The sequence below is a fragment of the Hemiscyllium ocellatum genome, chromosome 2 (assembly GCF_020745735.1).
Source record: "Hemiscyllium ocellatum isolate sHemOce1 chromosome 2, sHemOce1.pat.X.cur, whole genome shotgun sequence".
NCBI lineage: Eukaryota > Metazoa > Chordata > Chondrichthyes > Orectolobiformes > Hemiscylliidae > Hemiscyllium > Hemiscyllium ocellatum.
The window spans coordinates 28,999,135-29,071,223 of NC_083402.1; the positions used below are offsets into that span (position 1 = coordinate 28,999,135).

At 41.8% G+C, this 72,089-nt stretch overlaps 1 protein-coding gene across 1 annotated transcript; it reads right to left on the reverse strand.

Moving 5' to 3' along the window:
- Window positions 1-3,367: 3,367 nt before the first annotated feature.
- enpp6 (ectonucleotide pyrophosphatase/phosphodiesterase 6) lies at window positions 3,368-46,057 on the reverse strand. The gene is given in 9 exon segments (XM_060843296.1): window positions 3,368-7,139; window positions 8,038-8,161; window positions 12,786-12,923; window positions 15,882-16,061; window positions 17,824-17,965; window positions 33,240-33,351; window positions 34,730-34,909; window positions 45,817-45,858; window positions 45,861-46,057. Coding segments are annotated over 9 exon segments (1,320 nt in total). The 5' UTR covers window position 46,057; the 3' UTR covers window positions 3,368-6,933.
- Window positions 46,058-72,089: the final 26,032 nt, after the last annotated feature.

Genomic DNA, 72,089 nt, shown 5'->3' on the forward strand with positions numbered 1-72,089 from the left:
ATACATTTTTTTGAGAGGCCAGAAGGAGCTGAAACATTGCTCTTGATAACATAAAATTCCTAGCAACTGCTACTGACAAATATTTGACCTTATCTGCTTCTAGAATTTATGAGAATGTATATAGCTTTGTCCAATTTAAAGGTAAAAGTTGGGTTAGAGAAAGGAGTTGGAAAGAGTTGTTAGTTAATTAATCTCTGTTACACCTTAAGAAGTAAAGTTGTTAATGGTTACTTTAAATAGTTCTTGGCCTGTCAAATTTTCAGATTACTGCACAGGATAAATCTTTTCTGTGTTGCTGGTTTAAATTTAGCAGGAGGGTTTACCCCGTGTTGTAACACTACATTCAGGGCCTACTTCGGACCTGGAGCCCAATGGGTACTGAAACTGTCTCAGGCCTCAGGTTGGCACGGTCAATGCATTCAGCAATCACTCCTCCAACTTGACCCATCTTGCCAATGCATGTTAGATTTCTCCCACTGTGTATAAAGAACCAGCACAGTCTGCATTATTGTACGTATTGAAATCTAGAAAATACAAGCATTTCTTTTGGTTTCAGTTTGCTGTGCAAATGCTCCTCTTCAAATCGTACCGCCTCACATCCAGTTTGAAGCATGGGTGATAGCAATGGTTTCATTCACTGCTACCAATTATATACTATTCAATCAAATCTTTTGTTTAAATAAAACTATTTGTTGGTTCCAAGTTAATGTCGCATTTTAATAACAGTGGCAATTTAACACATATTTTTGTCAAAAACTACTATGCAATGACATATGAAACTTCAAGTAATTGGTGTAAGTTTTCTGTTCTACTCCCTGGTTCTCGATATCACTTTTCTACATGCTTAGCAGAAAATATTTAAAAATTTACAAGACAGTGGAGGAAATTTGTTCATGTATTGCCATTAGTTTCCCTGGAGGCAGAAGTGTCCATATCTGTCTTTGTTCAATATCAATGCAGATCATTGCTTTGACCACACATTTGACAGCCATATTGCTGCCAGTCCCCAGCAATTCCAGGTGGTCCACATTGGACCATCAGAACCAAGGATATACAGTTGAATTTCTTACCCAAGCATTTCTCATTGAATTTCTTACAGAGCAGCAATTGTAGCTGAATGTGTGTCTTAGAAATAACGTGGGCAAATGCTCAAAATAGGCAACAAAACTGATATTTATATGATATGGACCAATAAAGTAATACTGTCCAATATGTGGGAGAAAGTGAGTACTGCAGATGCCGGAGATCAGAGTCAAAACGTGTGGCACTGGAAAAGCACAGCAGGTCCAAGGAGCAGGAGAATATATGTTTTGAGCATAAACCCTTCATCAGGAATGTGGAGGGGCCCCAAGGGGGCTGAGTGATAAATGGGGGGGGGGGGGTGGGCCTGGTGGGAAGGTAGCTAGGAATGCGATGGGTGGATGAAGGTGGGGGGTAATGGTGATAGGTAGGAGGTGGAGTGGATGGATGGAAAGGAAAATGGAGAGATAGGACAGTTCAAAAGGGTGGTGCTGAGTTGGAGGGTTGGATATGGTGCAGGGAGGGGAGATGAGGAAACTGGTGAAATCAACATTGATTCCATGTGGTTGGATGGTCCCAAGGCGGAAGGTGTGGTGTTCTTCCTCCAGTTGTCGGGTGGCTAGGAGTTTGCAGTGGAAAAGGCCTAGGACATGTATGGCCTTGGTGGAGTGGGAGGGGGAGTTGAAGTGGTAGGCCGCAGGGCAATCGGGTTGTTTCATGTGTGTCTCCCAGAGATGTTCTCTGAAACATTCCACAGGTTGGTGTCCTGTCTCTCCAATGTAGAGGAGACCACATCGACAGCAACGTACACAGTCAACGAGGTGTTTGGAGGTGCAGGAAAATTATGCCCATTATGTGGTCACCCAAAATGACTTTTGATTCCCAATGCTTAAAAAATCCATAAAATATATCTGTATGTCTGAGTGCTAAACAGGGCAATCCACGTTTATACCCATCTCATGCAGCAACACCTACTTCCCAGGTCAGAGCTGATTACGAAATATTACTGGATATGCGATATTCAGGGAAGTTAGAAAATGAAGGAAGGGAGGAGGGGCAGCAGTATTGATTAAGGAGGAAATGGCAATCCTGAAGACAGCAGATGTCACAGAAGGATCAAGGGCCAAGAATCTATTTGGCTAGATTATGAAGAATATAAAAGATGATCAGTGTAGTTCTATGGGTTATCAAGTAGCAACTGATTTGTATGGTCATTGCAGAGAGGAGAAAGAATTATAACATAGTTATAATGGGGAGGTCATTATTCCAAAATTATTCATGAGCTTTATTACTACATGCATGTATTCTTGTTTATCCAGAATGCAAACATCTGTCTTGCCCGCACTACAGTATATACCAAACCAACATGGTATCCTTTTGCCACACCCGTGTGAAGAAATGAAAAATATACTTTACACACACGCTTCAGTTTCTGTGTTAAGTAATATGATTATTTCAGACTTCTGGGAATCTCAGAACACAGCACAATTCTCTCACAAATTGATAAGAATTAACAAACACTGGGTAAAAGTAAAATTGAGTGACTCTTTAAATCTGTTGCTACAAATGTTACCAAATGCAATTACTTCTAATTGTACAACGAAAGAAACAGATTTGCAATAATTTCCTGGCAAGTGATCCATTCATTTCAGTGACATATTTTAATTAAGGAAAACATTCTTTTTCAAGAGTTTAATCTTTACAACCAGCAGCTTGTAAGTTTAAACAGTAAAATTAATAATTCAACAAAATTCAATAAAATTGTTCAACAATTAACAATTCAGATATAAATTTCATTTAATTATTTCTTTCCATTTTCCACCTACGTATACCAAGGACATATTCTTCTCATAAAAATGTCATTGATTATAACTATATATGTTTGAACAGCAGCTTAACTCTACTTCAGGTCCAGCATGCACAGGAATGGCCCAGCAGGGCAAGTTTGCCCAGTTCCTTCGCATTTTTAATCTTAATGCTTCTTAGGACTCATCCATTTATTGGTTTTTGAAGTCAACAATGAAAGGATGGCTGTCATCACTGCCGTCAAGGGAAGCTATCCACATGATGAAGCAGGTATTAGAACAGCAATTCTCCCAATTCCAAGATGACTTTGAAACTGGATCTTTCCGGGGAGGATCTGTGATCTCCATTGAAGTGAAGTCACCAAGGAAGCTGATCAGCGAATTAGCTTAAATTATTTCTCCCAGACAACAAACCAGGAATTAAAAATCATGGATTTTAATTCAGTCTTTAATTGTTTTACAAGAAGTGAAACATAACTTGAGACATACAAATGGGTTGAAATTTAACACTTAACACTTAAAATTAGAAACATGAGAAACAGACTTCTACAAAACACAAACATTGCTTTTATTCTTCACAACTCATAGAATTTTTACATTCTATCATGAGGGACTGATCGTCAATATCAGTTTAGTTTTCAGGGTTGGACAGTTTTTCTGCAGTAATTTGGAGCTAGTACATCATCAAACACCCAGCTGTGCATCACACTTAACATTTTGAATAATGTTTACCGTGAGGCCAATGTGGAAGAAAGCAAAGTTCACATCAATTCACATGAAGATGTGTTGTTTAAATCTGTTAATATTGCAATAGTGCAGCATGTGGTGGAGTAAGGTGTACCTGCGAGCAACTATTCCAGATTTGCAGCTTGAATGCATATATGACTGCCAGAAATGTTGCTAGCAATTTTACACAGTAAAGGCAAAGATTGAGCACAGCCTTGTCACTATCATCACTGCAAATGTTGGCTCATTCTGATTCACACCTGTTTGTGCCAGAAAGGTTTGAATTTCAATAAAGCAAAAGAACTGACCTCTTTGAAATGGAAAGTTTGCTAGTCTACACTACAGATCCATGAGGCAACCCTGGGACAGACTTGCATCTAGATGAGTGGATCTCATAAGAAGTCTATGAATGTACTGGCAAATGGTTCGATTTGAAAGCAGGATTAAAAGTGAGGTCTACTTTTCGCCACATTCTTCCCAGCATTCTTCTGACAGAGAATGGGCAAAATCAATGATATTTGTGGGTGCTGGGGTATGGGTTTGAAGGTGAACTTCTCTTGCATTTCATGTAAGTGGAGGTTATGAGTCATTTTTCTTTTGTTATTTCATGATATTTGAATCATTATCAAGCTTCCTTCAGAAGGACAGTGGGTGTTATAAACTGGGGATGAATGCATTATAAAGGGTTTACATTGATTTACTGGGGTTTGTGATCTTGAAACTAGTAGCTGAATTGCTCACATTGCAGTTAAAAGATTCTCACTGGCTCCTGGAGGTATAGGAATACATCCGAGTAAGTGTGTTATGGCATTACTAAATTTTACAAAGAGCCAGGTCTCCCAACACCTAGTCCTTTGTTACTGAGGAGAGACCAACTGGTCTGAGTTGCATGTAGGCTACCTTTCAAATTGATTTGTGCGCTTAATGTGATTCCTGAAGAAGGGCTTATGCCCGAAATGTCGACTCTCCTGCTCCTTGGATGCTGCCTGACCTGCTGCGCTTTTCCAGCAACACATTTTCAGTGCTTCCAATTAAACCTGTTGGACTATAACCTGGTGTTGTGTGATTTTTAACCTTTCAGATTGACAGCTATGGACACTGTACAGTATGCAAGTTAAATTTGATGGGACTGGGAGTATACTGTGTGACAATTCTGTGATGAGATTTTTCATGCCAGGCAACAACAGCAAGAGCTGAGCAGTTATAGTTTGATGGGCTCATCCTTATTTAATGTAGACAACCCAGGATTGTTGCTGGGTTTCTGGAACAATAGATGAACTGAAACAACACATTCATTTTTCATATTCTTCCACATCAGAGAAGTGACTTTGGTAAAATCGCTCCTTGTATTTGTGGATATGATTGTTACAGTGCAGGGAGAGGAGCATACATTAGGTTATTCAAGGTTGCAGTTGTCAGGGTTTACTGTGTGACTAAAGGGCCTGGAATTTCACTCAGGTTGGATGACTTCCAGATGTTCCAGATGGACCATCTCTGGGATTTCCAGCCCTATCCCTGTTTCTCGGATTGAAACTATAGGCAGTCAGCCTGCCTGAAGCACTCCAGCTCTTGCCACTTCCAGTGCAGGAGAGGGAAGTTTAAACTCACCCTGCCAACTGTTCACCCTCCCAGGCTGCCAATCCAACCCAACTCCCCCTTCCCCCAGCACCTTAAATCCTGTCACCATGCACCCCACCTCACATCGGGGTATGTCAGCATGGACTCTGCTGAGATGCCCAAACATATACCAAAACCCTGATTCTAAGCTAACTAGTCTATAGTGGCTGGCAGCTCCCTACGGAAAGATTTCCTCAACCAAAAGGCCAAAAATTCCAACTTGAGTCTATAAACAGCTCATTGGCTGTCAAAATGGCTGTTGGGTACATGTCATTTCCCTCACTGGGCTCACCCATCACCTAATTTCTTAACCAAAGGAGCAGACAATCTGGAGCCTAGTACAATACAACTTGCAAAATGCATGCTCTCCATCTTGTCATAATTAGTGACCTGGAAGCTGACCAAGTACTTTAATGTGATTTATGGCAGGCAGTGAAATGGGTGTATTATATAAAACAATATGTCATCAAGGTGCAGAATTATTCTATATTTAATCCAACTAGGGCCAATGCCAAACTCAATACTTTCTTATGTTGGCAATGGTTCTACTGGGAAAACAAAACATCTAATTGGAACATGAGCATTCCTGTCTGTTCACTCATTAGTGAGAGAATGTAGGAGAGTTTCTTTTTGTACATTCATTGATGGGATATGGGCATCACTGACTGGGCCAGCATTTATTACCCATCCTTAATTGGACAGACGGCATTTTAAGAGTCAACCACTTTGCACTTGTCTGGAGTCACATGTAGGCCAGACCAGTTAAGGCTAATATCCATCCCTAAAGGATATTAGTTCGCCAGTTGAGTTTTCTCCTGATAACCATTAGACTCTTATTTCTAGATTATTATTGAATTCAAATTCCACCATCTGCCATGGCCAGTTTCAACCCAGGTCCCCAGAATGTTATCTAAACCTGTGGATTAATAGTCTCGCAATAACACCAATAGGACATTATCTCCCTTAAGGAACTCCCCCACAATAATTAGACTGCATTGTGACATGTAGTTTAAGTAAAGGATCATGATGTAGTTTCTGAATTCCTTGTTAAATGGCATTCTATCAAATAAAGGAAGAAGTAAATCCAACCAAATGTCTCCTCGATCTTGCAAGAAGAACAGTGTTCTGGTGCTACCATAATATTGGAACTCATTAAATTTCCACTTGATGCTGTCGTCTGGACTGTTCTGAGCAAACTATCTTAGGAACTATCACGTCCGGGAAGGACATCAACTCTTTAGCAACACAATTTGCATCAGATCAACAACTTTCATTTTTTAAGAAAAATATCACAGGAACTTTATCAGACAAAGATGAAATAAAGCTAAAGAAGAAATCAGGAAGTCTGAGCGAGAGCTTGTTAAAAGAGCTGTTAATCAATGAGGTTTTCTGAGGAGGAGAGGGAGGGAATGAGGCATTAGGATGTATGAAGAAACTTCATAGCATGGGGCAAGATGGCTGAATGCACTCCTGCCAAAGCAAGGAGGGGATGTACAAAGTGTTAGAGTCAGGATAGCGGTAGGATTGTTACTTCTGGGTATGCAATGGGAGGTGTTCAACTAGTTGTGCATTATAGACTATAAAACATTGACATTTTACTCAAAAATGGATCGCTTTACAGCATTCAGTAGGAAGCTATTAGGGTCCAACACTTTGACAGTATGATTAAACGTTATTTAAAGATCCAAAGACAATTAATTAGAACAATCTTAGTAAAAATCACAGAGTTCAATTCAAATGTTTTAAAAAATTAAGTGAAATCAAATCAGAAAAAGGCCCAGCCCAACATTAGTGTCAACACAGTTACACTAGCTTTTGCAGTGCAAGACAAATTCACACCGTTATTCAGCATCAACTTCACTCGGGACCATGTACCATTGTTTGGCAATGGGTTTATTCCAGCAACATGACACATGATGTTGTATACATCAACCACTCTTATTGGAGGTGCCTTGTAATTTGATCTGAAATCTGAACAACATAAAAACTGAATTAGTCATGAAATGGTTTTACAAAGTTTAGAGTTTTGGCTACTGTCAAAATTGACAATTAAAAAAAAATAATCTTATAGCAATCCAATTTAAGATTTGCACCGGTGAAAAACAGTCCTTAAACCCATGCGGGGACGCACTTTGGCAGACTTTGATGTGTGTTCCTTTCAAATCTATTATTTAGTTTGCTTTCACATTAGTTGTAAATTTGCTTTCATATTGAACCAGTCAGTGCTAAAGAATTTGGTGATGTATTTAAAAATCAGAATAATGCATGAATTGGAGGATAACTTAGAAATTATGCTATTCTTGTAGAATTTTGTTCATTCATCCTCATGGGAGAAAATTAAGTAAGTAAGCCACTTAGAGTGGTTTATTGCATCCCTATGTTAATTGTGCTTAATTCTATAGAGAAATGTTGGAATTCACTGAGAATTCAATGGTGCCCCATTAGCAGGAACAGCAGAGTATATCATCACACCCAGAAATGTTGCTTCAATTTAAGTACACACATTTCATTCAATGTTTCTGTTTTTGTTACAATGGAATGATGGAACAATGCCACTTTCAAAAGGGGCCCTCAATGTGTTTTGAGGTCCAAAATAAACCTGGAAATGGGAACAAATTGGAAGTATGGTGGTTAACTGATGAGTTGCAAAGATGTTTACTGGTGAAATTCCAGAACATACAGCCTTGATTTCTGAACAGCAACGGCCAGTGGTTTAGAATGCAGTGGAGGAAATGCAAAAACCGTAAAATATGTTTCCCTGCACGATTTATTATGTAAGAAAATATATAAATTTAAGTTGTATTTGTTATACTTAAAGTTCTCTTCAGAAAGTCAACTTACACATTTGATAACAGTATCAAATGATTACCTGGTCCATAGGCCAGAAAGAATCCTTTCATAACCATCAAATCATTGTCATAGCCATGCCATCCATGCTGCCAACCCTTCTTGCCATCTGTTCCATTGGCCCAATAAGGTAACTTCTGTATATTCTGAAAGAAATACAGCAAAAAATATAACTGTACATTGCTAGAGAGTAGTCAAAAAATGAACCAGATCGTTTAGCAATTCTCATTGTACCACTACACATTGGAAAACATAACTGAAGCTCTGAATCTCCTTTGGCCAGTTACACCGCCTTTAACCCAATCAAAGGGATCAGTTAGATTGTGAAGCTGAGTGACATCAACAATGTGTGTTCAATTCCTGTAGTGGCTGAGGTTACCTGAGAGGATTCAACCTTTTCAACCTCTCTCCTTGCCTGAGATGTGGTGACCCTCAGATTAAACCTTCACCAGTTGTGTATCTCTAATGAAGACAGCAATCTTACAGTCTGGTTAAACTATGGTAACTTTACCTCCACCATTCATTTCCTTACTTGTCCCTTTATCATCCTCTTTGCCTTGCACCAACAATTAATTAACCTCTGCTGCTTTCCCCTTTACAAATACTTTCCCTTTTCTTCTTTGCACACCTCTACCCATTTTCCTGCCTCTGTTTAAAATCACTATGTTTTTCTAGTTCCTATGAAAGTGCGTTGACATGATGCATATTTTCCTCTCCTCACAGACGCTGCATGACCTGTGAGTGTCAAGCATTTTCAGTTTGTACAATGCATACTCTGCTTATTTCAGCTGGTTTCTAACCTCTGTGAAGTTTAGTCTTCCCCAAGAAAGCTCTATTTCCAGACCTTGGGCATACCTTTCGAACATTATTTATTTTCAATGGTAATTGGGAATAATGGAAATGGCTTCAGGAAAGCCAACTGAGAAAGAGATTAAATGCATTGATAGGAATGTCAAAGAGAATGACTGAATTACTTCGAACAGATCCATCCAGATTCTGAATAAGTTTGAATATCAATGGTTCTATGAGCAATAAGCAACAAAAATCTGTTCTTGAAGCAAACATTTCCACAGTGGCTTATTGTGCCCTGTTTTAATATCCCAGACTGGGTTAACAGACTATGCTCCCTCTAGTTCCACATTGCGATATGTTCTGATTTCACATCTCCACAAGTGCAATCAGCTGGAGCTGTAAAAATGACCTTTTTGGAACAGAGTTATATGACGCTAATCAAAATTTATTGTCATGATTAGGTATGAATTGTGGTGACTCAGAATCTTCTGCCAGATAAAGATAAATCTGAGGCAGATTTATCTGTTCCTGCCCTTATATTTATCAGCTCACAGAGGGGAATCAGCAAGGGGAAATCACATAGAATTTATGATCCGTGTGGGTGAACAGGTCTGTACTGACGTTTCTACCCTACATTACCCTATTCCCTCAGTTTAAATAAGTGGAATTAAAATTAGGTCCACTTCTGTACTCACCCAATTTTCCTCCATTTCTTCTGCCCAAATGATGGAACAGGAAACCATAAGGGCTTTAGTAAACAGAATGAGATGAATTTAACATGCAGATTTGAGCCGGAGATGCAAATGCATACTTCCATTTTGACCAGTCCATTTTAGCATAGAACAGTACAGAAAGCAAACAACATCCCCTTTTATGCGTCTGGCAGCTGCTGAATTCTGAAATGTAAACCGCCCCCCCCGCATCTCAGACAGTCACCTTGACAGCTGCTTTGAAAGGACAAGTAGCTAAGCTAATGCAGGTTCCCAGAGGTAGGTGCTGGGTGGGTAATGGTCAGAGTGTCATATGGGTCAGGTGCTGGACACGTAGGGTGCCAGGGGTAGAGTGCAAAATTGATAGGATGCCAAGTGGGCAGAGTGTCAATGAGTAGTGTGTCAGGTGGGTAGGTTGCCAGGGTGGCAAGGGATATAAGTAAGAGATGCTGGTGGGTGGTGTTGGCTCCTGGGGATGTGATAAGGTTAGCATTGGATCCGGCTGTAAAAGTTGGACCCCAAAGGGTCAGCTGTGACAGCAAGCCCTTAGGTCCTGAGGGTGAGGGGGATGTCAGTTACATGATGAGGATAAAATCGGGCCTGGCTGCAGGGCAGGAGTGGATGGGTCCTGAAGCGGGAAATAATGGAGCTGGGGTGTCAACTGCCAACATTTTCTTATGCTTGTCATGTTTATCACTTGCAGGAGGGGATGTGGTTGGGGGAAGGGTGTTGTGTCTGGTAGCCAGAGAAGGGGTAAAGTCAGGTCCAGTGGAAGGGGCAAGGGTTTATCAGGTCTCAAGGGTTGGGTTTGGGGAGAGAGGTGTACTTCGAGCAGCTGGTGAGAGGGAAGCATCAAAGTCCATGGGTACAAGGAGGCCTCAGATCCAGTCCTGGAGAAGTAAGAGTGTTGGCTCATGGGAGAAAGGAGGGGTGTGTCAGATTCTGGGGGAGTGGCCATGGGAGTGTAGGGTTCAGGGGTGTAAGAGGTATATCTGGTCAGGGTCTGGGGGAAGTTTAGATTGGGTTCAATTAAATAGTTACTCGGGAGTTAATCTAGAAACTTAACAGTCTAACTTCCCCTGCATAACTATTTATTAACAGCGGTTAAATTCTCCAAGTTCCTCAATTTAACGGGCTCCTTTGGAAAGTTCTATGCTTAGGGAATTGCCCAGCAGCGTCTTCAATTTCCCAGATTATTCCTCTGGAGTCAGCCATGCCTTTTTTTTGGACTGCAACAGTTTACCAAGGCAGCTCCCCACCACCTTCTCGAGGCCAACTAGGGACAGGCAATACATGCTGGACAGGCAGCAATGCTCTCATCCCGCAAAGGATTGGAACAAAAGCCAAGGCTCCCCACACACACTTCCCATCCATAACCGCAGAAATAATTATCTGGCTGTTGGAAAATGCTGACCAACATCAACTCAGGAATTAGTCTCAAAATCATGGGACATAATGAAGAGCTAGTTTTACTTGCTTGTTGAGATCCATACAACCCTTTATTTTAATTGTATTTAACTCCATGAGCAGAATCATAGTCATTTGGTGTCAGTTGTAATATAAGGGATTTCTGGAAGCTATGCAGCAAAACTGTTCCCATTCCATACAGCATAATTCTACAATCCACATTGAATAGAACAGTACAGCACAATAACAGGCCCTTTATGCCATTATGTTGTGCTGAACATGCATTAAACTAATCCCTTCTGCCTGCCCTCGGTCAGCATCCCTCCACTCCGTGCATATTCATGTGCTTATCTATAACGACCATATCATTTTTGCCTCCTCCACCACCATCACCCCGGTATCACATTCCAGACCCAAATCACACTCTGTGTAAAAACCTTGCCCCTCACATCTCCTTTGAGTCTATATGACAACAAACATTTTTAAAAATAAATCCACAGGTTAGATCAGATCAATAAATTAGTGGCACATTTTAAATTGTGTTTAGAAATGATAAACAATCTGTTGTTTGGTTTTGTGATCTGACACAAGTAATTATAAAGCCAACAATTCACTAGATTAATACTTGACAGTCCAAGGTAATTGCTGTGATGTGGAGGTGCTGGTGTTGAACTGGGGTGGACAAAGTTAAAAATCACACAACACCAGGTTATAGTCCAACAGGTTTACTCGGAAGTACTAGCTTTCAAAGCACTGTCCCTTTGTCAGGTAATTAGTATTGTCATATGTATCAGATATTGCTGACATTTTATGACTATCTTTTACATGGTGCAGTTATTTATTTATCTGTGCTCTATGATTTCCATTTCTGTGTATATTTCATGTCTATTCGTCCTTTGTACTTAAGAGTTTGGAATTAGCAGTATTCAATCATAAATATGATTAGCTGGTATAATTAAACTGTTACTATAAAAAGGCATACCAAAGTCAAAAATCGTCTGCTTATGTTTCTGATTTGGCTTCACATTTAGGTTATGCTATCTAAGAAATTGTAAGAATCTAATGAACTTGGAACAAATTCCTCTCTTATGTATATTCAAGTCTGAATATAAATGTTAGTAGGGTTCCATACTATTGTTGATAATTACACTTAAAGCATTTGACTGTACAATGTCACCAATCTCCAATATCAGCGAAAATAAATCTCTTTTTGGCTTGGTTACATTTTCATTCCTACTAATATTTACAGTTTCACATGACAATGCTATTACCAACTAAAGGAATTTGCGACATTGCAGCACAGTGGCTCAGTAGTTAGCACTGCTGCCTCACAGCGCCAGGAACCTGGGTCCGATTCCAGCCTTGGGCAACTGTCTATGCAGAGTTTGCACATCCTTCTCATGTCTGCATGGGTTTCCTCCAGATGCTCTGGTTTCCTCCCACAATCCAAAATGTGCAGGTTATGTGGATTGACCGTCTTAAATTGCCCATAGTGTTGAATGGATGTGCAGGCTAGATGGATTAACCATGGAGAATGTAGGGTTACAGGGATAGAAAAGAGGGGTGGATCTGGGTGGGATGTTCTTTGGAGGGTTGGTGTGGATTTGATGGGCTGAATGGCCTGCTGTGACGATCTCAAAAGTAAGCCAAATACTTCATACAAGATGATAAGTTATTGAACTCTTTATCTTAATTTCAAATGCTAGTTCTGACAACAAGCCAGCTAATTCAAGGAAAGCAACACTTCATGACTTCTAAGAGACGTGGATGTTCAGAATGCACAAACTGAATACAAATTTGTCACTTCCCAATGTAAACATAAAGATTTTCTGACTTAGAAAATTATTTTATTCCACCATACCTCAGAGATAAACCATCCTTCTTGAGCGAGCAGAGTAAGTGGTGCTACAAATTTGCCACCTTTATAATGATATTTGTCTGGAATTTCATCTTTCTTGTACACGCTCATCTCTTTAACCTTCTTAAGGTTACTGTACAGCTGGTAAAATTAAAGAAATTACATTGGTCACGTGGATTTGAGTTACCTCATTCAAAATACCTTAATCAAACTGAAGCTCCTATTACTAAAAAGCAGTGTTTGAATAGTTCATGAAATAAATCATTTCACTTCAGAACAGTTGCAAGATAACCAGCTCTTGTATATTTCCATGTCCACCAAGACAAACTAGGGATGAACAGTTAACAAGAGAGAAACAGTTAAGTTGTGTGACATGAAACGTCCACAGGATATTTCAATCAGTTGTTGTTTATTCTAGGAGTGAGGAGCTGCCCTTAAATAGATTTAAAGTGTTATTTAGTCTTTGCTGACATTTTATTTATTGCATTGAAAGCATGTTACAAGCTAATTTGGACAAAAAAAAAGGACCATTAAGGGTAAAGGCTTGCAGCACAATGTTGATCTGATCTCTCTAGCCCTACAATATTTGTGCTCACCAGATAAAAGTGTCTTTCTTTTGAGAAGAAGATCACATTAAAATATTCACACAGGTTTGACCTGCCCCGTTCAAAGCACTCTATGCTGTAATACCAATTCATACAGATCACAGATTGTCCAAATTTAATTATTAGTTTGTCATGAGTTAACTGATTATAGCCAATGTGGTGGTTCAGAGGACTACAAGGTAGAGTTATTAAAAGTACAGTGATTGCCAATAGGTTTCTCAAACCATTTGTCATGAATCCTGTACTTAAAGAGAGCAACAGACAAAAGATGAAATGTGAGAGTAAGCTGGCTAGTCATATAAAAGAAGATGGCAAAGAGTTGTCAGGTATCTAAAAGGTAAGAGAGAGGCAAGAGTGGACATTAGACATGGGAAAATGGGGCTGGAGATGTAGTAATAGGGAACAAGGAAATGGCAAATGTACTGAATACTTTGCATTAGAGGAAGTTGCCTGCAGCATACCAGAATTTCAAGACAGTCAGAGGATTCAAAACTAGGCAGCATTTTTTAAGGTGAGAGGAGAAAGATTTAAAAGGGATCTGACAGGTAACTTTCTCATACAGAGGATGGTTCATAAGTGGAATGAACTGCAAAGGAAGTGGTAGATGCAGATACAGTTACAACATTCAAAAGCCAGTTGGAAAGACGTAAAGGCATATGGGCCAAACGTAGGCAAATGGGACTAGTTTAGTTTGGGAAACTTTGTCGGCATGGGGACAAGTTGGTCCGAAAGATCTGGTTCCGTGCTGTCGCGGCCATCATTAAATAGCTGGGGAAGCTGAAAGATCTGAAGGTCGATAAATCGCCCAGACCAGATGGACTACCCCCGAGAATTCTGAAGGCAATAGCTAAAATGATTGTAGAGGCTTTGGTGGTGATCTATCAGAAGTAACTGGAGTCAGGGAAGGTCACAGAGGACTGGAAAATGGCTAATGGACCACCCTTATTTAAGTAGGGTGGGTGGTAGATGACAGCAAACTATAGGCCAGTTAGTCTGACTTCAGTCGTTGATAAGATTTTAGAGTCCATAATTAAGGATGAGGTTGCTGAGTACTTGGAAATGCATGGTAAAATAAGGCTGAGTTAGCACGGCTTCATCAAGGGGAGGTCATACCCGACAAATCTTTAGAATTCTTTGACAAGGTAATGGGCAAGTTAGACAAAGGAAAGTGAGTGGACATGATCTATTTGGATTTCCAGAGGCCTTTGATGAGGTGCCACATAGGAGGCTGCTAATTAAGACAACAGCCCATGGTGTTCGAGGAAAGATACTGGCATTGATAGGGGATTGGCTGACTGACAGAAGGCAGAGAGTAAGGAGAATGGCATCTTTTTCACAATGCCAGTTGGTGTCTAGTGGCATTCCATAGGGATCAGCGTTAGGCCCACAACTATTTACATGGTACATTAATGGCTGAATGAAGAAACTGAGGGCAGTATTGCAAAGTTTGCAGGTGACACAAAGTTTGTTGGAGGAACCAGTAGTTAAGGTAGTCGTGAGGCTGCAGAAGAACTTGGGACAGGCTAGGAGAGTGGGCAAAGAAGCAGCTGATGGAATACAATTTATGAAGGTTATGCACTTCAGTAGGAAGAATAGAAGCACATAATATTTTCTAAATGTGGACAAGCTTTGGAAATCAGAAGAACAAAATGAATTGGGTGTCCTAGTTCAAGATTTTCTTAAGGTTAACATGCAGGTTCGGTTGGCAGTTAGGAAGGCAAATGCAGTGCTAACATTCATTTCAAGACAGAATACATCAGCAGAGATGTACTGCTGAGGCTGTATAAGGCTCTGGTTGGAGCACATTTGGGATACTGTAAGCAGCGTTGGGCACCATATCCAAAGTGGGATGTGCTGGCATTGGAGGGGATCCTGAGGAGGTTTACAATAATGATCATGGGGATGCAAGGCTAGTCATATGAGAATTAATTAAGCACTCTGGGTCTGTACGTGACAGAGTTTAGAAGAATGAGGGGGAATCTGATTGAAACTTACAGGATACTGAAAGGCCTGGATAGAATGGACACAGAGAAAATGGTTCCACCAGCAGGAGAGACTAGGACCTGAGGGCAAAGTTCACAGTGAAGGGGTGACCTTTAGAATTGAGATGAAGAGGAATTTCTTCAGCCAGAGGGTGGCTAATCTGTGGAACTCTTTGCTGCAGGGGCCCGTGGAGGCAAGTCATTGAGTGCATTAAGATAAAGATAGATAAATCCTTGGGGATAAAAGGTTATGGGGACCAGGCAGGAGAATGGGGTTGAGAAACTTGTCAGCCATGATTGAATAACGGAGCAGAATTAGTGGGCCAAACAGCCTAATTCTGCTCCTATGATTTCTATTCTTATATATAATCCTGACATTTTTATAGGATGTTTTCCTGCTGACAGCATGGCAGTAGCAATTTTTCTCAGAGCAAATCAAATTGACGAAACTTGAAACCTATCCTCAGATCCCTTGTCCCACTCAGATACATTGCAATGAGTTTGCTGCCTACCTCATTCAGTTTTCCTTCTTGAGGCCACAAACTGACTATAGGCCCTCGATCCATCATGTTCAGTACATCTGACATCTTTATGTACTTATCAAGTTCAATGACCTTCTCGGTCCAGAAAATGTCAGTCATTCCATGGTCCGAAAACAGAATAACATTCAATTCATTCTGGAGACCCAGTTCCTGCAAAATGTGCAAAAGAGTAAGTCCTGAGTTTGTTTTTTCCCCTTTCCATATATTACAAGAAGAAGTTGCAAACAATTTAAAGTAATTTTACTGCCTCAGGTGAAACTATATCTAATACTTTAGAGCAATAATTGGATTTCGGCTTCTTTTCCCCATGTATTTCTGAAGTGTCCCTGGTATGTGCTGGGGATGAAGGAGTTTGCTAGCTGCTCTGTAAACTTAGGAAATGTATGCCCAAATGCAAACCATGTGCCACTGCAGCAGCTTTACTCAGGGCCCTGACCTACAACCTGCCAATCTAGCATTTCAGTTGCCTAGGTAAATTCCTCAAGCACAGAGCCAGGTCAGACAATGATGAGCTGAATGACCTCCTTTCGTACTGTAACCATCCTATTAATTCATAAATAATTGTACCAAACAAAACAGCATGTTGATACATTAGAGGTTTATACAATCATATTTTGACGCAGTCAACTTAGGGTAAAAGATGTGACATATCCTGCAGTCACATGCCTCATTTGGATAAGCCTGGCTGGTATGATTATTACAGATGAAAGAAAGACTTCCAAGGATTTGCTGTGAAAATGTTGCAGGGTAAACTGAGATGGTACATGGTGTATTGAGAAGACCCTGCAAGGTAGTTACACTGAGTGACAATGTCAACCCTCTTTGAGTTTAACATGAATAGACTATAAGTCTTCCAAAATCCCAGAAGGTGGGGTATAGGTGTTGGGTTGCATATCATAGAGCTGCAAATTTCACATCATTTCCAAGGTAAAAGGGAATTAAGGTCAAAAATAGCACTTCTTCCCAGATTCAAGGCTAATGTGTTTTATGCTAACACAAGGAAGAAGGCAAAGGAAGCCTTTTTGAGATCAGGATAGCAGCTTCTATATAAATCAGGGAATATCACAGGCAGACAGCAATGAAGAATAAGCATAGAAGGAAATGTTCCCCTCAGTAGTTTAAGACATGAGTTGTGTACACAAAACTGTGTAGTCAGTCACAATTTTACAGTAGAAATTTCTGAACATGAAATCTTACATTAATCTCCCAGCTATTCAATGGGAAATTCAAATTTTAAATGTGAGTATTTACAGATTTTGTAACAATGTTCACAATATGATGGTTCACATTGAACAATCTTCAAACTGTCAGCACATTGTTTCATGAGAAGCAATTTGAATTCACATTAAAGGATCAATCTCACCCCGCTTCAATACAATTGCAGATGATACAAAGCCAACTTTAAACAGTTCAATTTCAATTCTTTTCTGGCATAAAAATATAACTTGCCAACTAATTATTAGTATATCTGCATTTAGTAGGTTGACATATTTTACCTTGAGGAATTATAAGAAACTAAAGTCTTGCATTTATGTAGCAACTTTGTGGGATTTGAACCTACAACATTCTGATTCATATGAGTGAATCTGATTTGTTAAGCCCTGGCCAAAACAGATTTGATAAGTGTACAAGCATTGGGTATTGTGGTTTTGTCTGATAGTTTATAAGGGCTGACTTGAAAGAAACATTAACTTCAATGGAAATGAAATGTAGCAGGATGTAAAATAGATTGCCAATCACTACCTCCCATTTTGCACTATCACACATAGTCAACAAAGTCAACGTAATTTTGCAGGACTCTAAAGGTGTGTTCAAGCATCTACTGATTGAAGTAAAACGTAGATCTCCTCAGAAGTATAATTTTGTTGATGAAGCAATCAGTGTATAGATTGACATGTGTCATTTTTCTGACCTTAATTTTCATATTCATGCTTCTTAAAGTTTCATCCAAACTTTTGGTGGCTTCCTTCCTCTGCTCTGACCAAGGACCAAAATGATGACCTTCAACATCATTGCGCTCATAGTACACTGCAGCCATGTCTGCTTTCCCCTGCCTAATCAAAAAGCAAGACAGTTAATTAAAGGCAGTCCTTTCTTTAACACATATGAATCCACTTCTCCTTCATGACATCATGATATTTTTGGGACCACTGAAACATTTCAAATGATTTAAATTTATCTTTTTTTGTACAGATGTGGATTTTGCTGTCATGTCCAACAATAATTTCCCATTGCTAATTGCCTTTGAACTGACTGGTGTTCTAGACCATTTTAGAGGGCAGTTGAGAGGTAACAACATTCCTGAGTTTTTGGAGTCATATGTGGACCAGAACCAATAAGGACACTAGATTTCCTTCCCTAAAGAGTATTAATGAACCAGATGAGTTCCTCTGATAATCCACAATGGTCACAGGGATGTCATTTGACAAACTGCTAACTCCCTATTTCTATTGAATTCAAATGCCACCATCTGTAGGTGGTATTCTAATCCATGACCCAGAACATTAGCCTGGGATTAACTGACATTATCATTACACCACTGCCTCCTTCATTGGAAATACTTCACAATTTGTAGCTGTGCAACAAATTGTTGCACAACATACTTTCACAATGCATCGAAAAATTCACAAACCTGGTGTGACCATATTCCCTTTCTGACATAACCAAGTGATGGTGTTGTATAAGGGATCTAGTACCACAGCATAGATTCCAGATACATCTTTCTCTGGAGTCACAGGAAATGACAATTTTTGATAATTACTGTTTGCTCTCATTACCATTTGGATTATCTGTCAGCCAGGACATATTCCAACAACATATGAATCATGTCATCAAGAATCTACCAGGACATCTCTATATAACAGTTTGGACAAAGTTTCATCAGGTTACGGCAGCAGCAATGAACCATGGCTTTGTTTTCAAGCATAAATTACATCAAATCAACATGAGCTAAATCAATTTCTTCAGTAGAATCTACTTGTCAACCAGAATTAGACCTAACCAAAATGCAAGATGTTTAGAATATTCCTACGCTGGTGGATTTTTAAAAACATTTTATCTGAATATGTTCCAGACATTGTGATCAGGACCTCCTCTTTAAGATTTCCTCCACAAGCCACACCACACATATGGCAAGTAGTCACCAACATATTTTTAATCTCTTAAAAATGCTTTATCATCAAACAATATTATGATCTTTCAAAGTCAGAAGTCACATGACACCAGGTTATGGTCCAACGGTTTGTTTGAAATCGGAAGTTTTCAGAGCATGCTCCTTCATTGGGTGAGATGGTTACTTCATCTGACAAAGGAGCAGTGCTCTAAAACCTTGTGATTTCAAATAAACCCATTGAAGGATAATCTGGTGTCGTGTGACTTCTGATTTTGTCCAGCCCAGTACAATATCAGCACCTCTACATTATGATCTCTCAAAGGTTGAAAGGAGATACACCCTAAATATTCATTGCAAGCCTGTTTGTTTCCAAGGTCCTAGTCACAGCTCAGACTAACTGACCCAACAATGAAAGAGAGATTCTTGTTCCAGGTTTTGAAAAACATACTTCCTCAGTATGCATTTGACCTACATACATGCTGCTGGCTGGGGTTTGAAAAATTGCAAACATTGTGCCCTTGTTCAAAGGGAGTTGCAAACATTGGCTTAGCAAATACAGAGTGTCAGTGAAGCAGAAACTTTGAGAAACCATTACTTGGGATAGAATTAAGACCATCAGACCATAAGAAATGGAAAGAGGAGTAGAATAGACCATTTGGACCCTCAAGTCTGCCCTGCCATTCAACAGAATTGTGGCTGATCTGATATTTCCCCATATTCACCTTCCTGCCTTTACCCCTTAACACTTCATTCCCCGGTTGAACAAGAATTTATCTATCTCAGCCTTAAATATATACAAGGACTTGCTCACACAGGTCTCTGTGGCAAGGAGTTCCAAACACTCACAACCTCTGAGAGAAGTAACTCCTCCTCATCACAGTTTGAAATTAGCACCCCATCATTTTTAAGACTGTCTTTTGGTCCTAGATATTCCCATGAGGGGAAACGTCCTCAGCATTTATGATGTTACCCACCTAAGAATCCAATACGATTCAATTCCATCACCTTTCATTCTTCAAAACTCAAGTGAATAGAGTCCCAATCTGTTTACCCTTTGCTCATAACACAATACCTCCATACCAGAGATCATTCTCATGTATCTTCTCTGAATATCTTTCCATAAACAAAAGGATCAAAACTACTCCAGATGTGGTCTCACTGTACCTTGTACAACTGCAGTAAGACTTCCCTATTTTTGAACTCCAACCCATTCGAAAGGAGGGCCAACCTTCCATTAGTCTTCCTGATTATCTGCTGCACCTCTGTGCTACCTTTCTATGTTTCCCATAAAGTGTCTCCAAGACCCTTTGTGATGTAGCTTTCTCCATTTAAATAATGTTGTCTTCTTTTGTTCTCCCTTCCAAAATGAAGAATTGCACATTTTCTCCACTTGCTAACTTTTTGCCCATTTAATTAACCTATGAACATTTCTCTGTAAATGCTTTATATCCCTCTCACAACCTGTCCTTCCACCTATTGTTGTACTGTCTGCAACTTTGCCTACTGTATATTCACTTCCTTCCTCTAAGTCATTAATTGTAAACAGTTGTGGTCTCACCACTGATCTCTGTGGAACCCCACTGGTCACCAGTTGCCAACCTGAAAAATAACCCCTTACACCCACTCTCCATTTCCTGCCCATGAGCCAAATCTCTACCATGTCAATACACTATGTCCAAAGCCGTGGGCTCTTACTTTATGAATTAACCTTTTGTGAGGTAAGTACAAATTTAGCTAATTTTTTTCAGAGTCAGCAACGATTTAGAAAGGAAAGCTGGGAGAACTGTAAAGTGTGAGGAGAACAATGTAGAACTGCAAAAGGACATTGATACTTTGGTGGAATGGGAGAATAGATGGCAAATGAAGTTCAGAAGTTCAGAACAGATAGTATAAAATACAGGTTACTATCCTAAAGTGCATACAGGCATAGACAGTCTTGGATGTATACAGGTCGACCCCCATATCTGCAGAATCATTTCCCACGGTTTCAGTTACCCACGGTTTACCGCAGCCTGAACATATGACACGGAGCCTTCCAGAACCAGGGACCGGGGGCTGCTGGGAAGGTAAATTTCCCATTTAAATGAATGGGTTCACTCCTATCCGTGGTTTCAGGTTTCCGCGATAGGTCTTGGAACATATTCCCCCGCAGGTACTGGGGGGATTATGGAGGCCTAAACAGGGTGACAAGTGAAAGAAAATTAAGGACAATAATCACAGGAAAGACAGTAAAATGCAAAAACAGAAGAGAGGGTAATCAAGGGTTAGAAGTAAATAGAGTCACAGTTTAAAGAAAAGTTGGGATGATTAAAATGGCAAAAAGGCAAGCTGAAAGGCTTTGTATCTTAATGCACAAAGTATTGTATAAGGTAGATGAACTGACAGTGCAAATCAAAGTAAATGAAATTGATCTCACAGCCATCACAGAGACAGTGATCCAAAATCTCTTTCTGATTTTGTCATATTCCTGTTACTTTTCATAGGGATTGTACTATATTATTATCCTATGCAATTTTAGAACTAATACAGTTAACAGCTCTTAACTACCAGTGAATTTAATTTCCAACAAGTGAGTCACTTGCATAGTTATTTTACAGCAACTCAGCAGGATTTCAATTTCATGAGAAATTAGTGTGAAATTTTTAAACATTGTGAATGAACTTGTGGACATCTCTCACATTCACCCTTCCATGTGAACCTCACAGGAAGCATTAATGTGGATGGACATAATCCAGTGGAAATCTCACTAACCATGTCTCTCATCCTCCCTGTGTTGCAGGTCAGATAGAATATAAAAACCTGATATTGGCAAAAGTGAAGAACCTAAGTGCAGGTTTGCATAGTGAGTGATTGTTTTCCATTGGGAAATCACACTACAGCAATATATCCCAATAATAGTCTTCCTCCCCAGTCCACCCAGAGGGTTGGCTGTTCCAACAGCAGTAAAAGTAGCAGATGATGTGCTCAGGTTGCATCCATGAGATTTGACAATATGATGATTTACAGCAGAAATTTGACAAAGTTTCCAAGGAGGCAAAGTGCCACAGTTCTCATTGAAATGCTTTGTTCCGTTACACAACTGTGGTTCTCATTCTGATTCTTTGTTAAAATTTAATTTTATGCCTAGTTGTAGCATCCACAGTGAGCTGAGCAGCATTATCTTTAATTTGCTCACTGGCATTGCTAGTTCAGCCAGCAGTTATTGCCCAGAGGCCAGTTAAGATGAGGTAAGGGCAATAGATTTCCTTCCCTAAAGGAGGATAGTGAACCAGATGGGTTTTCATGTCAATGGTTACCTCGTCTCCATTAGGTCAGCACTTTATTCTAGATTTTATTGAATTTAAATTTCACCTTCTGCTATAGTGAGATTCAAACCCAAAACCCCAGAGCATTTTGCATTCTGAACTGCTAGCTAATGACATTACCACCACACCACTAGCCTTCCCATTTCCTTGTTCCCTGTGGTATAGTTTATAATGAAGAAATTTCTTGTGACATTCTACAAACAAAACTGAAACAGCAACCTTGCATGTAAACAAAGAAATAATATGCCCACTGAGAAAAGAATTATACAAAATGTGTTACTAGCAGAGACACAATTGCTGGGTTTTGGAGTCTTACAATGAAATATACTTGGCTCAAACTGAAAGTTTTTCATATGTGTGAAGCCAGATCAAGGCCAAAATAATCTTTTTAAAAGCAATATTGGGGCGGCATGGTGGCTCAGTGGTTAGCACTGCTGCCTCACAGCACCAGGGACCCGGATTCAATTCCTGCCTCAGGCAACTGTCTGTGTGGAGTTTGCACATTCTCCCCGGGTCTGCCTGGGTTTCCTCCGGGTGCACCGGTTTCCTCCCACAGTCCAAAAATGTGCAGGTTAGGTGAATTGGCCATGCTAAATTGCCCGTAGTGTTAGGTGGATTAGTCAGGGGTAAATATAGAGGGGTGGGTTACTGTTTGGAGGGTCAGTGTGGACTTGTTGGGCCGAAGGGCCTGTTTCCACACTGTAGAGAATCTAACATCTGGACACTGCTGATGAGTAGACAATCAATTTCAGCTGAACTGTCATTTACAAATTTCATTCAGTGATCATGTTAAAACCATCAGCAAGCTATGGTGCACATTTTAGAAGGGCTTTGCTTTCCACTAAAATGGGACAGAGCATAAACTGATCAGTTTGACATGAAAAGCATCAAGCATTTGTCTCAGAAACAAGCTTTAGCAATTCAAATAGGATTTATTGATATAAGACAATCTTTCTTTCTGCATATTCTTCAGATAACAAGGACACACACAATGTCAATTACCCATACAAGGGCAACGGCAACTCTAGCATTTTAATCAGTTGTCTATTCTTCACATTTGCAATTGGATAGTGACTCTGTTCTCACTTGACACTCATTTTTTTTTATTGAAGATTGTTGAAATGTGAATTATCTAGCGAAAGTGCAAAATGCTGTTATATTCTGCCATATTTGTCTTTAACCAACATTAATCTGAGACCTTTGGTGCCATATAAAGTGTTACATTCAACTAAAAAGATGTGGAAAATCTACGAAGAATGATTAACTCAGGAATGAGTGGAACTGCTTCCTCTGGCTGCTATGGTAGGTCAGAGGTTACGTAGTTTGAAGTGAAGAAACCTTTTGACAAATCAACCTCTCTACCATCAACAATGCACAGTTCAGGAATACAATGAGATGTGATAGCTCAAAGAATACTGACACAACAAAAATCAAGAAATTCAACTCCATCCAGAAGAAAGTAAATTGGTAGCCTCTGCACCAGAAGAGTTCTTGAAACACCCACACACTCTCTCTCTCTCTCTCTTTCTCTCCCTCCACAGATGCTGCCTGACTGGCTGATTGTCACTAGCAATTTCTGTTTTTATTTCCAAATTCTAACATCTGTAGTGCTTTGCCTTTTCTGAAGTTGAAGCTAAATACCAAAGAAAATTGTGGTCTCTGAATTTAATATGAAAGGCAGTATGAATTCAGAAGGTTAAGTTCCAGCATGTAGATGTGAAATATAGCCCAATTTCCCTTCTTTCTTTGGAAAATAATCCCTATTTCTACAGCTGTTTTAGATTGTATTCAAACAAAATTCAATCTCAGTTTTTTCAGCTGAGTTACTCAAGTCCTGAAGAATGTTAAGTCCCAAACTGGGTCATCACACAACGCTAAATTAATCATCTGCACAACGTACAGATGTTTCCAAGATGTTATGTAATTTCCCTGATGGCTTCTTCTAATTACTATTTATATCTTATAGTTACAGTGACTGATTTGCACAGCTTTTTCATATATATGATAATAAAGATTTGATGCCATCTGTGATTTAATTGCTTTCATCGGGCAAGCACTTTGCAGTTTTGCAAACATGTCCAACTTATTCTTATGTAACTCACAGTGTAAAGTGTAAGTGGTTTCAACTTCACAAGAAGATGACAATGTTTGTCCTCCTCCTCTCCCTTTTATCTTCAAATGTTATGTGTTCATTAAAGTCATTAGATCATCAGAAATTTGTTTCCTGCAACTCGCACAAATTCAATTTGAATCCCTACTCAGAAACAATCTTACTGTTTGACATATTTACCTTTCAACTGGCATTTTGACTGTTCATCAATATACAGCAATTGCACCCACATCCATGAATGAAATAAATAAACCAGAATCAATTTGGCTGCAGTAATGAAACAATATGGGTAGCATTATTTTATAGAAAACATTCTATATGTCTCTAAATAGTTGGAAAGATTTAAAGGAACAAATTAGATCGGAAATTACAGAATTGTCATTACCATTATGCTTCCAGCCCAATGAGGACCAAGGTATTTTGGATCTGGTCCTAGGTAATAAGATGGATCTAGTATCGGCCAAAGAACATTTAGGCTAACGTGATTATGGTATATTAAGGTTTCGTTAGGTTGGCTATTGAAAGGTCAAATAGATTATTGGAGGGTAGGCCAATTTCAATGGGGTGGAAAGGAAACCTGTCCAGGTAAAATCTAACTGAAGATTAACTTGCAAAACCATAATTGAGTCATGAATTGCCTTTAGAAAGAAGATAGTTTGCTGAAGTAAGTTGAGGAATTTACTGCTGATGGAGATATGCAATACATACGAAGCCAGAACTTCCTTTATAACGCAAGAGAAAGAGATCAAGATGATAAAGAGAAAGGTTATTTATGTAGGTTGCTTATGCAAGTAATAGCTAACTTTTTTAACATCCATTCCTGACAGTCCATCCCATTAGACATGAGGAAAAGGTTGCCAGGTAATATCTTAACTACGTAAGTTTAAATATGGTACCAAAATCGGTAAACATAGCTGATCTCAGAACAATGCAAGGTATTCAGTTAGATATCAGACCGCAAAACCGGAAACCCATGATCAAGAGAATGAAATTGCTCACACTGCAAGACCTTCACCAAGTTCAAAATGCATTTAATGTCACAATCCTAGCTAATCTTGAATTATGCAGCAATTGTATTATCATTCTGCATTCGCTGAGGGAGTGTCCACATCAAGGTCACCAGGGAATTGTCAAAACCAATCAATCCCTTAAGGAAAAAGTATTATTTCCAGGCACTACAGAGTGAAAAATTGATCTGTATTTATCATGTCAGGCAACCACAGTTGGAAATCTCTTCAAGATGTTTGAACTGCCTCCAGGACCATGGATTGAAGAGTCTTGATTTTGCTGGTTTTCATGATGCTGAACACCTGCTTCTTGTCTTTGAATTGATTTCAGCAGGTTTCCAGTTTGTGAAATAGTGATGTTGATTCTCGTAAAAACAGTCATCCCTGACCTTGATGAGCTTTAACCTTGTTTGTATTTCCTCAAATGGTGACATGAGACAATGAATGGACATTCAATACCAATGCGGTCAGTGAATTTGCTAACTCATCAAAAACGTGCACCCATTAGCCAACAGCTATGGAGAAGTCATAGAGTTAAAGAGTCCTACAGGAAGGAGACACCCCTTCGACCTGAAGTGGTACATACCAACCAAAATATCTATCCACGCTAACCCCATTTTCCCATGTCCTTCTAAATCTTTCCTATCCATGTATTTGTCCAAATGCCTTTTAAATGTTGTTAATGTACCTGCCTCAACCACGTCCGCTGGCAGCTTATTTCATAGAGGGTTATAAAATCATGAGGGGCATGGATAGGATAAATAGACAATGTCTTTTCCCTGGGGTGGCGGAGTCAAGAACTAGAGGGCACAGGTTTAGGGTAAGAAGGGAAAGATATAAAAGAGACCTAAGGGGCAACTTTTTCACGCAGAGGGTAGTACATGTATGGAATGAGCTGCAAGAGGAAGTGGTGAAGGCTGGTACAATTGCAACATTTAAAAGGTATCTGGATGGGTATATGAATAGGAAGGGTTTGGAGGGATATGGGCCAGGTGCTGGCAGGTGGGACTAGATTGGTTTGGGATATCTGGTTGGCATGGACAAGTTGGACTGAAGGGTCTGTTTCCGTGCTGTACATCTCTATGACTCTATATGCATGCAACCCTCTGTGTAAAAAAGTTGCCCAAGGTTCCCTTTTATTGCTTCCCCTCTAACCTGAAACTGATACCCTCTACTACTTGATTCCCAATCCTGGGGAAAAGACTTGAGTGCATTCACTCTATTCATATCTCTCATGATCTCATACACTTCCAAAAGAGACCCCCTCATTCTCCTATGTGCTAAAGAAAAATGTCCTAGCTTATCCAACCTCTCCCTATAACTCAGACCCTTGAGTCCTGGCAGCATCCTTGTAAATTTCATCTGCACTCTTTCCAGTTTAATAACATCCTTCCCATAGCAAGCTGACCAAAACTAAAACTCCAACTGCGGCCTCAGCACTGTCCTATACAACTGCAACATAACTTCCCAACTTCTTAACTCAATGCCCTGATTGATGAAGGCCAGTGTGCCAAAAGCCTTCTTCACTGCCCTGTCTACCTGTGACTCCACATTCAGAGTACCACACTCCTGAACTCCAAGGTACCTCAGTTCCACTACACTCCTTAAGTCCCTACCAATCACCATGAAACTTCTACCTTGATTTGACTTTACAAAATGCAATACTTCACACCTATCTATATCAAAGTCCATTTGCCATTTCTTGGCCCACTCCCCCCACTGATCAAGATCCTCCTGTAATTTCTGATAACTTTCCTCACTGACCACAATACCACTTATTTTAGCTCACTGGTCTATAGGTTTCTCTGTACAGCCCTTCTTGAATAAGGGCAGAACATTTGCTACCCTCCAGTCTTCCAGGACCTCACCTGTGGCTAACGATGATGCAAATATATCAGCCAGGGCGCCTGCAATTTCTTCTCTCGCTTCTTCCAGGGTTCTTGAATATATCTGGTCAGGACCAGGAGATTTATCCACCTTCATACATTCTAATACATCCAACACCTCCTCGACTGCAATGTGGACTATCCCAAAGATATCACCACTACCTTCTCCAAGTTCCAAAGTCTTCATATCTTTCTTCATGGTAAACACAAAGGAGAAATATTAATTGAGGACTTCGTCCATCTCCTGCGATTTCACACATACATGTCCACTTTGGTCCTTGAGGGGCTGTATTCACTCTCTAGTTATTCTTTTTCCTTTAATATACTAAAAGAACCTCTTCAGATTCACCCTAATCTTCTCAGTCAAGGATACTTGTGCCCCCTTTTCACCCTCCTGATTTCCTTCTTCAGTAAATTCCTGCATCCCCTATATATCTCCAGGGATTCCCTTGATCCCAGCTATCTGTACCTGAACCATGCCTCTTTTTATTTTCTGGTCAGAGCCTCAATATCTCTTATCATCCTGGGTTGCCTCATCCCGCCAACCTTGCACTTCACTCTCACTGCAACATATAGACCTTGAACTCTAGCTATCTCACTTTTAAAGGCCTCCCACTAACTGGAGGTCCCTTTTCCTGCAAACAAACCACTCCAATCAAATCCTGCAAGCTCCCAACAAATTCCATCAAAATTCACCGTGCCCCAATTTAAAACTTGAACCTGTGTCCCTCTCTATAATTATTTTAAAATTAATAGAACTATGGTCACTAGTCCCAAAGTGCTCTCCCACTTTCACCTCAGGCACCTATTTCCCAAGAGAAGGTCAAGTTTTGCTCCTTCCCGAGTATGGACTGCTCTCTACTGCTTGAGGAAACTTTCCTGAACACACTCCACAAATTCCACCTCATCTCAGCCTTTAACATTTTGGCAGTTCCAGCCTATGTTAGGAAAATTAAAATCCCCTACTACGACAACCCTATTGCTCCTGCAACTCTCCCCGATTTCTCTGCATATTTGTTTCTCTAATTCCCGTTCAGTATTTGGGGCCTATAGTACACCCCATAATGTCACCATCCCTTAAGAAGTCAAAAGATTTAGGCGTACACAGCAGGTCTTGGAAGCAAGAATTGTATCTCTCTCTCTCTCTCTCTTTTTCTCTCTCCACACAATTACAGAATAATTCCTCACTCAACTATTGGAAACCTCAATGACTGAACTTTCACAGCCGTCTCGGGGGTGGGGAATTCCAAAGGTTCATCATCCTCTGAACAAAGTAATTCCTCAATCCGTCTGGAATGACCTACACCTTTATCCAGGATGATGTTTCTTGCCAGGGGAAGCATCCCGACAACATCCAGCCTGTTACATTGTGTAAGTTCCAAGGTCACCTCTCAATCTTCTAAACTCTAGAGAAAGCAGTATTAGTTTTCTCAATCTCTCCTGATACAACTACCCTGCCATTCCAAAGATTAGTCTGGAGCACTCACTCTATGGCAAGCTTTTGGCTCCTTAGGCAGGGAGACCAACACTGTACAATGCACCAGGTTCAGTCACACCAAGGCTCAATACAATTACTCATCGACTTAGAAACACTTAGAGCACAGGATGCCATTCACCCATCATGTCCATGCAATTAAACAAAGATCCAACAATACTCAATTCCATTTTCCCAGCTCTTGGCCCACAGCCCTGGAGGCTATGGTGATACAGATGAATCCCTTAAATGAGTTAGATTAATTACAGCAAGTACTAGTTATTTGTGTACTCAAGTACTTTGCAGTGAAGCTGACAAATCATTTGCAATTCTAATTGATTGCTGCACCTTCAGTTTAGCTTTATTAAGGACATCCAGGAAAAAAACAGGAAATTCAGAGTTACACTGCTAAACTCAGGAAGGCAATGTTTTCAAATGTGATGTTCTTTTTGGAAAGAAAGTAACGATGGTACTTTGCTTTGTCAAAATGTATCTGATAAATCCTCACACAGTTCAGGTCATTCAGGTGGTGGCAGTGACCTAGTGGCATTGTCTCTGGAACTGCAATATAAATCTAATAATTGTGGAATGTTCTGAAGAACAGGGTTCAAACCACACCATGGCAGATGGTGGAATGAGAATTCAATAGAAGTTTACAACTAAAAGCTCATGAATCTACAGACATGAAAATCCATTTGCTTCACCAATGCTCGTTAGGTAAGAAAAAATGCCGTTCTCTCCTGGTCTGACCTACAAGTGACTGCAGACCCTCAGCAATGTCATTGATTCTTACCTGTCCAGCAAGTGACTCAACTGCATCAATCATTAGACAGTCTCAAAAATGAAATGAAATTAGAGGGACAACCTATCACCGGAAACAATGATGGCATCAACAGACCTGTTGACCTTACTAGGTCCTTCTTACTAACATCTAAGGGCTTGTGCTAAAATTGGATAGCTGCTTTACAGATTAGTTGAGCAACAGCCTTACATAGTCTATCAAGAGAATTATGCCCTATAAGTAACATCATCACCGTCCCTGGATATGTCCTATCCCACCAGTAAGACAGACGCAGCAGAGGTGGTGGTACTGTCTGGGACTCCACAACATTGACTCCAGACAACATGAAGCTTTGTGGCATCAGAACAAACACCTTTAGGGAAAAGTGCATTCCAATTACCACATACAGTGCATTCCTGATTGATGAATCTGTACTCCTCCATGTTGAAGACCATTTGGAGGCAGCACTGACAGTGGTAAGGATACAGCATGCACTCCGGGTTGAGGATTTCATGTCCACATCGATACTGGATCTGTGGCAGACTGGGTGAGGGAACCAACACGTAAGAAAAACATACAGGACCTTATCCTTACCAATCTTCCAGCTACAGATGCATCTATCCAATTAGATTGACTACCACAAGTTCTTTGGGAGAAAAGGTTCCATCTTCACACAGAGAATACTTGCATTCATGCTCCATGCTGCTATCATCTTGCTAATTGTGACAGACATTGAACAGATTTAGCAATTCAAAACTGGGAATCTATGAGGTGCTACAGGATAACAGCAGCAATGGATCTGTACTCCAGCACAATCCAAAACCTCAGGGCCCAGCATATCCCCACTCAACCACAGCCATCAAAACAAGGAATCAACCTTGGTTCAATGAACCGTCCAGAAGAACATGCCAGGAGCAGCACTGGGTATACCTAAAAATGAAGTAACAACCTGGTGAAGCTACCAAACAGCACAAGCCACATGTGATGGGTAGAGATAAGAGATCTCACAACCAAAGGATCAGATCTAAGCTCTGCAGTCCTGCCACATTCAGTTGTGAATTTTGGTGGACAAATTAAACAACTTACTGAAGGAAGAGTCTCCACAAAGAGTCTCCCTAAAAGATGGGTGAGTCCAGCACATCAGAGCAAAACATAAAGCTGACTTATTTGCAGCAATCTTCTGCCAGAAGTGCTCAGTGGATGATCCATCTCAGCCTTCTCCAAAGGTCCCCAGCATCACAGATATTGATCTTCAGCTGATTTGATTCACTCCACATGATATCAAGAAACTATTGAAGACATCGCATACTGAAAAGGCTATGGGCCCTGACAACAATCCAGCAATAGTACTGTAGACTTGTGTTCCAGAACTTGCAACGCTCCAAACTGTTCCAGTACAGTTTTAACACTGACACCTGCCCGACAATGTGGAAAATTGTCCAGGCATGTCCTGTGCTCAAAAGGCAGAACAAATCCAACTTGGTCAAGTACCACCCCATCACTCTCAATCATTAGTAAAGTGATGGAAGATGTCACCAACAGTGCTATCAAGCAGCACCTGCTCAGCAATAACCTGCTCAATGATGCCCAGTTAGGGTTCTGCCAGGGCCATCCAGCTCCTGATCTCATTACAGCCTTGGTTCAAACATGTACAAGAGAGAGAAATTCCAGAAGTGAGGGAAGAGTGACTGCTCTTCAAGTCAAGCTTGCATTTGACTGAGTTTGACATCAAGGAGCCCTAGCAAAACTGAACTCAGTGGGATGAGAGGGAATGATGGTTATTGGAAGTCAGCCATCTCAGCTCCAGGACATCTCCAGGATGTAACCCTAACACTATTGGAGGAGTTCCTCAGGATAGTGTCCAAGGTCCAATCTGCCTCATCAATGACCTTCCCTCCATCATAAGGTCAGAGGTGGGGATGTTCACCAATGATTGCACAATGTTCACCACCATTCATGACTCCTTCAAATTCAGCAAAACCTGGTAATATCTAGGCTTGGGGTTTATATACAGCAAATACCATTCATGCCACACAACTGCCAGGCAAAGACCATCTCCGACAAGAAAGATTCTAACCACTGACTCTTGATATGCAATGTTATTGTCATTGCCAAATCCTGCCATATGTATATTCTGGAGATTACCATTGGCCTGAAACTGAACTGGACTAACCATATAAATACTGTGGTTACAAGAACAGCTCAGAGGCTCGGAATCCTGGAGCTAGTAAATTACCTCCAGACTCCAAAAGCCAGTCCAACATCTAGATGGATTATTCTTATAAGACAGCTGATGGGCTGAATGGTCGCCTTCTGTGCTCTAACAATTCTATAATATACCATCTCAAAGCAAATAAATAATGGTCACCGAAAATGGTATTTCACAATGACCTATCACAAAACATCAATGGCATCTGTATTCTCCACAGTATGTAGACTTAGTACTCCAAACCTCAACTTCACAACCTGATTCAAAGTCAGGAGTGTGATGGAATACTCTCCATTTGCCTGCATGAATACAGCTCTAATGACATTCAAAAAGCTTGATACTGTACAGGAGCCTGCTTGATTGTCACCACATCCATAAACATTCACCACCTCCAATACCAACCCTGCCAAAATTCATCAAGGATCCCTAGACTTCACCTTCCAAACCCACAATCTAAAAGGACAAAGACTTCAGTTACAAAGGAATACTGCCACCTGCAACTTCCCCTCCAAGCCAGTCACCAACCTGACCCAGAGATATATATCGCCGTTCCTTCACCATCTTTGGGTCAAAATCCTGAAATTCCCTTCCTAAAGGCATTGTGGGTCTACATACAGAACATGGACTACAACAGTTCAAGAATGCAATTCATCGCCACATTCTCAATGGCAACGAGAGACAGGCAATAAACACTGGTCAGCCAGCAAAGTCCATGAACCATGAATTAATAAACATATTTTTAAAGCTCTATAAACACTATTTGGAAACATTGCTCGCTATCTCAGATGAAGGACTCGAGTTAAATGAGGCCTCACTTGATGTTCAATGACAGCTTACTCATGAGAGAAAACTTACACCAATCTTAAGTGACTTTGATCCAAGGTGCATCACTTTTATCGGCCAACAGATCTTTCATCTTACCACATGTGACATACATCATACATGAGAGCATTGTTAAATTAATACAAAAGTTTACATATATAATAGTGTTACTGGAGAAGGTGAATACTCAAGTCATGCTTAAATTAATTGTTTACATAATTAGAAACAAGTTATTAAATTATACACTTCTCATCCACTAAGAAGAGGAAGGATGTTGTGCAGTGAAAATTTGCATTGCATGCTTCTTTCCATTTAAAGCTAACTTACAAATATGCACCGTGAGACTCGAGATTGAAATAAATGGGACTCCAAGATATACCAGCAAGTACAGTCTGATTCCGAACGTTTTTGCTAAGTTCTCACTATTTCTTCCTAAGAGCTTCAGAAAATTGGATTAAGGGAAATAAATTGCAGGGCCGCAGGGAAGAAGAGGAAAGTGAAACTAGATTGATTGCTCCTGCAAGACTGAATGATCTCCTTCTGTGCTCTAACAATTCTACGAGACATAGTTCAACAGCAAACAAATAGTAGACACCCAAAATGGCTTTTCGTTATGACCTACCACAAAACATCAATGGCATCTGAAACAGCAGTCGAAAAATTTTTGTCTGATGGATAGTAATAGTATTCCCGACAGTACGTAGGTCTGGTGCTCTGAATCTCAACTTCACAACCTGATTCAAACAAAAAAATAAATTGATGTAGTAGGCTCTTTTGTTTTAAACAGAGAGGCTCCAGTTCACTACCATCCCCATATTCACTCACCTACATTGGCTCTCAGTCTGAAACACTCAAATTTTCAACATTACAGACCCAAAATTACATATAACATATGTGGTATTCCCTAGGAATGCTAACAGAAAGATCCTGCCATGGAATCTTTTAACAGGGGGTAGGTTATTGCACTGCAGCAATCACGCAGTTCAGCTGACCAGGAACACTCTCCCACTCTCACTCTCATTGCCTGCCATGTATCAGAAACCTTTACATGTTGCTTAATAACACTAGAGCCATACATCCTTGCACAAAATTACATGCGATTGTGACCAGGAAACGGCACTATTTTAAAGATTGAAAAAAAGTAAATTACACTTGCCCAAGTTCCCAGTACCTTTTTTGTATCACTGTACAACAGTTTTGGCACGGGTGACATGGTGGCTGTGTGGTTAGTGCCAGGGTCCCAGCTTCGAATCTACCCTTGGTTGACTATCTGTGTGGAGTCTGCATATTCTCCTTGTGTCTTGCAGGGTTTCCCCTGAGTGCTCCAGTTTCCTCCCACAGTCCAAAGAAGTGCAGGTTAGGCAAATTGACTATGTTAAATTGCCCAAAGTGTTCAGAGATGTGCAGGCTAGATGGTTTAGCTATGGGAAATGCAGGGTTACAGGGATGGAGTGGGTCTGGGTAGGATGCTCTTCAGAGGATCGGAATGGACTTGATGGTCTGAATGGCCTGCATCCACATTGTAGGGATTCTATGATTCACAACAGCTCTAACCAGCACTTCATCAAGTATAGTCTAATACAAAATACAACATCGAGCCACATCATATGACCAGAAGCTCGATCACAGAGGCATTAAGGAGGAAAAGCAAGTGAGAGGTGGAGAGTGTATGGAAATAATTCTTGAGCTCAGGCTCCAAGGCACAGCTACTAAAGTGAATAAAACTAGGGATGCTCAAGAGCCAGAAGCAGAGGAACATAAATACGTCAGAAGGTTGTGAAGTGTGAGAGGCGGACAGGAAATACGGATACATTACTGTCACTCTGATTCTATTTGCATTTTGTTGAGGAAACAAAGTTTGTTACCTTGAAAAATATTACACATAGTTTAAATGTTTCATGCAGGATACAAAAAGCAGGAGCAAAGATTGGGAACTGCAGAGCATGGGAGATTAAAAGAAGTCAGATTGAGTTGTCTACTTGTACCCCAACTGTACTCCTTCGTTGATGGTGCTGCTGCTGTCAATTGTTGAAACAATTCAATGTTAAGTAGTTACATCCTGGTAAGCATAAAGATGTGAATATAAATGTTCACACAATGCCAAATACTAACCTGGCCAGTAATACATATAAACTTGTCGCTTATTCTTCATCATGGTAACCCAGATTGGCTCTGATGCTTCCCACCACATTGGGAGCCGACTATCCTCATTCTCACCAATTAGAAATGATTTGTTTGATTTCTCATCCCACATATAATTTCCGATCATCTGGTGCACATTGCAATAGTGTCCTGTAGGAATGGAGAGACCAAAATAAACATGAGACTTGTCTTCACAAGTCATTTCATCAGTCTGCCAGTCATTCTGAAGTTTTGTATTGCATCATAATTACTCATTATGGACAAGATTTATTGATTTTAAATTTGTATTTCTAACTATTTTAGCCTATACCTTTTATTTTCTCTGAAAGTAAAGCTAACCTTTAAGTTAGTCAATTCAATTGATGATGCATGAAAATATATTATGAATGGAGGTCCGTAAAGGGATTGGTGGAACTTCCTGACTCCAAATATGAACGCCAAGCCTTCCTTCTCTATCTTGGCATATTTACACTCTGTATTAGCCAAAGTCCAGAATGCATACACAATTGGGCGTTCCTCTCCATTGGGCCACCTATGAACTAAACTGCTCCTATGATGTACGGAGAGGCATTGTATGTCAATACTAGATCTCACCAAGGGTCATAGTCTTCCAGCACCTTAGAGGAAAGATAGCTGTTTCTCCATTTCCCTTAAAGCTATGGCTTGGCTATGCAACCATTTCAAAGGCTGAAGATTTCTTAAGAGTTGATGCAGATGTGCCAGGATAAAGACCAGGTTATGCATGAACCTTTCATAATAATTCACCAGCCCAAGGAAAAATATAAGCTCCGGCACAGACGTGGGAACTGCAGCACATTTGATCACCCTCACTTTATCTTCCAATGGATGTAACCTGGTCTTGTCAAATCTGTAGGAGAAAGTGAGGACTGCAGATGCTGGAGATCAGAGCTGAAAATGTGTTGCTGGAAAAGCGCAGCAAGTCAGGCAGCATCCAAGGAACAGGAGAATCGACGTTTCTGGCATAAGCCCTTCTTCAGGAAACATTCCTAATTCCTTGGATGCTGCCTGACCTGCTGCGCTTTTCCAGCAACACATTTTCAGCTTGTCAAATCTGTAGCCCAATTCAGTCACTCTGTTATGCCCAGAGAATCCACTTTTCCTTTCTAAGGTGTACGCCTACCTGTGAGAAACATCTAAGGGCTATGTCTAAGTTCTCTAAGTTTTCCTTATTGAACTTTCTTGTTATTAACATGTCATCTAGATAAATGGCAACCTTGTAAAATGTTTTCCAATGGCTGCTGAAACATTGCACAGGCTGACTATACCTCAAATGGCAGTCTCATATATTAGTATATGGCTATTAATTGTAACATACTTCTGGGAATCCTTATCTAACCACGATTGCAAGTACGCATGGCTCATGTCCAGTTTTGTGAAGGACAGCCCCCCTGAGAGCTTTGCATATAAATCTTCTATGGAAGGGGTTGGGTATTTATTCAGTTGCAAAAGGTTTGTTTAAAATCCCCCCAGTGGCAAACCAACCCATCGGCCTTCTAATTTCTGCCTCTACATTAGCTCGTCAGGCAAATGGCACTGGGCGGGCCATGCAGAATCATGGAGTTGCTTCCTGCTCAAAACGCGAGGTAGCCTTGGTTTCTTTGATAGTCTCGAGGTCTCACTGAGAAACTTCTGGGTATTTAATTAGAATATGACTCAGGCAGCCATTCCGAGGCAAAATATGTTGAGCCAATCTCGGTGAATCTTTCTGAAATAAATGTTGCCCCATCAGGATTGGATCTGAGCCTTTACTACAACCACCGATAACAGACTCAGCAGCTTCTCATAAGGGACAAGACATTGTACCCTTAATCTGTAAAGATTCCCTGGTATTGGTTCTCAGTCTAGCTGAGGTCTTGCACAAACCTAAGGGCTAGAGTCCAGATTTTTGTTAAAGACTGATTCTGTGATCACTGCAACAGCCCATACTGGTATCAACTTCCATAAGAACCAGGTGACCATTTAACTAGACATTTATTTTAATTGGTTCTGATTTGGATGTTGCTAAGCAATGTAACTGTTCCAAACCAGATGTAGGTGGGCTCTCCAGGGGGTGCACTCTTCTGGATGCCAGCCTATGAGTTCCCTTATTCAACTCAGGTTGAGTGAGACTCTTTTGTTGTCTTGAGTCCTCATACCAGCCATGACTACAATGGCTTACCGGCCTGGATCCAGGAGAAAATTTTAACCATTTGGCCAAGACACGGCTTTGTTTTGGGGTTCGCTGTGGGCTGGCCTAGAGCTCCTCTGTTCAGGATATGTCATGAGTGATGCTAGGCAATTGCCTTCACTCAAGTGGTGTTTCGCATGCTTAGTCAGATTAATGAGGGTCTCCATTTCTGTTGGAATACCCTAAAACCCATGAGCTCCACTTGCTGCATTTTCCAATGATAAAAGTCAGCTGTAGTGCCTGTTTGAAATCCAGTCGGGCTTCAGCTGGTGGGCGCTTTTGCATGGTTACATCATTGATCTTACTCTTGTTGCCATAGAAAAAACTCCACTGAGGGTAGCATCCCTTTACAGTGGAGAGCCCTTAACACTAATCCAGCTGAAGGCCACTGATGCCATGGAGTTGGAGTGTCTGAGGCGGAAGAGAAGGCATTCTTCCTCCAGGCGTCAGGTGGTAAGGGTGTGGCAATAGAAGATGCCCAGGACCTGCATGACCTCGGTGGAGTGGGAGGGGGAGTTGAAGTGCTTGGCCACGGGGCAGTGGGGTTGGCTGGTGCAAGTGTCCTGGAGATGTTCTCTGAAGTGCTGTGTGAGTAGGCGTCCTGTCTCCCCAATGTAGAGGAGACCAAATCGAGAGCAATGGAGACAGTAAATGATATGTGTGGAAGTGCAGGTGAAACTTTGATGGATGTGAAAGGCTCCTTTAGGGCCTTGGATGGAGGTGAGAGGGGGAGATGTGGGCGCAGGTTTTGCAATTCCTGCGGTGGCAGGGGAAGGTGCCGAGAGGGAAGGGTGGGTTGTTAGAGCGTATGGATCTGATGAGGTAGTCACAGAGGGATCAGTCTTTATGGAAAGTGGATGGGGTGGGGAGGGAAATAAACCTCTGGTGGTGGGGTCCGTTTGTAGATGGTGGAAATGGCAGAGGATGATATGATGCATTCAAAGGTTGGTGGGGAGGTTCTGTCCTTATTGCAGTTGGAGGGGTGCGGTTCGAGGGCAGAGGTGTGGGACATGCACTGGATGGCATCATCAATAACGTGGAAGGAGAAATTGCGGTCTTTAAAGAAGGAGGCCATCTGAAGTGTTTTGATTAGATTCTCCTACAGTGTAGAAAAAGGCTATTTGGCCCAACAAGTCCACACTGACCCTCCGATGAGCAACCCATACAGATCCATTTCCCTCTGACTAACACTCTGGGCAATTTAGCTTGACCAATTCACCTAACCTGCACAACTGTTAGGAAACCAGAGCACTCAGAGGAAACCCACGCAGACACAGAGGAGAATGTACAAACTCCTCACAGACAGTCGCCTGAGGCTGGAATTGAACCGGGGTCCCTGGTGCTGTCAGGCAGCAATGTTGACCACTGAGCCACCATGCTGCCCCAGGGCTTGGGGGTCATCATCACCCAGACCGTGCACAACCTCATCACCTCAGAGGATCTTCCAACCACAACGTCTAACCTCATAGTTCAGGAACCCTGCACCACCCGATTCTACCCAAGATCCACAAGCCTGACTACCTCGGCCGACCTATCGTCTCAGCCTGCTCCTGCCCCACCGAATTCATCTCCACCTACTGTCCTATCCCTCCAGTCCAGAAACTCCCCACATACGTTCGGGACACCACCCATGCCCTCCACCTCCTCTAAGACTTCCGTTTCCTTGGCCCCAATGCCTCATCTTCACCATGGACATCCAGTCCCTATACACCGGCATCCGCCATTTCCAGGGCCTCCAAACCCTCCATTTCTTCCTCTCCCAATGTCCCAACACTCTTATTCGTCTGGCTGAATTGGTCCTCACCCTTAACAATTTGTCCTTCGAATCCGCCCAGTTCCCCTAGACGAAAGGGGTAGCCATGGGCACCCGCAGGGGCCTCAGCAATGCCTGTCTCTTTGTCAGCTACATAGGACAGTCCATCTTCCGTAGTTGCATTGGCACCACACCCACCTCTTCCTTCGTTACACTGATGACTGCATTGGCGCCACCTCATGCTCCCACGATGAGGTTGAACAGTTCATCAACTTCACCAACACACTCCACACTGACCTTAAATTCCCCTGAACTATCTCTGACACCTCCCTCCCATTCCTGGACCTCTCCATCTCCATCAATGGTGACCAACTTAACACTGACATTTTCTACAAACCCACCGATTCCCACAGCTACCTGCATTACACCTCCTCACACCCTACCTCCTGCAAAAAGGCTATCCCTTATTCCCAATTCCTCCACCTCTGCCACATCTGCTTCCAGGGGGACCAGGTCCACCACAGAACACACCAGATGGCCTCCTTCTTTAAAGATTGCAATTTCCCCTCCAACGTGACTGATGATGCCCTCCAGCACATCTCATCCATATCCCGCATCTCCGCCCTCGAACCCCATCCCTCCAACTGCAATAAGGATAGAACCCCCCTGGTCCTCACCTTCCACCCCACCAACATCCATATACGTCATTTCCACCATCTACAAATGGACCCCACCACCGGAGATATATTTCCCTCACCACCCCATTCGCATTGCATAAAGACCATTCCCTCTGCAACTACCTCGTCAAGTCCACACATCCTAATAACCCACCCTCCCTTCCCAGCACCTTCCCCTGCCTCCACAGGAATTGCAAAACCTACGCCCACATCTCCCCCCTCACCTCCTTCTAAGGCCTCAAAGGAGCCTTCCACATCCATCAAAGTGTCACCTGCACTTCCACAAATATCATTTACTCCATCCATTTCTCCCGGTGTAGTCTTCTCTACATTGAGGAGACAGGACGCCAACTCGCAGAGTGCTTCAGAGAACATCTCCGGAACACCCACCCCAACCAACCCCACTGCCCTGTGGCCGAACACTTCAACTCCCCCTTCCACTCTGCTGAGGACTCGCAGGTCCTGGATCTCCTCCATCGCCACTCCCTTACCATCCGATGCCTGGAGGAAGAATGCCTTATCTTCCCCCTCCCACTTATCTTTCCACCCTCGAGGCTCCCAGCCTGATTCTTGATGAAAGGCTTATGCTCAAAATGTCGATTTTCCTGCCCCTCTGATGCTGCTTGACCTGACTCTCCAGCATCTGCAGTCCTCAATTTCGCCTGTCTCAAATACCAGTACACCTTTTGAGAGATAAGGGGACCAAAGTGTTCACCGCATTCGAGATGTGGTCTAACTAGTGCCTTGCAAATGTTTAGCAAGATTTCCCTATTTGTGTACACCATTCTCTTCAAAGTAAAAGCCCATAGTTTGTTTGCTTTCCCTATTACCTGCTGAACTTGGATGCTTGTTTTCTTTTTGTGATTCATGCACTGTAATTTTCTGCAATCTTTAAATAATATTCAGTTCCTCCATTCTTCAAGTCAAATTGCACAACCTCACAATTTCACACATTATTTGTAAGCTTTCTGTATTTAAAATGATATATCTCATTTTGATAATCCTGTAGTGCTAGTTCTATCACAGGTTCAGTGATAGGAGACAAGAATCCCATCTTAGTGATTTTTGCAGGTATCTGTTTCAGTGAGTGCGGCATCGTCCTAGGTCAAAGAAGACACACAGGTTTAGCATCTCTTCACAAAATGATGAAATTTGTGATCTTAGGTCATCCCAGTCTGGTAAATAACTGTAGAAAATATTTTCTGAAGTCACACTAGGATTTTTGCCGATGAACCTTTCCCATTTTCCTAATAGGATTGAGGTCAATACTTCTCTTTTACCTGATCCAGCATAATATGCAATGTTTCCAATATCAACTTTTTAAAGTGTTGCCTGTAATTTTCCTTTGATTATTAGTTTGATTCCACTTGGACTATTAATTAACTGGATTTCCATTGTCTGCAGGAAAATGCAATAACAACCATGGTACATTGTTTTATAAAACCATGACATTCCAGTTTTCAACGAAGTGTCGCTATCATGTTAAATACATATACTCCTGCATTCCAGAACACATGATTGGCATAATTTGTCTCTCCAAGGGAATATTCCATCTTCATTAATATCCTTATATACAAAGATTGTTCTTTGGGAACGGCAAGAGTACAGGTTTTTCATTGGCTGATTTCCATGCAATGACCAATTTTCTTTAAAGTAAGCATTCTACAATGTTTGCAGGGCACTGATTATAACTGTGGAACTTATTGGGTCCATAGGACTGGCAGGGTTTAGGCATTGTACACATTCCCTCCCACTAAACATTCTCTTATGTTTCTTTCAATCTGTATGGTCATTGGAGCATTGTTGAGGTAAGGTATCTCTTCACCTGTCAGAAATGCTTTGGTCTGTTCACAAACCTTTGTCTCACCAACTGCATTGTTTTCTCCAAGATGAGATCTTCCTCAAATTGCAATAAGTCTGATAGGGTTCTTCAGCAATTTTTATTTCAATGTGATCTCGTGTTAGTTCTACTTTTAGGTCTCCACTCCCTCATCCTGCAACAGCCATTGAAAGTCATTAATAAATACATCTGAAGTTCCAGAAGAGAGTTCTTCTTGGAATTGATATGTTAACTCCGTTTCGATTCACAGCCACTGCCAGACCTGCTGAGTTTCTCCAGCAATGTCTGCTTTTATTCTTTAGAAAGGTTTCACCTGGCTTCTGGGCCCTTTTCAGAATCTTATTGGTCCTCAGATTGAGATAGTTTTCAGGGTTTTTAAAACTACTTCAATTTTCCTGATGTCTTATTAACAAGCTGTCTTGCGACAATATTGTCTGCTACTGTTACTTTAGAGTAACGTGTTGACTGTTCAGCTTCGGACTTATTGTCCAATCTTGAAGCAAATCAGTAACCACAAAAACCCAAACTTCACACTACAACCACAAGTAGCCACTCCGTCCACCACCGACACTCAGTGGCAACAGTGTATACTATCTACAAGATGCACTGGAGAAATTCACCAAAGATCCTCAGAGAGCAGCTTCCAAACTCATGACCACTACCATCTAGAAGGACAAAGGCAGCAGATACATGGGAACACCATCACCTATAAGTTCCTCTTCAAGCCACTCACCATCCTGACTTCGAAATATACCACTGTTCCTTCAATGTCGCTGGGTCAAAATCCAGAAATTCACTCCCAATGGCATTATGGGTCAACCCACAGCAGTAGGCTGCAGCGGTTCAAGAAGGTAGCTCACCACCACCTTCTCCAGGGCAGCTAGACATGGGCAATAAAATGCTGACCAGTCAGCGACACCCACATCCGACAAAAGAATTTGTTTAAAAATGAGAATATTGGATTCATGAATATTTCTATGGTTTTAGGTGGTTTACCTAAAGGTTTAATTCTATCTTCCAGCATTTTAAACTTTCCTGTGCTACTCAGCCTCTCACATATACCTCTCCCTATGGAACCCTTCAGTTATAACTGGTCTCTGAGGATGCTGGGTGGATATGACTGAGAGCACTTCTTCACTCCTCTCCCCCTCCTTCATCCTTGAGCAGCTTGCCCCTCTTTGTGTCACCTCCATACATTCTCCCAGTAATGTTCCAGACCAGTGTGAATGGGAACACATGACTGGAGAGCATCTGAGCAGAAATCTTGGAAGTCAGAGGCAAGACCATCACCATGTTCCCCACCGTTCTGTGTGGGCATTACAACACTGTTACAATGGTACAAACTACCAGCCACTAACTTAAGATCAGCCATGAAACATCAATCAGCAAGTCAAATGAGAGTGGTTTGTAAATAGCACTAGCTGCAGATATTCTTCCCCTGCTACTGAATGCATGTTGGATACCAAATCAGCTGTGGGAGGCTAGGAGATGGCAGAATGGCTGGGTTCCCCAATACCACCACTGGCACTGTAATTTGCCAACTGTGTCTACTTCCAGTGCACCCCCTGTCAGTCCAACACCAGAAGATGCCACTTCAAATGTGAAATGGCACATGTCTTACTAAAAAGATTGGGCCCTCCGAGACATCAGTGAAGCACTTTAGAACGTTTATCTTAATAAATAATATATCAACTCAATGTATGTAAATATAATCTTGCATGTGTAAGAGATGCCTTTGCTTTGTTGGGATAGGTCAAATTCAAATATAAAAACATGAGAACGTAAGAACTGGGAACAGGAGTAGGCCATCTGGCCCTTCGAGTCCGCTCCACCGTTCAGTAAAATCATGGCGGATCATTTCCAGACCTCAGCTCCCCTTACCCGCCCTCTCACCATAACCCTTAGTTCCTGTACTGTTCAAAAAATTATCTATCTTAGCTTTATAAACATTTACTGAGGAAGCCTCAACCACTTCACTGGTAGGGGAATTCCATAAATTCACAACCCTCTGGGTGAAGAAGTTCCTTCTCAATTCAGTCCTAAATCTGCTCCCCCTAATTTTGAGGCTATGCCCGCTTGTCCTACTTCCACCCGCCAGTGGAGACAACATCTCTACATCTATCTTATCTATTCCCTTCATAATTTTACATGTTTCTATAAGATCCCCCCTCATTCTTCTAAATTCCAATGAATATAATCCCAGTCTACTCAGTCTGTCCTCATAAGTAAACCCAGCCCCCCCCCCAACTCCGGAATCAACTTAGTGAAGCTCCTCTGCACCCCCTCTAGCGCTAGGTACATCCTTTCTCATGTAAGGAGATCAAAACTGTAAACAGTACTCCATGTGTTACCTCACCAGCACTCTACAGAGCTGCAACATAACTTCTCTAATTTTAAACTCAATCCCTTTAGCAATGAAGGATGAAATTCCATTTGCCTTCTTAATTAACTGTTACACCTGCAGACCAATCTTTTGTGATTCATGCACAAGGACACCCAGGTCCCTCTGCGTAGCAGCATGCTGCAATTTCTTACCTTTCAAGTAATAGTCCTTTTTACTGTTATTCCTACTGAAATTGATGACTTCACACTTATTAACATTGTCCTCCATCTGCCAGCCTTTGCCCATTCACTTCAACTATCTATGTCCCTTCACAAAATTTCAGTCCTCTGTACATTTTACTCTATCACTCACTTTAGTGTCATCTGCAAACTTTGGTACACTGTATACGGACCCCAACTCCAAATCATCTTTGTAAATGGTGAATAATTGCGGTCCCAACACTGATCCCTGAGGCACACCACCAGTGACTGAATGATTACCAACCAGAGTAGCACTCATTTCTTCTCATTCTTCCTGTTGGTTAACCAATCCTCCATCCATGTTAATCCATTGACCATAATGCCTTGCATCCTTATCTTAAGCAGCAGCCATTTGTACCGCACCTTGTCGAATGCCTTTTGGAAATCTAGATACACCACATCTACTGGGTCCCCATTGTCCACCATATATTTAATGTCTTCATAAAATTCCAAAAGATTAGTTAAGCATGACCTGCCTTTCATGAACCCATGCTGCATCTGCCCAATGGGGAAATTTCTATCTAGATGTCTTGCTATTTCTTCCTTCATAATAGATTCAAGCATATTCCCCACTACAGAAGTTAAGCTAAGTGGTCTATAATTCCCCATCTGTCGTCTGACCTCCCTTTTTAAACAGTGGTGTTACTTTTGTTGTTTTCCAGTCTCCTGGAACTGCCCCAGAGTTCAGTGAACTTTGGAAAATTACCACAAGTGCATTTGCTATTTCTCCTGCCAATTCTTTTAGTACCCTGGGATGCATTCCATCAGGGCCAGGAGACTTGTCTACCCTTAGCTCCATTAGCTTGCCCAACATTCCGTCTTTCGTGATAATGACTGTTTCCAGGTCCTCACCTACCTTTGTCTCTCTGTGAATTTTGGCATGCTATTCATGTCTTTACTGTGAAGACCAACACAAAATACCTGTTCAATGCCTCAGCCATTTCTTCAGACCCCATTACTAAATACCCCTTCTCATCCTCTAAAGGACCAATGTTTATTTTGGCCACTCTTTCGTTTTATATATTTTTATAGAAACTTTTGCTATGTCTTTATATTCTGAAGTGGAGGGGCCGGTATTGGACTGGGTGGACAAAGTTAAAAATCACACAACACCAGGTTATAGTCCAACAGGTTTACTTGTAAGCACAAGCGTTTGCAGCACTCTGAAAGCTTGTACTTACGAATAAACCTGTTGGACTATAACCTGGTTGTTGTGTGATTTTTAACTTGATATTCTGAGCTAGTTTTGTTTGTTTGCTTGATATGATACTGCACAGAACCGAACAGCATTTGTGACAATGTATACGTAGAGAGATTTTTTTTGAATAAAGTATACTTTTGAAATAAAAATAACTTTGTAAGGACTGTAGGTGTCTCCATGAATTGTAACGTCCCGACAGCTGTCTCTTTTTTTTGGCAGCAGTTCCCGGGACCTTTTTTTGAATTAGGTCTGTAAAGTTGCCAACTCCATAAAGAGACTCGACCTTCCTGCAATGAGCTGCTTGCATACCAGAGTGGGGTTCCTCTGTGCACAGCCCTGTGCTCAAACAGGGTGTGATGGCGCTGCAAGTCAGCCACTGATTCCATTGTGGGGGGACCTAACAGGAGCCACGTTTCATTCCAGAGTGTCCCATTATAAAGGGGAGCGAGCGTCAAAAACAGCGTTGAATGTTCACACCAAATAACCCATCGTTAGATGCCAGAACGCACAAAGCTCTCTCTCTTCCGAGGCTCACAAAATCTAATGTCTACATGGTCACATTTTTAGTAACAATGCTGCAAGAATTCGAAAAATGATTTTGCTATTTGCTTTTCTAAAAGTAGTAATTTATTTTAGGGAGGTTATAACTGCATTTGTAAGAGTTGGAATTTTGCTCCAACACATTAAACAATGGTCTGCCCGGACCCAAAGTCCATTTAATGTGATATGAACGATATTTTATTGCTTTTAAAGCCATTTGTGATTTCCACTGTTCAGAAATCTGTTCTCACCCCTCGCCTTCCGATTTGACTTACCGGTCATCAGGGAGTAATAATTGGGGAAGGAGAGGCTGGGGACTCCGGTGTCAGGTATTCCGCTTTGACGCCCGATTGCACGATTTCCCTCAGAGCCGGCAAGTTCTGCAGTTCGTTTTCGTTGATGTAATCATAGCGGAAGCCATCGATGAGGAAAACCAGCAGTTTTCGGTTTGCAAGGCATGGGACTGAGAGAAAGGCAATCAGAGTGGCGGTCCAGAGAGCCGAGTGCCTGGCCATTGTGAATCCCAGGCACTGAATGCTGCTGCACTGCTAACGCTGGCTCCTGGTGTGAAAAGCTGAAATCTCTGCAAAGAGGCGGCCAGGTCAAAGTACAAGATCAAAAAGCTTCGGAGATAAAGCCAAACAATTTCTCACTTTCTAACAGTCTGTGGACTCCATCTGTCTCGACATCAACTTTACCCCAGATGAGCTGTTGACTTGAATTTTGGGCTGCTACGTGTAATTGTTTTAGGTGTGCATTTTGACAAGTCCAATCTTCCAATGCTCTTTCTCCCTCGCCGTTTCTGTTTACTTCTTGTGCCAGGCACTTAGCTGGTGAAGGATGCAAGTGGGGTCATTCTTTACACGATTCTATATAAGCACGTGACAGGGGAGATGCATGGAGGTTGTTTCCCTCATGTGAGAGTTTAGGATCAGAGGGCATTATCTCAAAGTAATGGATCACCCATTCAATACAGGCATGAGGAGGAATTTCTTCTCTCAACTTTGTGGAATTATTTATTAGGAGAAAATTAGGACTGCAAATGCTGGCAATCAGAGCTGAGAGTGTGTTGCTGGAAAATCCCAGCAGGCCAGGCAGCATCCTAGGAGCAGGAAAATCAATGTTTCAGGCTGCAGCCCTTCATCAGGAGTTATTTATGGCAGAGGAATGACTGAAATAGACAGATTTTTTTAATCAATGAGAGAATCAAGGGAAATGGGACAAAGCAGGAAAATGGAGTTGAGGATTAGTAGATTGGCCATCATCTCAGTGACTGGCAGAGTAGATTAATGGGCCAAATGGCCTAGTATTTCTCCACCTTATAGATATGCATACACCTCATCTTAACAAGCATAGCTTTAGTCTGTGACAACTTACAGAAGTTCAAGTGCACTCTACACTAAATGTCCATCATCCTTCTTTATAGTTACTTTCTAATCAATCTGTTCAGAGATGTTATGACACACTAGAGTAGGTGGGATTTGAACCCAGGTGTCCTAACTCAGAGATAGGGACATTACCACTGCACCACAAGTGCCCACCACCTCTGCATACTGAAACACAATCAACATACAAGTAATATTTTAGTTCTGACGAAGCATCACTGGATTTGAAATGTTAATTCTGATTTCTCACCACAGATGCTGGCAGACCTGCTGAGCTTTTCCAGAAATTACTGTTTTTTTGTTACAGATCTTCTGCATTTGCCACTCTTTAAATTATAAGTAACATGTTCTGCCTCTCTCCTGTCATCATAAAATAGACAATAAGATATAGAGGCACAGTTAGATCATTCAGCCCAGCGATACTGCTCTGCCATTCAATCTCGTCTGATGTATTTCTCAACCCCATCCTCCTGCCTTCTCCCTCAAACTCTTGATCCCCTTACACATAACACTCTTGAGCTGCGGATGGAATCACTTTGGAGCATACGCTATGCTGAGGGGATTGTGGTTAGAACATTTAGTGACTTGGTCACACCGCAGATTAGGATTGTTGAGGGAGAAAGGAATGGGTGACCAAAAGGCAGAGGAAGAGCAGGAAGGCAGTGCAGCTGTCCATCTGCCTCCAAACCAGGTTTACCGTTTTGGATACTGTTGGGGGAAATGGGTCAACAGGGGAAGGCAGTAGTAGCCAGATTCATGGCACCATGGCTGGCTCTGCTGTTCAGAAGGGTAGGAAACAGAGTGGAAGGGGTTAGTCATAGGGGATTCTATTGCAGGGTCAGTAGATAGGCTGTTCTGTGGTCAAAAACAAGACTCCCGAATGGTATATTGCAGGGGTCAGGGATGTCTCAGATTGGCTGCGGAACATTCTCAAGGGAGAGAGTGAACAGCCAATTGTTGTGACGCATATAGGTACAAACAATATAGGTAAAACATGGAATGAGGGCTTACAAGCAGAGTTTAGGAAGTTAGGAGCCAAGTTGAAAAGTAGGACTTCAGAGATAGTAATCTCAGGATTCCTACCAGTGCCACACACTAGTCAGAGTAGGGATAATAGAATAGGCAGGATAAATGCGTGGCTTGAGAGATGGTGCAGGGGGAGAGGTTCAGATCATTGGGACCAGTTCTGGGGGGGAGAGTGGGGCTATTACAAATTGGACGGTCTCCACCCGGGCCAAACTGGAACCAATGTCCTTGGGGCCACTTTTGCTAACACTGTTGGGGAAGGTTTAAACTAGTGTGGCAGGGGGGTGGGAACCAAATGAGGTTAAAGGACATTGGTTAAGGAAGCAGTAACTAAAGCCTGTAAGAAACTAGATAATGAAGTCAGTATTACTGATCAGAGAGGATATCACAGCTGTGCTGAAGGAAGACACTATGGAGGACGTGAGCAGTGAGGCAATAAGGGCAGAGCTCAGAAATAGGAAAGGTGCAGTAACAATGTTGGGGTTGTACTACAGGCCTCCCAACAGCGAGCATCAGGTAGAGGTATAAATATGTAAACAGATCATGGAAAGATATCTGAACAACAGGGTGGTGATGGCAGGAGATTTTAAGTTTCCTAATATTGACTGGGATTCACATTGTGTTAAAGGTCTGGATGGAGCAGAATTTGTGAGGAGCATCCAGGAGGGTTGTCTAGAACAGTATGTAAATAGTCCAACTGAGGAAGGGGCCTTACTGGACCTGGTGTTGGGAAATGAGCCCACCCAGATGGTTGATGTTTCACTAGGGGATTACTTTGGGAATAGTGATCACAATTTCATAAGTTTTAGAATATTCATGGACAAAAACAAAAATGATCTGAAAGGAAGAATGCTAAACTGGGGGAAGGCCAACTATACCAAACTTCAGCAGGAGCTGGGGAACGCAGATTGGGAGCAGCTGCTTGAAGGTAAATCCACACTCGATATGTGGGATGCTTTTAAAGAGAGGTTGATTAGAGTTCAGGAGAGGTGTGTTCCTGTGAAAATGGGGATCGAAATGGCAAGGTAAGGAAATCATGGATGATAGGTGAAATTGTGAGAGGAGCTAAGAGGAAAAAGAATGCATATATAAGGTCCAGGCAACTGAAGACAGACAAAGCTTTGGAAGAATATCGGGAATGTAGAACCAATTTGAAATGAGAAATTAAGAGGGCTAAAAGGGGTAATGAGATATCTTTAGCAAACAGGGTTAAGGAAAATCCCAAAGCCTTATTTTCATGTATAAGGAGCAAGAGGGTAACTCGAGAAAGCGTAGGTCGACTCAAGGACAAAGGAGGGAAGTTATGCGTGGAGTCAGAGAAAATGGGTGTGATTCTTAATGAGTACTTTGCGTCGGTATTCACTGAGGAGAGGGACATGACGGATGTTGAGGTTAGGGATAGATGTTTGAGTACGTTAGGTCAAGTTGGCATAAGGAGGGAAGATGTTTTGGGTAGTCTAAAGGCCATTAAGGTAAACAAGTTCCCAGGTCCGGATGGGATCTTTCCCAGGTTATGAAGGGAAGTGAGAGAGGAAATAGCTGAAGCCTTAACAGATATCTTTGCAGCATCCTTGAATACGGGTGAGGTCCCAGAGGACTGTAGAATTGCTAATGGTGGCCCCTTGTTTAAGAAGGGTAGCAGGAATACTCCAGGTAATTCTCGGTGAGCCTGACATTAGTGGTAGGGAAGCTGCTGGAGAAGATAGTGAGGGATAAGATCTATTCCCATTTGGAAGAAAATGGGCTTAACAGAAATGGGCAGCATATTTTTGTGCAGGGATCGTCATGTCTTACAAACCTAATAGAATTCTTTGAGGAGGTGACAAAGTTGATTGATGGGGGAAGGGCTGTAGATGCCATGTACATGGACTTTAATAAGGCATTTGATATGGTTCCCCATAGTAGACTGAAGGGGAAGGGGAAGTCTTATGTGGTCCAGGATGTACTAGCTAGATGAATAGAGAACTGGCTGAGCAACAGGAGACAGAGAGTAGTAGTGGAAGGGAGTTTCTCAAAATGGAAACCTGTAACCAGTCGTGTTCCACAGGGATCCATTCTGGGATGACTGTTGTTTGTGATATATATATAAATGATTTGGATGAAGGTATCGGCTGCCTAATTAGCAAACTTGCAAATGGCACTAAGATTGGTGGAGTAGCAGATAGTGAAGGGGGGGGTGTTAGAGGATACAGCAGAATGTAGAAAGATTGGAGAGATGAGCAGAGAAACGGTGTTCAATCCTGGCAAACGCGAGATGATGCATTTTGGAAGATCCAATTCATGAGCGAACTATACAGTAAGTAGAAAAGTCCTGGGGAAAACTGAAGTACAGAGAGATCTACAGGCCTATTGTTCCCTAAAGGTGGCAACACAGATTAGTAAAGTAGTCAAGAAGACATACAGCTTGCTTTCCTTTGTTGGATGGGGTATTGAGTGCAAGAGTTGGCAGGCCATGTTACAGTTGTATACAACTTTGGTTTGGTCGCATTTGGAATACTGCATACAGTTCTGGTCTCCACATTACCAAAAGGATGTGGATGCTTTGGAGAGGGTGCAGAGGGGGTTCACCAGGATGTTGCCTAGTATGGAGGGCACTAGCTATGAAGAGAGGTTGAATAGATTAGGATTATTTTCATTATAAAGACAGAGGTTGAGAGGGGGACCTTATTGAGGTCTACAAAATCATGAGAGGTATAGAAGAACGCAGAACTGAATTACCAGGGGTCACGAATTCAAAGTGAGAGGGGAAAGGTTTAGGGGGGAAATGTGGGAAAGTTCTTTCCGCAGAGGGTAGTGGGTGCCAGGAACCTATTGCCAGCAGAGGTGGTAGAGGCAGGAATGATAGTGTCATTTAAGATGTATCCAGACAGATACATGAACGGGCAGGGAGCAAAGGGATACAGATTCTTAGAAATAGGCAGTAGGTTTAGATAGAGGATCTGGATCGGCGCAGGCTTGGAGGGCCGAAGGGCCTGTTCCTAGGCTGTAATTTTCTTTGTTCTTATTAATCAAGAACCTACCTATCTTTGTCTTAAATATCCTCCAAGATGGCGGCAGCCAAAATGGGAGTGTTTGGCTCCTTAGCGCTCCAGCTGCATCCACATGGCTTCATTGTTGTCCTTCCAGCTCGGTAGCTCGTTCACTTTTGTCTGGCTTTAGTTGATGTCCTCCTGTGGGAGGCCAGGACCCTGTGTATCTCCATCCCCACTCCTGTGGGGCAAGGATGTATTAGGTACTTGGGTAAGATTGGTGGCAGCTGGGTACAGTGGAAGAGAGTTTGAGAAGAGACTCACAACTAACATAAAAACGAAGGCAAAAATCTTCTATAAACATATAAATAGCAGAAGATTGATAAAAGGAGGAGTGGGGCCAAATGCTGTCATTGCTTTTCCTACCTAGCTTTTCAACTTCTCTCTGAGTATATTGAATCTGATTCTCAATGATATTATCTACCTGACATATGTCATATGTACTCATTTTCTGTTTTATCGTACTCACTATCTCCTTCATCATCCAAGTACTTCAAAAGAAATTCATGTATGGACACATTGTTGATGTAATAAATGAGTGGTTTGTATCTATCTTTACCAAGGAAGAAGATACTGGCAAAAGGAGATAATTGAGTCTTAATGTACTTAAAAATTGATAAAGAAGTCATGTTGGAAAACTTGGCTGTATTTAAAACTGATAAGTCATTAGGACTGAATCTGATACATCTGACAATACTGACCAAACTAAGGCTGAAAATGGTGAAATCAATGAATAATTTTATGGTGACATTTATTTGGGAAAGTACGGTGAAAAGTGTATTGTCGCTACAATCTGGCACCATTTTGGATTACAAAATGAATGGAAAGAAATTGTTTCTTTAGAGCTTCATCTTCTGTTTAATTGACAGAGAAATATAAAAGCAGAAAAATATGAAATAATGTTCAACCTTACAGTCCTACTTCTCAAGCAAGGCTCCAGGTTTTCTTAAGATCTCTGGGGTTTCTGCAGGGCACTCTGTAATGTTTCTGTAGGGAGGCCATAATTTTACAATCTTCTCAAATATGAGGGTGGTGCCAAAGGATTGGAGATTTACGAAAGTTCTACATTTGCTCAATAAACTGTGTAAGGACAAGGCCAGCAATTAAAGACCTGCCAGTTTAATCACAATACTGGGGAAGCTTTTCAAAACAATAATGTGGAACAGAATTGACAGTCACTTGGACAAATACAGGTTAATTAGGGAAGGCCAACTTGGATTTGTTAAGGGAGAATCCGTGCATGATTACCAGAACCACATGAAAGTTGGCATTGGGCAAATAAGATTAGACAAGTGGCTTAAAGTCTGGCTTTTGAGAAATGGGTTCTTGTTCATGGGACACTGACATCAGTACTGAGTAAAATGTAAAATGAGAGCTGCACCGTTAGGAATGTCAAAACATGAACTGTGATGTAGCCAATGTTCTGGAGGGCCACATAACCAGGGAAATTAAGTAGGTTTTAAAGGAAATACTAGGGGCAAAGGATCAAATTTCAACAAATGTAGTCAATCAAACAGTAGAGGAGAAAGTGAGGTCTGCAGATGCTGGAGATCAGAGCTGAAAATGTGTTGCTGGAAAAGCGCAGCAGGTCAGGCAGCATCCAAGGAACAGGAAATTCGACGTTTTGGGCATAAGCCCTTCATCAGGAATGAAGGGCTTATGCCCAAAACGTCGAATTTCCTGTTCTTTGGATGCTGCCTGACCTGCTGCGCTTTTCCAATCAAACAGTAGAGACAAGGCAACAGATCGGGTAAGAGCTTAAAAATAATTTGAAAAACAAAACTAAGGATAACAAAACTGTGTGATTGCAGATAGCTAACACCAATATAAATAAGTATGATATGATAGCCGCCACAGAGACATGGCTGTAAGATGACATAGATTGGACTTAAATATTGAAGGAATCAACGCATTTAGGAACAACAAGAAAAGATAGAGGAGAGGCTTTGTTCATCAATGATGCTATTGACAAACAGAGAGGGAGAGGGAGAGTTCAGGAAATCAAGATCTACAAGACGCTTGGATAGAGATGAGAGAAATGATACACTAAAGAAGATACTTCGGGGAGTGGTGTATAGGCACCTAACTGTAACCACATCATTGGGTAGAGAATAAAGGCAGAAATAATCAGAGCTTATCAGGAAGATACAGCAAAGATCATGGAGGATTTTAATCTGCATGTGTGTAGACTGGAAAAATTAGATCAGCAAAGATAGCCTAGATAAGAAGTTCATAGAAAGTTATCTGGATGTTTTCCTAGAATACTGCCTTCTGGGCCCAGTCAGAGAGTGGCTATAAAATACTTAGCTTTTTGCCACAAGACAGGATTAATTGATAAAGTCATAGTGAAGGTAACCCAATGTAGCAGCGATCATAATATGATTGAATTTTACATTCAGTTTGACAGAGAGAAAAGTGGTTCTAAGACAAGTACTTCAAGCTCAAATAAGGGCAATTGCTGAGTCATGAAAGCAAAGCTAGCTAAAGTGAACTAGCAAATTAGTTTAAAATGTAAGTCAATAGATATTAAGTGATACACTTTGAAGGGGATATTTCAGAACATACAGAATAATACATTCCAACAAAAAAGAAATTGTCCAAGAATGACCCATCATCTGTGCTTAATTTAAAAAGTTAAAGATTATGTCAAACTTAAGGAAAAGCATATAATTGTGCAAAGTTAAAAATCACACAACACTAGGTTATAGTGCAACAGGTTTATTTGGAAATACTAGCCTTTGGAGCACTGCTCCTTCATCAGGTGGTTGTGTGATTGTGCAAATATAGAAGGCAGGGTGAAAATATAAAAAGCAGCTAAGAATGAGTAAAAGATTAGCATGGAGGAAAAATTATGTTGCGAGAAAAAGTTAACTATAAATTTTTTAAAATCTGATAGTTTCTTGAGATATTTAAGAATAAAATGTTATCAAAGATAGCAGTTGTCCTATAGAAAATGATTCTGAGAATTTAGAATGGAACATGAGAAATGGCAGATAAGTTGAACTCATATTTTATATAGCTGTACATCAGGAAATGGAAAAGAGGGGGGAATTCAAGACTGTTACAATCACTACAGTTGATGTTATTACTGGATATGTCACATCCTAGACTCAAATATGGCTTGATAGATCATATTTTGTAGTAGTTTGTATAAATGAAGTAATCGCTCAGTGAAAGCACATTAAGATGCAGATTTTTTTAAACAACAAAATTGTAATTTATTGACCAAAATAAGTGAGCATAAAATGAATAAACCAACTGTTTAATTAAAAAACAAATTCATAGAGTATTAAATAAATAGTAAAAGTGTAATCCCATTAATCACAAAATACTTCTTTATAAATTCCAAAAACAAACAAATTCCCTTGCAAATACCCAAAATAATTCTATATACATTAAAAGCACCTGAGGAAAAAAATCCTTTCCTAACATCTGAATAGGCTTAAGGTAACCTTGACTTTATCTCCTAAACTGGAAACACTGGAAGTTTCTGGACGCAGGTTTGCTCGCTGAGCTGAAAGGTTCATTTCTAGACATTTTGTTACCTCACTAGGAAACATCTTCAGTGGACCTCATGCAAAGCAATGCTGAAACTTCCTGCTTTCTATTTATATGTTTAGGTTTCTTTGAGGTGGTGATGTCATTTCCTGTGGTGATATTGTTTCCTGTGGTGAAGTCACTTCCTGTTCCTTTTCTCAGGGTGTGGTCGATGGGGTCTAACTCGATGATGACTTCACCACAGGTAGCGAGCAAACCTACATCCAAAACCTCAACCTGAGCTAAAAATCTTCTCAAAACTGACTGATAGTTTCTTCCTGGAGTTATTATATACCTGAGTTTAAATGCACTCAGCTTCAGTAATCATTTCAGGGCTTTATCACAACATTTCTGCTTTTGCACTATTATTAATTCCTTACTCTCATTTTCTAGTTATCTAGTTGTACTCATAGTCTTCCTTTCTCAGGACTACTGTCCACACAACCATCTCCGTTCAAAATGTTTATAGAACTGTGGCAGAAACAAAGTAAAATTGAAAAGTAAATCTCTCCCTCTAATCTGTGGACTTAAAAATTAGTTAAGCTTTTAAAAAAACTAAGTCTAGAAATTTCTATTAGGTCTTAAAGCGCAATGTACCTTATGAAATCATAAAATATCCCTAGATAAAGAAAACCCCTAATGCTACCAAAGTCACTCCCACAAACAGTCTAAAAGTAATCATCGTGGCTACAAAATGCTTATAAGTTAATTAATAACTTCAAAAACAGAAAACTCCTATGTCACTAATCAAACTTGAAAGTCCAAACTTAAATCATATTAAAAATATGTATAAATCAGACAGATGATATAAAATTTCTTAGCAAATTGTTGGAATGGCAACTTCTTAAAAGAAATTTTACTATTATTGTTAATGTGATAGCTTTTAATTTTCCAAAATTCCCAAGACTTGGGAAAAGTTCCATTAGATTTGAAAATAGCAGATGTAACTCTTTTATTTAAAAAAAAGAGAGGCAGAAAGCAGAAACTAAAGCCAGTGAAACTGTCCATTTTAGGAGGAAGAATATACCTAGATGAGAAGAGCTTTGAAATTCTAAGGGATCTGGGTGTCCTACTACATGCATCACAAATAATCAAATGCAGGTTACTGAAAGCAATTGGAAAAGCTTTTAGTATTACTGTGGAAAAGAATATGTAAGATATAGAAAGTAATGAAATAGAAGGGGACACCTTGCAAAATGACCATACTGGAGAGGAGGAAGTGCTGGATGTCTTGAAACGCATAAAAGATGGATACATACCCAGGACCTGATCAGGTGTACCCTAAGAACACTGTGGGGAGCTAGCAAAGTGATTACTGGGCCTCTTGCTGAGATATTTGTATCATCGATAGTCACATTTGAGGTGCCGGAAAACTGGAGGTTGGCTAACATGGTGCCACTCTTCAAGAAGGGTAGTAAGAACAAGCCAGGGAGCTATAGACCAGTGAGCCTGATGTCGGTGGTGGGCAAGTTATTGGAGGGAATCCTGAGGGACAGGATGTATATGTATTTAGAAGGGCCAGGACTGATTAGGGATAGTCAATATGGCTTTGTGCAGGGGAAATCATGTCTTACAAACTTGATTGAGTTTTTTTAATAACTAACAAACAGGATTGATGAGGACAGAGCCGGAGATGTGATCTATATGGACTTCAGTAAGGTGTTCGACAAGGTTCCCCATGGGAGACTGATTAGCAAGGTTAGATCTCACGAAATAAAGGGAGAACTAACCATTTGGATACGGAACTGGCTCAAAGGTAGAAGACAGAGGGTGGTGGTGGAAGGTTGTTTTTCAGACTGGAGGCCTGTGACCAATGGAGTGCCACAAGGATCGGTGCTGGGTCTTCTACCTTTTTTCATTTACATAAATTATTTGGATGAGAGCATAAGAGGTATAGTCAGTAAATTTGCAGGTGACACCAAAATTGGAGGTGTAGTGGACAGCGAAGTGGGTTACCTCAGATTACAACAGGATCTTGATCAGATGGGCCAATGGGCCGAGAAGTGGCAGATGGAGTTTAATTCAGATAAATGCGTGGTGCTGCATTTTGGGAAAGCAAATCTTAGCAGGACTTATACACTTAATGGTAAGGTCCTAGGGAGTGTTGCTGAACAAAGAGAACTTGGAGTGCAGGTTCATAGCTCCTTGAAAGTGGAGTCACAGGTAGGTAGGATAGTGAAGAAGTTTGGTATGTTTTTTTTATTGGTCAGAGTATTGAGTACAGGAGTTGGGAGGTCATGTTGCAGCTGTACAGGATATTGGTTAGGCCACTGTTGAATATTGCGTGCAGTTCTGGTCTCCTTCCTATCGGAAAGATGTTGTGAAACCTGAAAGGGTTCAGAAAAGATTTACAAGGATGTTGCCAGGGTTGGAGGATTTGAGCTACAGGGAGAGGCTGAACAGGCTGGGGCTGTTTTTCCTGGAGCGTAGGAGGCTGAGGGGTGACCATATAGATGTTTACAAAATTATGAGGGGCATAGATAAGACAAAGAGACAAAGTCTTTTCCCTGGGGTGAGGGGAAGTCCAGAACTAGAGGGCATTGGTTTAGGCTGAGAGGGGAAAGATTTAAAAGGGACCTAAGGGGCAATTTTTCACACAGACGGTGGTACTTGTGTGGAATAAGCCACCAGATGAAGTGGTGAAGGCTGGTACAATTACAACATTTAAAAGGCATTTGGATGGGTGTATGAATAGGAAGGGTTTGGAGGGATGTGGGCCGGGTGCTGGCAGGTGGGACTAGATTGGGTTGGGATATCTGGACGGATTGGACCGCAGGGTCTGTTTCCATGCTGTGCATCTCTATGACTCTATGTTATCATTTATTATAATTGAATATAAAAGTAGGGAGGCTGTGTTTCAGTTATACAGTACATTGATAAGACTGCATGTGGAAAATTGTATAGTTTGTTGTTCTCCTTATTTACAGAAAGCTGAAAAGATTTGCAAGCAGATCAGAGAAAGTTTGCTAATCTAATATCTGGTATGGGGAGGTTGTCTTATAAGGAAAGGTCGGATATGCTGTGCTTTAGAAGAGTGAGAGAAGACTTGACAAAGCTATCCTGTGGTGTGTTAATGGGTGGATGCGGTGAGAATGTTTCCTGTTTTGGGAGAACCCTCCCACTTTGGTTATATTCTCTTCCACCTTCTTCAATCTCGCAGGAGATGTGGAAGTTTGCATACACATATGAACAGATTCAAGAACAGCTTCTTCCTCGCTGTTATCAGACTTTTAAACAGACCTTGCAAATGCTAATGTTGATCTCTCTCTCTCCGCACCTTCCGTGCGGTTGTAACCCTGTATTTTGCACTCTGTCCTGCCACCATGCACTTTGTATGGTACGATCTGCCTGTACAGCACGCAGAACAACACTTTTTGCATGTAACAATAATAAATCAAATCAAATCACTGATTAAAAGTAAGGAATAATCCACTTAAGGTAGAGATAAGAACTTTTTTTTCTCATTGAGGGTCATAAGGTTTTGGAACTTCCTTCTGCAAAAGGTGTTGGAACCACAGTATTTAAATATTTTTTGGGCAGAGAAAGAGAGATTCTATAGTTAAGGGGCTGAAAGGTTATCACAGGTAGGCAGAAATGTGGAGCAATCAGTCAGCTATGATTTTATTGAACGATAGGGTGCATTGATAGGGCTGAGTGATCTCCGTCTGTCTTTAATTTGTATGTTTGTACGTATATTTGTAGGTGGTTATGATCTGGAATACACTCTGTGGTAGGGTCGTGAAAGAAAGGTCAATTGAGGTTTCAGAAATAAAATTGAATCATTTCCTGAAGATGAAGTATTTGCAAGATTTTGAGGAAAAGACAGGGAATTGGCACTAGGTGAAGTGCTCTTGCAGATAGTCAGCACAAACTGTCCCTGGGTCAAATATTCAATGAACACTGACAACAAATGGCCCAATTTTCTTTCTAACTCATTCATACCTTCAAGTGTTTATCCTTACCCTATCCCAGCAGATCAGCTTCATGAACCATATATGTTTCAATCTCCAGAATGTCCAATTAGATACGAACAAGACCATTTCTATCCTTAAGTTTAATGTGGTTAATAATTGTGACATGTTTGCCTTGATACCTTCTTTCTTAATGCAACTTCCCCTCCTGTTTATATCTTCCATCACTGGTACAATTACAACATTTAAGAGGCATCTGAATGGGTATATGAATAGGAAGGGTTTAGAGGGATATGGGCCAAATGTTGGCAAATGGAAATAGACTTATTTTGGAATCTGGTCGGCATGGACAAGTTGGACCGACAGGTTTGTTTCCGTGTTGTACCTCTCTATGACTCTTTGACTCCATAACTTCTTGTTGCCTTCGAAATTTGTGCCTATATTTTCCATCTCTGAACCCTTCCAATCAAGTTCCTGCAATGCTACACCATGACATATGGAATCTTTGCAACACTTTGAAGACTTAATCAGCTGCCTGATGCCCAAAACTAATATAATGCTGCCTAATGGTTCTGTCTGTGATTAAACAAAGCAACTATATCTTTTTGTTCCACATTCCGCATCTTCAATATTTCTAGCTCTATCTCTACTTGCTAAAAGGAGTGAGTGATTTAATACAACAGCAAAATCTTATATCTGGTGGAATTAGCTATTCTTATTCTTGGACAATGATATACAGCTGACATTCCACCAAAATTGTGATTCATTTGCTTCTTTCCCAGCCCTGGGAATGCTAAGTTGAAATCTAGTATAGTAAGGACAGAAAAAATGAGATCTATAAACTCAACACATGCCAGCTGTCAAATCTAGGACTCTTTTGTTTTAAATGGTTAGATCCAGATTACACAAAACATTTAGGTTCTGACTTACTGGAACACCCTTAGCAAAGATTAATGCTTGTTCAGATTGCCTATTAACACCGACATGTTAGCTGCTGAGCAGTATGTCTGACTAAGTAAAGGACTCACGTGTTTCCATTCCAGAAATAGCACTGTCACTTCATGTAGCCCCTGATTAAAGCAGTATCAGTTTTCCAGCAGAGGTCACAAGTGAGGATATTTGCTGATCATTATGCAATGTTCAGTACCATTTGTGACTCTTTTGATACCGTCCAAATGCATCAAGATCTGGATGGAATCCAGGATGAAGCTGACATGAAGCAAGAGTTTACTGATCTCTGTTTGACATTCAATGGAATTGCCATTGTTGAATCTCCCACTTTCAACATCCTGGGAGTTACCATTAAGCAGAAATATAAATAAAGTGGCTAAAGGGACAGAACAGAGTTAGGAATCCTGCAGTGAGGTTCCTGATGAATACTCGAGACAGGCAGACACTTTGATAAGTACATGATTGGGAAAGGTTTGGAGTGATATGGGCCAGCAGCAGGCAGGTGGGACCAGCTTAGTTTAGGATTATGTTTGGCATGAACTGTTTGGACCAAAGCGTCTGTTTCCATGCTGTATGACTCTATGACTATGACTCACCAATGCCTGTCCAAGGCACATGCCTGGATTGTAACCCCTCTTGCCTGAATGAGTGCAGCTCAAACAGTGACCAAGAATCTCAACAGCATATGGACAAACCAGTCCATTTTGTTAGTACATTACTCCTATATTCAATATTCACTGGCTCCATCACTGATGCACAGTGGTAGCAGTGTAGTTTACTGCAGCAAACCATCAAGACTTCTTCAAAAACATTTTCAGATGCACATGCTCTACTGCTTAGAACAACAAGGACTGCAGATTCATGAGAACAACTCTGCAAATTCCCCACCAAGCTGCAGACCATCATGAATGGAATTATATCTCTGTTACTTCACTGCTGCTGGAGCAATATCCTGGAGCAGCCTTTCTAAATGCACTGTATGTTCACCAAGACCACACAGCATGCAGAGGTTCAAGAAGGCAAATCCCCACCATCTCCTTGAGGGCAATCTGGGAAACAAATGCTGGCTTAGCCGGCAAACCCCACATTCAATGAAGAGAGCATGAAAAATGCAAACAATGGAAGATAGTTTCAGACAAATTAATTGCATAAAACCAATCCTTGTAAAATGTAACAGTGACTTCCTGGGAGAATTACCCAATCATCAGTGTTCAGCTTGGAAATATTACTTTTCTCATCTATTTTCCATTTAGTGAGACACATCCTTATAAGGCACTGTAACAGAAAGCAAGGATCCACAGAAGCAGCTTTGCTGATTTTGTTGATTACATTTCTGTTAAGAAATTCAGAAACATTTCTTTGCCAAAGATGCTAAACTATGGAAATTGTTTCTGCTATTAAAAAAGTTATGGTGTGCTATTCTGCTATTGTAGAGCAACCTTTCCATAACAGCAAATCATTCAGGTCAACACATCAGCTGAGATATTGTGCAGATTTCAAGAAGGACATTCTAATTTATTATTGGCTTTTAGTACATCATTTAACCTTATAACTACTTTACAAACAATAAAACAGCTTGGCTTAATTATATCTTGGTTGCATTTTGTAATAGGATCATTTGAATGCAAGGAACCCTACTTCAGTAATTTGCAGCAAGATTTTTTGTTCTGTAGCCTAAAACAATAGAACAATGGTGTTCTCATAGCAGGAGCAAAAGATTCACCAATGCTGGGCTGGACGATGAATGTCAACGACCGATTGGCATTCAGTAACGAAAAAAATACCAAAGTGCATCTTGTCAATGTAGCTGTGCGAGTAATTACAAGTTGGAACACAGTCCAGGAGGCCGAGAGGCAAATGTGGATGCATTGAGCTGCCTCCCTCTTCCAGATATACTGCTGGTAGTACCATCACTGGAAGAGTCAATAACAGTTTTTAATTTTCTGGACACACCTCTTGTCACAGCTGACAATACAAGACTTTGGACACAGGAAGATCCAATCCTGCAAAACTGAAACAGTTGATGGTGATAGGGGAATCCAAAGGGCTATCATAACCAGAATTGAAACCTTTTTTGTCTGAGTGATATCAGATCGCAGTAGAAGATGGCATATTATTAAGGAGAGCAAGAGGGATTGTCCCGAGCAAAAGTCACCACTAAATACTGGCTGCACTCCACCTGGATCATCCATGGGTCTCCAAAGTGAAGAAGTTGGTGAGAAGTGATGTCTGGTGACCAGGATTGGATGCAGGCATAGCCACATCAGTAGGGCAGTACCCAGAGTGCCAACAAGGATGTAAATTGCCCCCAGCAGCTCCTTCACATTGTTAAGAATGGCCAGGTAAACGCTAGGCATGGCTACATGTCAACTGTGCAGGTTCTTTCATGGGCTCAATGTTTTTGATCATTGTGGATGCCCAGTCAAGGTGGCTGGATGTTTGTAGAGTTCATTCGTCAAGCATAGGGATGATGATAGAAAAACTTTTGCAATTCACGGACTCCTGCAAGTGTTGGTCACAGACAACAAGCAATCATTTACCAGCAGAGGGTTTGAGTATTTCCTCAATCAAATGTAATTTGTCATACAAGGACAGCTCCACACTATCCATCCTTCATTGGTCTGGCAGAGAGAGCAGTCCAAACTTTCAAAGCAGGCTTAAAGAAACAGCCTACAGCTTCACTAGATACCAAACTCTCCCAGATCCTATTTAATTAAGGGTCTACCTTTCATTCAACTACAGGGATAGCTCCAGCAGAGTTGCTAACGGGGGTAAGACTCCACACCAGCTTAAATCTGATCTTCCCGGATCTGGGAGTAGGAATTGAAGTGATATCAAGAATGCCAGTGCTGGGCATAAAACTCTGCTAAGTGAGAGAGACGGTTTCCTTCAGGACACAAGGTTTGGCACAGAAAACATGGGAATGGCCCTGCATGTGTAAGAGGCATTGTCGATATAAGGTCAGGTCCAGCGACATATAAAGTTCGGGCGATGGTTTGGAACAAGCATGTGGACCATATGAAAGCTGCAAATTCACAAACGGTGCAGAAGCAAAACATACCCAGCTCCTCAGCTGCCTTTCTGACTGTTCCAGAACCCATCGGTTCTCCCTATCCATCAAGCATTGAAGGTACCTTGTAATCTGAGATGGATGTCACTGCCTCAACACCTTTGCCACCTGAAGAAGAGAATGAATTTCTATGAGATGCGCTGAGCGCAGGAGATGAGCTATATGCTGCCCCTATCAGAGGCAGAGTTTCAGGAATCTGAGCCAGTGCTAAAGAGCCACAGTGGTGGACTCTCCCTCTTTATGGACATTTAAATGGGCATTGGATAGGCATATGGAGGATAGTGGGCTAGTGTAGGTTAGGTGGGCCTGGATCGGCGCAACATCGAGGGCCGAAGGGCCTGTACTGCGCTGTATTTTTCCATGTTCTATGTTCTATGTAAAAAAAAGCCTAAGTCCTCGAATTCAGAAGGGGAGGGACATAATGATTATAATAAGGTAAGTCAGGTGGACCTCATAGAATATGAGTTCCCAGATTGGAGATGTTAATCTGGGCCAATCAGGGAGCCCAGGCTGACAGATATAAACAGGACAGTCAGAGTTTCTGTTCACTCTGAGAGCTGGCTCTGAGGAGCTGGATCAACGTCAAGAAATCTCCGTGTATAAATAAAGGATGGTTCAGTGACGAGATACCAGCCTCTGTGCTGCTATTTTGGTTGAGGCACTACCACTGCACCACAAGAGTCCCACGGTTACTCATTTCGTAACATCGTAGTCTTTCCTTTTAATCTAATACTACCCTTAACTTCCTGTTTTAACCAAGGATGGATCTTTCTCATTAAGCTTTTGTCTTTTCAAGCATATTTCTACTGAATATTTGAAACATTTCAGTAAGATTTTCCTGTTCTTTATTTACATCTGTATCTTTTAATCTATTTACCTGACTAGATCTCCCAGCACACTTATGCAATTGGTTTGGTTTAAATTATGTTGTACTTGAAAGTGCTGGAACAGTGACAGATCATTTAGCTTCTATTCCACCATTCAATAACATCATGGCTGATCTGTGGATGCCTTGCACCCATAATCCCTTGATACCCTTGCTGAAAAGAATTGTCTATCTCAGATATAAATTTAACAATTGAATTAGCATCATTTGAGGTAGAGATTTTCAAACCTCTGGTATACTTCTTGTGTGTAGATGTACTTTCTGATATTCCTCCTGAATAGATTGGCCTTAATTCTTCGGTACGCTTCAATGAGAATAGACTTAGACCAGTACATTAAGCACAGTCAGGAAGGAGAGATCACATCCAGAGTGAGACACCACCCGAGATAAATTGATGCCCATAGTTGGAGGCCCTGCACAAAAGAAAGAGTGATACCTCTGGAAGACCATAAATACATTGTTTGGTAATAGCTATTCATTTGACTATATATTATAGGCTACGTTCAGATTGAAGGTAAATAGGGGAATTACATTTTACAAGCTACAAATAAAAGATCAAAAGGAAGCCTTTAAAGATCAAATTACGAACTAAGTAAATCGGCTAGGTGATGTGTTGTAACTACATGATGTGGGAGCTGGTAATTCTCCAAGCGGTTCATGGTGACCACATCTGTAGCAAGTGCTGATTGTTCAAGGAGCCCCAGCTCAGAGTTGCTGAGCTGGCATCTGAGCTTTGAATACTGTGACACATCAGGGAGGGGGAGAATTACCCAGACATTGTATTTCAGGACACAGTCACTCCACTTAGATTAACCACCTCAAATTTGTTCAGGAGGAACAGGAGGGTGTAATTATGAATGAGGCAGTGAGAAGGATTTACGAGGTAGTGCTGAAAAAGCCTCAGCCCTTGAGCTTGTCTGATAGGTTTGAGATTCTTGCTCCCAGTGTGGATGGGAGTGGGAGGCTGTAGAGAGAGTGACTAAACTGACGATAGGCACCATAGTATGGGAGCCATTCAAGTGGGGGGAGAAAAGAGAAACGTAGTTGAGTCCTGAAGGCTGTGCTGTCTGTCTGATGCCTTGATTCAGAATATCTTATTTGGGCTAAAGAGGAACTTGGAGTGAGAAGGGAAAGATCCAGTTGTCATGGTCCACCGAGATACAAACAACATATGTAGAAAGAGGAAAGATGTTCGGCTAAGGGGATATGATTAGCTAGGGACTAAATTAGAAAGCAGAACCCAAAAGGTAAAAATCCAGAGATTATTACCTGAGCTGCAATCTAATCGGCACAGGCTCAACAAGATTAAGGAGGTAAACAAATAGTTCAAAGATTGGTGCGGAAGAAATGGTTTCAAATTCATGGACATCGGCACCGGTTCTGGGGAAGGAGGGAATTGTTCTGATGGGACAGGTTCCACCTGAATCATGCTGGGACCAGAGGCCTGGTGAATCACCTACCGAGGCCTGTGGATAGGGTTTTAAACTAAACAGTTGGGAGGGTGGGGGGGGTGGATCAATTGCATGGAAAATTATGAAAACAGTTAAAGCCAGGAGGGCTCAGCAAAGGTTATTAAAGTTTCCAAAGCAAGTAATAGGATAGAGAGCATGAAAAGCCTCAAGAAACTAACTCCAGGCACAGTACTGGGGGAACAACTATGAGTATATCAGGCAGTCCATGCAAGACTGAGGGTGTTGTACTTAAATCACAGGATACGGAACAAAGGTAAATGAGTTTGTAGCACAGATTGAATGTTGTGTGCATCACAGAGACATGGCTACAAAAGAGGATCAAGGCTGGGAACTAAATATCCAAGGGCACACGTCCTATCGAAATTAAAGGCAGATGGACAAGGGGCAAGTGCTGCCTTGCTAGTAAAAAATGAAATTAAATCAATAGCCAGAAGTTATATAGGGTCAGAAGGTATTGAATCTGTGTGGCGAGAGTTGAAAAACTGCAAAGTGAAAAAGACCCTGATGGGAGTAAATGTAGAGGCCTCCTATCAGTAGTCAGCATGGGGGGAAGAAAATAAATGAGGAGATGGAAATGGCATGTTACAAAGGCTCTATCACAATACTCGTGGGGGGCAATAAGCAAGGACTTCAATAGGCAAAAGGAATTTGTGGAATTTCTATGAGATGGTTTTTTGAAGCAGATTGTGGTAGGGCCCACTGGGAACAGACAATTCTGGATTTGGTGATCTGTAATGAGGGTGACTTGATGAGGGAGCTTAAGGTGAACTGATCCCTTGAAGGTGGTGGGGGGGAGGGGGTGTGGGCAGGGCAGTGACAATTACATGATCGATTTCACCCTGACATTTGTGAGGGAGATGCTGCAATTGGCTGTAATGATATTCCCGTTGAGTAAAGTAATACAAAGATGAGAGAGGAGCTGGCCAGAGTTGATTAGAAGGGAACCCCGACAGTGAAGGTGGTGGAGCAGCAAATGCAGGAGGCACAGCTGAAATGTATCCCAAGAAAGAAGAAACATACTAAGGGGAGGATAAGGCAACTCTGTCTGACAAGGGAAGTTGGCGATAGCATAAATGCAAAAGACAAAGTATACAATGCTGTGAAGGTTAGTGGGAAGCCAAGGGATAAGGAATCCTTGAAAAACAAGCAGAGGATAACTACAAATGAAAGAAGGTAGGAGAATATGAAATATGAGGGTAAGCTAGCTAGTAACATAAAAGAATGTTGCAAGAGTTTTTTTTAATATGAAAGGTGAGAGAGAGAGAGAGAGAGGCAAGAGTCATCATTGGATAGCTGGAAAATGAGGCTGGGGAAGTCATAATGGGAAACAAAGAAATGGTGGAGGAACTGAATAGGTACTTTGCATCAGTTTTCACAATGGAAGGCACCAAGAGCATACCACAACTTCAAGGGAGTCGGAGGCAGAGGTGAGTGTGTGGTCATAATTGAGCAGAAGGTGCTGGGGAAGCTGAAAGTCTGAACGTGGATTAATCACCCAGACCAGCTGAAACCAGCGCAAAGGAGCCCGCTAGATTGGGAGCAGTTATACAAGCCTCAATTCCTCCCACCACTGACACTCAGTGGCTGCAGTGTATAATCTTCGAGTAAAAAGTGAGGTCTGCAGATGCTGGAGATCAGAGCTGAAAATGTGTTGCTGGTTAAAGCACAGCAGGTTAGGCAGCATCCTAGGAACAGGAAATTTGACGTTTCGGGCCAGAGCCCTTCATCAGGAATGAGGAGAATGTGCCAGGCAGGCTAAGATAAAAGGTAGGGAGGAGGGACTTGGGGGAGGGGCGATGGAGATGTGATAGGTGGAAGGAGGTCAAGGTGAGGGTGATAGGTTGGAGTGGTGTGGGGGCGGAGAGGTCAGGAAGAAGATTGCAGGTTAGGAAGGCGGTGCTGAGTTGAGGGAACCGACTGAGACAAGGTGGGGGAGGGGAAATGAGGAAACTGGAGAAATCTGAGTTCATTCCTTGTGGTTGGAGGGTTCCCAGGCGGGAGATGAGGCGCTCCTCCTCCAGCCGTCGTGTTGTTATGTTCTGCCGATGGAGGAGTCCAAGGACCTGCATGTCCTCGGTGGAGTGGGAGGGACAGTTAAAGTGTTGAGCCACGGGGTGGTTGGGTTGGTTGGTCCGGGCGTCCCAGAGGTGTTCTCTGAAGCGTTCCACAAGTAGGCGGCCCGTCTCCCCAATGTAGAGGAGGCCACATCGGGTGCAGCGGATGCAATAGATGATGTGTGTGGAGGTGCAGGTGAACTTGTGGCGGATATGGAAGGATCCCTTGGGGCCTTGGAGGGAAGTGAGGGAGGAGGTGTGGGTGCAAGTTTTATATTTCCTGCGGTTGCAGGGGAAGGTGCCGGGAGTGGAGGTTGGGTTGGTGGGGGGTGTGGACCTGACTAGGGAGTCACGGAGGGAGTGGTCTTTTCGGAACGCTGATAGGGGAGGGGAGGGAAATATATCCCTGGTGGTGGGGTCCGTTTGGAGGTGGCGGAAATGACGGCGGATGATATGCTGTATGCGGACGTTGGTGGGGTGGTAGGTGAGAACCAGTGGGGTTCTGTCTTGGTGGCGGTTGGAGGGATAGGGGAGGGGAGGGAAATATATCCCTGGTGGTGGGATAGGGGAGGGGAGGGAAATATATCCCTGGTGGTGGGATAGGGGAGGGGAGGGCCCCACTGAAGTTCTGATATGCTGCTGGTATCTTCCACTAAAGAGTAAAAAGTGAGGTCTGCAGATGCTGGAGATCAGAGCTGAAAACGTGTTGCTGGTTAAAGCACAGCAGGTTAGGCAGCATCCAAGGAACAGGAAATTCGACGTTTCGGGCCAGAGCCCGAATTCTGATTCCTGATGAAGGGCTCTGGCCCAAAACGTTGAATTTCCTGTTCCTTGGATGCTGCCTAAACCGCTGTGCTTTAACCAGCAACACATTTTCAGCTGCAGTGTATACTAGAGAACATAGAATAATACAGTGCAGAACAGGCCCTTTGGCCTTGGATCTTGCGCCAACCTATGAACTAATCTAAGCCCATTCCCCTACACTATCCCATCATCATCCATGTGCTTATCCAAGGATTGTTTAAATCTCCCTAATGTGGCTGAGTTAACTATATTGGCAGGGAGGGCATTCCATGCGCTTACCACTCTCTGAGTAAAGAACCTACCTCTGAGATCTGTCTTAAACCCAACACCCCTCAATTTATAGCTATGCCTCCTTATTCAAGCTGATGTCATCATCATAGGAAAAAGATTTTCACTATCTATCCTATCTAGTCCTCCGATCATCGTGTATGTTTCTATCAAATCCCTCTTGGCCTTCTTCTCTCCAATGAGAACAGACCCAAGTCTCTCAGCCTTTCCTCATAAGACCTTCCCTCCAGACCAGACAACATCCTGGTAAATTTCCTCTGCAACTTTTCCAATGTTTCCACATCCTTCCTGTAATGGGGCGACCAGAACTGTACACAATATCCCAAGTGTGGCCGCACTTGCGTTTTGTATAGTTGCAGCATGACATCACGGTTCCAGAACTCAATCCCTTTACAACAGAAACCTAACACACTGTATTGCCTTCTAAACGGCACTATCAACCTGGCTGGCAACTTTCAGGGATCTATGTGCTTGGATTCCAAGATCCCTCTACACATCCACACTACCAAGAATCTTTCCATTGACCCAGTACTCTGCCTTCCTGTTATTCTTCCCAAAGTGAATCACCTCACATTTATCTGCACTGAACTCCATTTGCCACTGCTCAGCCCAATTCTGCAGTTTATCCAAGTCCCCCTGCAACCTGCAACATTCATCCACACTCTTAACTATTCCACTGACTTCAGTGTCATCTGCAAACTTGCTAACCCATCCACTTATGCCTGCGTCTAAGGTATTTATAAAAATGACAAACATCAGTAGTCCCAAAACAGATCCTTGTGGCACACCACTAGTAACTGGACTCCAGGCTGAATATTTTCCATCAACCACCACTCGTTGCCTTCTTACAGAAAGCCAGTTTCTAATCCAAACCGCCAAATCACCCTCAATTCCATGCCTCTGCATTTTCTCCAACAGCCTACTATGTGGAACCTTATCAAAGGCTTTACTGAAGTCCATGTCCACTGCCCTACCCTCATCTACGTGCTTTGTCACCTTCTCAAAAAACGCAGTGAGATTTGTGGGGCATGACCTGCCCTTGACGAAATCATGCTGACTATCAGCAATCAAAATGTTGCTTCCTAGATGATTATAAATCCTATCTCTTATAATTCTTTCTAAAACTTTTCCTACAACAAGCATAAGGCTCACTGGTCTATAATTACCTGGGTCATCTCTACTGCCCTTCTCGAACGAGGGCACAACATTTTCAATCCTCCAGTCCTCTGGTACTGAACCCGTAGACAATGACGACTCAAAGTTCAAAGCCAAAGGCTGCAACACCTCCTCCCTCACTTCCCAGAGAAACCTCAGATAAATCCCGTCTGGCCCAGGGAACTTATCTACTTTCACTCTTTCTAGAATTGATAACACCTCTTCCTTACTAATCTCGATCCTTTCTAGTCTAATATCTCATATCTCATTCTTCTCCTCTACAATATGCTCCTTTTCCTGAGTGAAAACCAATGAGAAATATTTGTTCAGCACCTCTCCGATCTCCACAGGGTCCACACACAACTTCTCACTTAATTCTTTGACTGGCCCTATTCCTATCCTAGCCTTCCTTTTATTCCTCACATACCCGTAGAAAGCTTTAGATTTCTCCTTTATTCTACCTGCTAAAGACTGCTCATGTCCTCTCTTTGCTCTTCTTAACTCTCTTCTTAAATCCTTCCTAGCTAATCTGTAACTCTCCATCACCTCATCTAAACCATCTCGTCTCATCATCACATGAGCCTCCTTCTTCCACTTAACACGAGATGCAATTTTTGTAGTAAACCATAGTTCCCCTACCTTATCACTTCCACCCTGCCTGACAGAGACATACCTATGGAGGACACACAATATCTGTGCCTTAAACCAGCTCCACATTTCAATTATCCCCATCCTCTGCATTTTGCTACCCCATTCTATGCATTCTAGATCTTGCCTAATTGTATTATAGTTACCCTTGCCCCATCAATAACTCTTGCCCTGTGGCATGTACCTATCCCTTTCCATCGCTAAACTAAACATAAATGAATTAAGGTCATTCTCTCCAAAGTGCTCACCTACCACTACATCAAACCTTGACTGGTTCATTACGATACACCAGATCACGTGTGGCCTCCCCTCTTGTTGGCCCTTCAATATACTGTGTCAGGAAACCCTCCTGCATACATTGGACAACTGATCCATTTGATGTGCTAGAGTAGTATTTCCAGTCAGTGTTGGGGGAAGTTAAAGTCCCTCATAATGACCACCCCGCCCCCCCCCGCCCCCACCATTCCTTTCACTCCTACCCAGAATTGTTTTTCCTCTCCTCCACATCCCTGGAGCTCTGCAGAGGCCTATAAAAAACTCCCAGCAGTGTGACCTCTCCTCTCCAATTTCTAACTTCAGCCCACACGACCTGAATAGATGAGTTCTTGTCAGAAGTTCTTTCAGCCACCGTTATACTATTCTTGACTAACAAGGCCACACCTCCCCCTCTTTTACCACCTTGCCTATTCTTAATGAAAGACCTAAACCCTGGTACCTGCAACATCCATTCCAGCCCCTGCTCTATCCATGTCTCCAAATTGGCCACAACATTGAAGTCCCAGGTACCTATCCATGCTGCAAGCTCACCGACCTTATTCCGGATACTCTTGCCGTTGAAGTAGACACACTTCAAACCAGCTTGCTATCTGCCAGCACATTCCTGTGACCCTGAAATCCTGTCTATCGTCTCCCTACTCTCATCCTCCTATGTGCTGGAATTACACCTCAGGTTCCCATCCCCCTGCTGAGCTGGTTTAAACCCACCCAAATAGCACCAGCAAATTTCCCACCCAGGATATTAGTACCCCTCAGGTTCAAGTGAAAACCGTCCTGTTTGTAGAGGTCCCACCTTCCCCAGAATGAGCCCCAATTATCCAAGTACCTGAAACCCTCTCTCCTGCACCATCCCTGCAGCCACGTGTTCCGCGGATATCTCTCGCTATTCTTTGCCCCGCTGTCACGTGGCATGGGTAACAATCCAGAGTTAACAACTCTGATTGTTTTAGTTCTCAGCTTCCACCCTAGCTCCCTGAAATCCTGCCATACATCCCTATCCCTCTTTCTAACTATGTCATTGGCACCTACATGAAACACAACTTGAGGCTGGTCACTCTTTCCCCTCAGTATCCCAAAGACATGATCTGAGACATCATGAACTCTGGCACCTGGGAGGCAACACACCAGCTGTGAGTCTCTTTCATTTCCAACAAACCTTCTATCTGACCCTTTAACTATTGAGTCCCCAATAACTAACACTCTCCTCCTTTCACTCCTTCCCTTCTGTGCAACAGGGACAGACTCTGTGCCAGAGACCTGCACCCCACTTCATGCCCCTGGTAAGTCGCCCCCCCCTAACAGTGTCCAAAATGGCATACTTTCTTTCAAGGGAACGACTACAGAGGATCCCTGCACTGATTGTTAATTACCCCTTCGAACAGTCCCCCCTTTTTTCCTGCCTAGGAGTAACTGTTTCCCTGTTACTCTTATCTATTACAGCCTCTGCCTCCCAAATGATCCAAAGTTCATCCAGCTCCTGCTCCAGTTTACAAGATGTATTTCAGAAATTCATGAAAGATCTTTTAACATCTCTTTCCAAACTCACTAATAATACCATGCAGAATGCCAGTGGCAGCAGATACATGGGAACACCACCACCTGCAGATTCCTCTCCAAGCCACTCACCATCCTGACTTGGAAATATATTGCCGTTCCTTCACTGTTGCTGGGTCAAAATCCTGGGATTCCCTCCATAACCAATTTAATTGTCTTATGTTGCCTGACTGTAAAGATTTTAACCAATGGAAATACTTTATCTTTCTCCACTCTATCTTTCCCTCTTACTATGCTGAAGACCTCGATTAGGTCAACACTTAACCTTCTAAATTCTGGAGAATAAACCTCTAATTTGTCTAATATCTCCTCATAACTTAACCCCTGAAGACCAGGTGTCATTCTTGTAAACCTGCTTTGAATCCCTCCAATGCCAAAACATCCTTCTCAGGAGTGGTGCCCAGAAATATTCACAGTACTCTGTGTGGGATCTACCTATGGTTTTGTATAACTGCACCATAATATCTGCATCCCTATCCTTCAGCCCTTTACATATGAAGGC